The sequence below is a fragment of the Opisthocomus hoazin genome, chromosome 29, assembly GCF_030867145.1.
Source record: "Opisthocomus hoazin isolate bOpiHoa1 chromosome 29, bOpiHoa1.hap1, whole genome shotgun sequence".
Classification (NCBI taxonomy): Eukaryota; Metazoa; Chordata; class Aves; order Opisthocomiformes; family Opisthocomidae; genus Opisthocomus; species Opisthocomus hoazin.
This window is the reverse complement of record NC_134442.1, coordinates 7,620,385-7,691,159: the sequence shown is the minus strand read 5'-3', so window position 1 is coordinate 7,691,159 and position 70,775 is coordinate 7,620,385. Positions and strand designations below refer to the sequence as shown.

The 70,775-nt window shown below is 50.0% G+C and overlaps 2 protein-coding genes and 1 pseudogene across 2 annotated transcripts; 2 read left to right on the top strand and 1 right to left on the bottom strand.

Annotated features, from left to right (window-relative positions):
- Window positions 1-29,989: 29,989 nt before the first annotated feature.
- LOC142364830 (olfactory receptor 14A16-like) lies at window positions 29,990-30,994 on the top strand. Its single transcript, XM_075444951.1, has one exon. It carries the CDS (start codon window positions 30,035-30,037, stop codon window positions 30,992-30,994), a length of 960 nt encoding a protein of 319 aa, XP_075301066.1. The 5' UTR covers window positions 29,990-30,034.
- An 8,131-nt stretch (window positions 30,995-39,125) lies between these two features.
- LOC142364828 (olfactory receptor 14C36-like) lies at window positions 39,126-40,242 on the bottom strand (annotated as a pseudogene).
- A 13,205-nt stretch (window positions 40,243-53,447) lies between these two features.
- On the top strand, window positions 53,448-61,841 carry LOC142364827 (olfactory receptor 14J1-like). The gene is made up of 2 exons (XM_075444950.1): window positions 53,448-53,741; window positions 61,158-61,841. Exons 1-2 carry the CDS (start codon window positions 53,448-53,450, stop codon window positions 61,839-61,841), a joined length of 978 nt encoding a protein of 325 aa, XP_075301065.1.
- The last annotated feature ends 8,934 nt before the right edge of the window (window positions 61,842-70,775 follow it).

Genomic DNA, 70,775 nt, shown 5'->3' with positions numbered 1-70,775 from the left:
GGTGCTGTGTGCATCAGGGCTGCTCAGAGCTTCAGCTCACTCTCAGAGTATTTCCAACAGGGGGTTTCAAAGAGAAGATCAGGACGAGGTTTGCTATAAAGATAAGGATTTTCCTGGCTCTTTGCTTTTCAATTTCCTTCACTTGGTGCATGGGAAAGGATAAATGATGAAGGAGTTCTTAATTTTGACAACTGAGACCCCAGAACTGCAGCTTGGAGTGGTCAGTCGATCTTCCAGGAGTTTCCTAATGTGCTTTCAGCCACTCCTCTGCTTATGGACAGAAATAGCATCACCTTTGCTGGACCCATCAGGCTGAGTCTGACCTGTGCTTTTTCCATCCTGCAAACAGGAACACGCACCCAGGCAGCGCCCTGCAAACAGGCAGGTTTCTGTAGGGCCAGGGTGAGTGCACAGGGGTTGGGATGGGGTCTGAGTGCTGACAGGGAAAGACATGGGAATGGAAACATCTTGCAGGAGGAAAATGTACAGGAAGCGATCATGTGATCAGGGAAGGAGTAGAAAGGAAAACCAGAAATGTGATGGGAGGGAGAAATCAGAAAATTGTGACCAATTCCACATATTGCAGACCCCTTCCTCTGAGCAAGCCCCCTTGCCTCCTCTCCCACCCACCAAAGCCTCTGCCCTCAGGGCTGTGGGCTCCAAGCCATGAACCACCTCCTCTGCAGCAGAGCTCCAGCAGAGCCAGGGGGCAGCTCTCCAGCCACGTCTCCATTTCTCCGCTGCAGATCACAGGGGCTCAGAGCTCAACTGCCCGGCAATGTTGGTGTCTGGGAGGCGGCGTGCACAGCTGGGGAAGGGTGACGCTGTGCTGAGGTCCCGGCTGCCTCTGCCCTGGCTTCTCTCAGCCAGACCCTCCCTGGATCTTTTCTTGTTTCTTCACTTGTCTGTGTTCTTGCTATTGTTCCTTCATTCTTGCTGTCAGGCTCTCTGGGGAGGTGGAGTTTCAGCTGTAGGGTCACAGACTGAACTTGTGGGTCCTTTCCTGCAGGTGTGTCCATGCGAATAAGTGTCCCAGCTTTCATCTCCCCTGTGGGGCTGTGGGCATTGCAGTCTGTGGGGCTGGTTTTCCCTTAATCAGACTAGCCTTCGGACACTTGGCTCTCTTCTTGAAGTGTCCTTCCAAGCTGTGAGTTGCCCTCCAGGACACCAGCTTCTCCCCTCACACCCATTTATTTTTAATCTGAAAGCCCCATGGAGAAGCTTAGAGATGCTGCAAGGGAGGAAATGCTGTTGGGTTGATGAAATGAGCCATGCGTGTCCTTGGCTAGAAGTGAGGTGCTGAGACTTTGAGAAAGGACAAGACATTCAGCGGTCTGCACTGAATCCTTCTATTTTCAGTAACATCTGGTTGTTTTCCAGTGTGACGAAGGGCAGCCATCACCCTCTATCTCATTCAGATCAAGCTCAGGGCATCTCAGAAGAAGTCAGAGGGACAGAACAGCTGCCGTCTGTGCACTGAGAACCACAAAAATTTTCACATGCCTTGCAAGACTTTGTCACTTCTCGCTGTGCAAGCACAAATGCTGAGGGTTTGTGAAACCCAAGACAACTCTCCAGGTAAGATGGGAGAGCTTTAAAAACCCCAAACCTCTCCAACTGCCTTCTGATATCCCCATTCCTTAGCACTGGGAGTTGATTTGTTTCAAGCCCTGGTGCATGAAGAGTGGTTTCATCTGATGATCAGTAGGACTGACCACTGCACCCAAGGTGCCCATGAACCCGTTGTTGCAGAGCAGGGCACACTCCCCAGCAGCCAGTGGGCAGAGGTCCTGCTCCTCATAGCACGTGCAGCCAGCACAAACCAGAGCCCGAGCCAGGGGCCTGAAGGAAGGTCTCCTAGAAAATGAATGGAGAAAGCTGGGGAGTGTTTACACGGTGAGGGTAAAGGCTTTGCTTTTCCTCTGAAAAGTGTTCTCTAACTCTTCACAGTTCTTCCTCTAAGAACAGGATCCCATCCACAGAGACAGCAAGAGTCCAACAGCAGCTTCATCACCTACTTCCTCCTCCTGGCATTTGAAGACACACGAGAGCTGCAGCTCTTGCACTTCTGCCTCTTCCTGGGCATCTACCTGGCTGCCCTCCTCAGCAATGGTCTCATCATCACCGCCATTGGCTGCAACCACCACCTCCACACCCCCATGTACTTCTTCCTCCTCAACCTCTCCCTCATAGACTTGGGCTCCATCTCCACCACTCTCCCCAAATCCATGGTCAATTCCCTCTGGGATACCAGGGCCATCTCCTATGCAGTGTCTGCTGCCCAGGTCTTTCTGTTTGTCTTTTTCATTTCAGCAGAGTTTTATCTGCTCACGGCCATGGCCTATGACCGCTATGTTGCCATCTGCAAACCCCTGCACTACGGGATCCTCCCGGGCAGCAGAGCTTGTGTCCACATGGCAGCAGCTGCCTGGGGCAGTGCTTTGCTCAGTGCTCTCCTGCACACTGCCAATACATTTTCCATACCAATCTGCAAGGGCAATGCTGTGGAACAGTTCTTCTGTGAAATCCCCCAGATCCTCAAGCTCTCCTGCTCAGACTCCTACCGCAGGGAAGGTGGCCTTTTTGGGGTTAGTGTTTCTATAGGTTTTGGGTGTTTCGTTCTCATTGTGCTGTCCTATGTGCAGATCTTCAGGGCCGTGCTGCAGATCCCCTCTGAGCAGGGACGGCACAAAGCCTTTTCCACGTGCCTCCCTCACCTGGCTGTGGTCTCTCTGTTTATCAGCACTGCAGTGTTTGCCTACCTGAAGCCTCCCTCCATCTCTTGCCCATCCCTGGACCTAGTGGTTTCATTCTTCTACTCTGTGGTTCCTCCAGCAGTGAACCCCCTCATCTACAGCCTAAGTAACCAGGAGCTCAAAGACGCACTGAAGAAGCTCATTCAATCAGGATTCTTTCAGAAGCAGTAAGCTCCCCATGTCTCTTCACAAGTGATTTCCAGTGTATCTAGGAGACCTCCTGTTCTTTGGGTATTTTATCTGTGACAATTCTATTTCTCCAGGAATGTCTGCATCCTCCCCACTTCTCCAGAGGCATGAATGAAGTCTGTCTGACCCAAAGGTCTTTACACATTGGTGTGGCATGTAGGTACAGGTGGCCTCCCTGTTCAAACCTCTCTAATAAAAGGGGATTTTGTCAAAGGCATGAAGGGTGCAGAAGAGAGAGGCCTGATCTGTGCCATGTTCCCTGGACAACCCAGGGAAGCTGTCACAGCACAATTTTCCCTGATCATCCCCAACACTGGCACTTCCCATCTCTGGTCACACACCCCAGTCCTGAGATGGGACCTTTGCTGCATGGTCACACCAGTCCTTCTCCAGAGCTTTTTGATACCCAACTCCAGAGCAACTATTAATAAAAAAGAAACCACTTTCCTCCTGCACTCATTCCACAGCAAGTCTTGTAGCCCTTGCCACGGTTGGTCTCTGAGCCAAGTCTCTTCTCAGATAGCTCTGATCAGATGCTGCATCAGGTGCTTACGGCCCTGTCTTGAGAGATATTGAAAATGTCCATTGTTTGAGATCCCACTGAGAGGCCTGGGTCCTTGCTGCAGTGTTTGACTCTGAGGGATTTCTCAGAAAAACATAGCTTTCTCAGCCTTTCCTTATCCCTAATGTGCTGCAGGACCCAACCATCTTTCTGGCCTTTGCAGGACTTACTCCTGTCTGTCAGAGTCTTTCTTGTGCTGTGTATCCCCAGACTGGATGCAGCAGTCCTGACATGGTGCTCCTGTAGCGGGTTAGCCTTGGCCAGCAGCCAGACACCCACCCAGCTGCTCACTCACACTCCCAAATCAAAAGGATAAAAGGGAGAAAATAACATGGAATAGCTCACGGGTCAAGATAGAGACAGAGAGGCGAGTCATCACTTACTGTCACTGGCAATGAAGAGTTAACCTGGGGAAGGGCAATTTCATTTATTGCCAGTTAAAATAGATTTGGATGGTGAGAAATTATGTGTCATATTTTAACCCCAACAACACTACAAACAATGTCCCATCCCCAGTCTTTTTTCGCCAGCTCAATTTACTCCACCGTTCCCAATGCTTCAACCCACGGTGACTGAGAGAGGTGCAGGCAGGATGGTGAATGGGGGGTTACTGTCAGTACAGAGCATCTCTGCCACTTTTTCTTCCTCACATTTTTTCCATTCTGAAGCACGGGTCCTCTGCACAGGATCCCACTGGATTTCAGGTCAAGGCTATGTGTTGTGCATTTCTTCCAATCTTACTTTTCTCATTTAAACTCACAAAATTGCAGACACATTGCAGTTGGAAGGGACCTCTGGAGTTCAACTCCCCAGCTCAGGCAAGGTAAGCTAAAGCAGGTTTCTCAGCACCTTGTCTAGGTGGGTTTGGTGCACCTCCATGGCTGGAGGCTCCGCAACCTCTCTGAGAAACCTCTTCCAGTCTTTGGTCACCCTCACAGTGATAAAGTGTTTTCTGGAGTTCAGATGGAATGTCATGTGTTTTTTTCTGTGTCCATCACCCCTTGTCTTCTCAGAGGGAACTACCGAGAAGAGTTTGGCTCCCTTGTCTTCATTCCTTCCCATCAGGTGTTTATGCACACTAGTAAGATCCCCCAGAGCAATTTTTGCTCCAGAATCAGCGGTCCCAGTTCTCTCAGCCTTTCCCTCTATGAAAGATGCTGCTGTCCCTTAATGCACCTTTGTGGCTTTTTGCTGGACTTGCTTTTTTAGGTCAACAACTTTATTGAACTAAGAAGCCTAGCACTGGACACATCACTCCAGAGATGTCCTCACCAGTGCTGACTAGAGGGGAAGGGTCACCCCACTCCATCTGTTTGCAATGTTTTTTCTAATGCAGCACAGGAGGGTATTGGCCTCTGCCAGAAGGGTGCACTGGTGACTCCTGCTCAGGTTGGTGTTCTCCTGGATCCAAAGGTCCTTCTCTGAGCTGCTATCTCACCACTCAGCCCCCAGCATGATGTGGACAGTGTGGCTGGGTCACAGGCTGTCCTCCCCCAGGGACTGCCTCAGTGGCAGCTGATCCATGGAGATCAGCTCCATCTCTCTCACAGGTCCCACAGTGCTGCAGAGTCACCTGGGACAACAAAGCCAGCTCCTGCCAGGGCTGCCCAGCCCAGGCCTGTTTCTCTCTGGCCTTGGGGACCACAGCTTTTGCTCTTGTTGTGGGAACCTCGTTCTTCATTGTGTTGCCACCTGCCATCCAACCCAGTGTGCCTCTGCTGTGGAACAAAACCTTTCACACAAGGGGTCACATCTCTGGGTACCAGGTTTCCATGTGAAAATCTACCTTTGGCCCTGGTGCCACAGCTGCAAAGCTGCAGCCCAGATGCACACCAAAGCCCACAGCCTGGGGTGTAAGAAGAGCCATCACAGAGGTGTGACCTCAGTGGAAGAAGAGCTGAGGTGGGGAAGGACAGCTCCCATGGCTCTTGTGGTGGATGGAGATACAACATCCTTAGGAGAGACCGTCAGGGGAAATGAGGAGCCAGGGATGCGCTGGGTGATTTCAGGGCAGTTCAGATACATGCAGCTCCTCCATGGGACAGGCAACAGGTTAGGTGGGAGCTGCTGTGTGGGTCCAAGGAGAGGCTAGAAAGAAGACGACTGTGGTAGGAGTTCTGTATGCTTTGACCCAACCCAGAAACAGAGCACCCACAAATTCACTTGCCCACTCTCCCTCTGCATCCCCAGCAGGGCAGGGAAGAAAATAAGAAGCACAAAAGTAAAAAAAGTTGAAAAGGAGAAGCAAAATCTGAGCGTGCCAGCAAAGGAAAATGAGGAATTCATTCCCTCACTGCCATGGGTAGGCAGTGGTTTAGCCATTGCCAGGAAAGCAGGGCTTCATCACGTGTGTCAGGGACTCGGGATGACAAACACCATGATCATAAATGTTCCCCCTTCCTCCGTCTTTCCATGAGGTTTTTTGGCTAAGCATGACATCATGTGGAATGGAATATCCCTTTGGTCTTTTGGGGTCAGCTGTCCCAGCGGTACCCCTGCCAACTTCTCGTGTACCTCCAGCCTACTTGTTGGGCGGGCAGAGTGTGAGGAAGAGGAAGCTTTCATGCTCTGCAGCGACTGCTCAGCAGTGTCTGAAGCATGGGTGTGTTATCAGTGCTGCTTTAGTTACAAATCCAAAGCTGATCACCGTATGGTCTGCTGTGAAGAGAACTAACTGCATCCCAGTCGGATCCAGGGTGAGGAGTTAGCAATGTCATATTTAAATAACCTGAGGAAATCTGTGAATCCCAGCTACTGGCTCTGATGGGGGATTCCTCAGTCTCCTCAGTATTCACTGGCCAAGTGAGACAGCAGGATGCAAACAATCCAGGAGGTTTCTTGTGGTCTTTGTGGAAAAGTTCTTAGCACAGCTCCAAAATGGGCCACAAAGTCTGATGCTCACCTGGACGTGGTACTGCCAAAAGACGATGAGCTGGTCAGGGGTGTGAAGACCAGCATCAGCCTTGGCCATAGTGACCATGAAATTGTGGTCTCTCGGATCCCCAGCTAGGTGGAAGAGAGCAGAAGAGCACAGACCCTGCACATCAAGGAATGAGATGTAGGCCTACTGAGCGCACTGGCAAGTGGGATCCCATGCGTGCAGTGTCAGGGCCCTGAGAACATCCGTAGGCCTTCATGGCCTTGACCAGCCTCAACATGTGTACTGGCCTCCAAACACAGCCATAGACACAGCTTTGCCTGTCCATGGACTTCCTTGACTTGGGCTTGCAGACTCACTTCCCGGCTTCATTCTTGATCAGATATACAGGGAAATGACACTGTGGCCCTCCAAGTGCCAGATTCCAGATGATTCACAGAGGCCTCAGGCCTTTCTGCTTCCTTTCTTCCCACCACTTGGTCAGCTTTTGGGAGGAGAGGAACAGGTGAGCTTTCTGGTGCCAATGATTGAAAGTTGAGGGCACAACCATCACACGTGAAGTGACCTAAAGGCTGTGCTAGTTCCAAACTCTCATCTTCAGTTCCTTTCTTTGATGCCTTAAATCTTCCACAAAAGCCCCTTCCACCTTGTTCTCCTTTTGCAATTAAGTTGCAAGCACCCAAGGAAGAGCCTTGTTTTCATTTCTGGTATCAGCCTAACGCATCCCATGGTGGGGAGATCCCAGGAAGCTTGTAGAAGGTGAATGTTCCCAGGAATCCCAGGAGGCCTGCCATACCAATAGCTGTGTTCAGGGAGCTGCTCAAATGCATCATCTCCATTTCTGTAATGGGGTTTTAAATGCCTGGTTCATGTAGAAACTCCCTCTGTGGATGCTGAGAGTTGCTGTGCAAGCTGGTCTGAACTCAGAGCTGGCCCTGCTTTGAGCTGAGCACTGGATTTGAGATGTCCTTATGTCCTTAACTCCGTTCCACTCTGAGTAGTCCTGTGACATAGAGGCCCCCACCACCAGCTTAATCCCTTCTTTTAGAGCATGTAGAAAGGCGCATTCATGGAAGTGTTGGTGGGGAAGAGACTGTTGGGGGCCTCTAGTGCAGCCTCCAGTCGGGCTGTGACATTGCAGAGCTGAAACATGAAGAGCTCGAAAGGCAGAGAACATAGCAATGCTCCTCCTAGTCTATTCATTTTTTCCTAAGGCTCAAGCTAAATCTCCCACGAGGCACTTTGTGGCTGTTGCTTCTGTCATATCATTGGCCGCTGCAGAAGAGAGCTTGGCTCTATCATCTCTCCAGGGAGCCATGTGGCCATATCCTTAGGTGTCTCAGGGTCCCCATGGACAGAATTTACAACAGTCCAGCTTTGAAAGTACATGTACTGCCGGTCATGCTCAGTCACGGTGCTTCTAATATGACCGTAATTAAGCAGTAGCAGATAAGAAAAGAATGCCAGTGTTCACGGAGTTCTAATCAAGGTAGAAAGCACCATGGCAATCATTGGAGAAAGAAGGGTTCAAACTCAGCAAATGCAATCATCTCAGTTGGGAAATGGTAAAGAAGACTTGTGTGTTTTTCTTTTCTTTTAACATAGAAGGCTAAATGATGGTTAAAGAGTAGGACTGGAGAGGTGGGAAGAGTGAAAAGGGAATGAAAGGGGAAGCAAAGGAAATCATCAGGACTGTTTTGAGGTTACCTGTCAAGCAGCCTTTCATCTGAGCAGCAGGACAAGAAAGCTGCAGCTGGTGTGAATAGACTAACTTCTGACTTGGTCGCGGGGAGCCTGAGAACTTTCCCTACTGTTCTTAAGAGAAGACCAATAGGGGAAGGAACCCCAGCATCATTTAGGTTTCCCATCTCCTTCACGGGACTTGAGGAGCTCCATGCTCTGTCTTCATGCTCACATCAGAACCAGCTGTGGAGTCAGACCAGGTTGCTCAAGGCTTGATTCAGTGGTAGCTGGATAGCTTCCAAGGACAGAGATGGCACAACACCTCTGGAAGACCTGCTGCAATGCTTGGATGCCCTCATGGAGATAAATATTATCCTTATCTTTATCCTGAACCTGCCTTAGTTCCACAAGTTACTATTGTCTGTTATCCTCCTGCCAAGCACCACCATGACAAGACTGGCTCCATCTTCCTGAAATCTTCCCCATGGTGACAGACAGGTCGCTCTGAAGTTCTTGAGACCTTCCACTCTCCAGGCTAAAACAGGCCCTCACCCTCAGTTTCTCCTCCCAGAAAAGTGCTTCAGCCCCTGAGCACCTTGGCAGCCGTGCACTGAACTCACTCCCAGCTATCAAGAACTTCCCTGCTGTGGTGGGTTGACTCTGGCCAATAGCCTAGCAGCCACTCAGTTGCTCACTCTTTCCTTCCCTTCCCCAGTGCGACAGGCCAGAGAACAGGAAGAAATAAAGTGTGAAAAGTTTCAGGTCAAGATAATAATACTTTAATAGGGGAAGAAAAGAGCCTAAAAAGACCTCACCAAGTGAAACAAACCCCATCCTTCACCAACTCGCACAAGCAGACTGATGCTCTACCACTCTCCGAGCAGCAGATTCCTTGAACACTAAAAACCTCCACATCCTTCTTCCTCTGTCCCAAGTTTTTATTCCTCAGCGTGAGGCCATACAGTATGGAATATCCTTATGGTCAGTTTTGATCAGTGGTGCTTGTTGTGTCCCCTCTCAACTTCTTTCCAGCTGCCCACTTACTCACTGGGAGGGAGCAGAATGAGAAACCGAGCAGGCCTTGACACTGGGCAGACATGGAAGAGCAATAGCCAAGACACTGGTGTGGTATGAGCATTGAATTTTCTTGACTCCAACGGGTGTAGGAAATGGCCATCCTTCAGGACATCTGGTTGTCTGGTCCAGCAGAGAAGCCATGGTGGGCTGGCCTTTATATCTTAGGGACAGTAAGACCTGCAGCCCATGGAGGACCACAGTGGAGCAGGCTTCTGGCAGGAAATGCTGCCCATGGAGAGAAGCCCATGCAGGAGCAGGTTTTCTGGCAGCAAAAAGCCCATGAAGGACCAGGTTTTCTGGCAGGGGACCCACGCTGGAGCAGTCATTCCTGAAGGACCGTACCCTGTGGAAAGGATCCACTCTGGAGCAGTTTGTGGAGAACTTCAGCTGGTGGGAAGGACCCACAATGGAGAATTTCAGAAACAGAGTGTTATGACCTGACTGCACCTCCCATTCCACATCCTCCCTATGACACTTGGGTGTTAGGAGTTAGGAGTGAAGTTGAGCTTGGGAAGAAACGCATGAGGAGTCAAGGATAATTCCCTCTGCTGCCCCACAATGCCCCAGTATGTCCCAGTGACCTCCAGGTAGGGCATGACTCCTTCACCACTGCTCTCTCAGCCTGATGGATCAACTGTTTTTTAACCCTTTCTTTGTAAACCCTTCCAGACTGTAATGGCCTAACCTGGGAAAAAGGACGTTGAGGAAGACCATGTCAGAAGGGTCAAAAATGGCATCCACTGTTCTTTACTCTTGCACAAATGCTGATAATTCATCATGATGGCAATCAGGTTTGAGAGGCATGATTGACCCATCATCAATCCATGCTGACTGCTTTCGGACACATTCTTCTTTTTTAGGTGCACAGACATGCCAAAGTGTCCTTGTACAGCCTGGGATTCCCTGGGGTGACTTTCTGTCCTCTTTCAACAACAGGCGCAACATTGCCTTGTCCTCACTCACAACAGCCCTCGACCAATGCCAGGAAGCTTTGAAAGGGATATTCCAAAGAAATGTCGATCTCTCCCTGTATCTTCATTACAGCTATTTTACCTGCTAAATAGTGTATTGAATTTCTCTAAATTTCATACAATTTCATCTGTCTTGACTATTTCTAAAGTAATTTTTTGAAGATGCAGGCTGCCTAGACAAAGGCCCTTTCCATTTTTGTCCAGTTTTCTCCTCCCTTTACTCTTTGTGCATTCAGATTCCTATCACCTACTGAGCTGCTGTTTTGACATCAGGGAGTTAAAAGTTTGCCTGCCTTTCAACAGTCTAATTGTCTCCTTAGCCAACACTTTAATTATATTTATAACTATTTTTTTCCCTCTACCTAGCTACAATACTTCTCATAAGATTATGCCTTACAGGAAGGAAACCTCATTAGAAGTAGGTTGTAATTACCATTTGTTTGCACTGTGTGTTTTGTTTGTTGAACTTGATTTTACTTTAATTTTTTCTTTTCTTGCAAATAGCAAAGCTCCTGTTGTGCCTGTGTGCAGCCAGCTCTCTGTGGAGAGGAGGTGGGAGATGGTGCAATGGAGCTGTAACATCCAGCTGCAGAGATCAGTGGAGAAGGCTGATGCAAAGAGCAGTGACACAAGTCCCAGGTGGCCAATGAGAGAAACAATGGGATTGGGGAGGTGAGGAGCAAACTTGTCCACACAGTGTCAGACCTCAAGGGACTTCTTCTCCTACCTGTCCAGCCCTCCTGAGGAGGCACCATGTATCAGTATCAACTGGAAAATTTTTCTACCACTAATTCTGTAGACTGAAGAGCAGTTGAAAATATCCCTTAAAATAGAAACAAGATTATATTTAGGCACAGTATGACATCTTTCTCCTTACCTACACATGAAAAAAATCCAATTAACTGTACAAGTCTTGAAGAACTGAAAAAATTTACAGGAGCTTGTTAGCTTAGCACTTTCTGTATTTTAATGAGTCCCACGGGGTATTTCGTGTGCAGTCCATGAACCTCAGATGATGAGAGGAGATATAAAGACCTACTCAAGAAGTCAGCAGCAAAACTGAAAGTACCTGGAAGCATTGATTGGCCCCACTGAGGGCCATTACTGACAAAGCCTCCCCAGGGACTCCTTAGAGCAGAGAATTGGAGGCCATGATTGTAGGTAGGCAAAGGCACTGTGCAGGTGGCTGCAATGCTGAGAAAACCCTTGGTCTGCTTTATGAAGCAGAAAGGCCAAGGCCTCAGCCCCAGGCCCTGGGAAGGCAGATCCTGTCCCTCACGTGTGGCTCAGGGCTCTTCTTGGGGACAGCTGAATGTGTGGGTAAGCAATGACCATTGCAGGAAAATTCTGCGACACTTCTTAGCCTCCCTAAGAAGACGCGATGATGGAACACAGTTCAGAGCCTTTAAAGAAAATTTCTTCTGGTAGTGATCAGTGTTAGAGGCAACTGCCATATCGTAGCCAAGGGGACAAAGCCCTTGCTCCTGTTGAAACTGTTAACCCTGCCAGAGTCCTTAGCCACCTTTACTGCAGGCTGTCCTACACTGTCCCATGCCCACACTTTTTTCCATTCAGCCTGTAGTCACACATCTTTACTTCCTACCCAGTGCTCACCCCAGCATTTCCACGCCTTCACTGATATCTCTCTATGCTCACTGGCTTTTCTCTGAATTTCGAATACATGGTCTGATTCAGTCTCCCTCCACAACAAGGATACCCTTAGAGGGAGACTTCGTAGTCTTCACCTCTAGTCTGAACCTTCCAAGCAGCATTTGGTGAAGGTTTCCTTGCCTTCTTACTACCAGGAAAAGATCCATTATCTCTGAAACAACCCTTCAGGCAAATGCAAGCTACTACTTTAGTGCCCTCAGCCTCCACAAGACTAAAGAAGCCCAGATCTCTCAGCCTCTCCACAGAGGCTGTAAAACCCATCCTGGCAGATCTCCTCTAGAACCTTTGTTGTTCCTCCCCATTATTCCAGAATAGGGAGCCTCACATGCAGACATACTGGTCCAGATATGGCTACACCAGTATTGAGTCAAGAGCGGTGATAAGTCCCCGCTCTCGTTGGCGACGCTCCTCCTAATGCAGCCCTGTATGCTGTTGGCCTTATTCACTTCAATCACACACCACTCACTCATATGGCATCCCTTGGAATGCCCAGGCCCTTCTCCTCAGGGTCACTCCTGAGCTGTTCAGGTCCCCACCTGCCCACAATATTTTGAGTTATTCTCCCCTTTCAAATGGTTTGCAACTTCTTGTACAACTTCATCAGGCTTCTACTGCCAAATCTAAAAGATTCTCAAAATCGTCCTCAGAGTGAAACTCTAATTTAAAAACTTTTAATGTGTGTGTACCAGATTTGTGGTGCCTCTGAGAAGACAGCAGAATGAGGAATTGCGGGACACTACTGATAAAAGAAGGATACATCTCTTCAATGGAATTGTTGACCAACGGAGGAATTGTCATGTTGACAAGATTGGAAACACCAAATGAAGGTGCAAAGGAAGCCAAACTAGGGCCAGGGAGGAAGGGGTAAATAGAGATGGGCTGCTTGTGTGGAAGCGTACAAGGATGGTCAAGGAGAAGAAGCTGTGAGTGAGACACAGCTGAAGCCAGGACAGTATCCACCCCTTTTTGTATAAAATACAAATTGTATAAAATCTACATCACGCTCAGATCCCACACTTTCCAATTTATTACCAGCACTTTTCCTGTCTTCTGATTTACACACAGAGATAGTATTCCTTACCAGATGGGGCATGCCTCTAAAGTGGTCGTTGAGTTCACTTAGCCCAGGACTTTGGTCTCTGTCTGTCAGTAACAATCTTTCAGGGCAGGAGAGATGGTGTGTGCTGTTGGATGGTCACATGCTGCATGTGGGATGATAAGAGAAGATTGGCAAGGAGGATTGTAAACACTCTCAAATGACTTGCATCTGGCGTGTGAAAAAGACATATAGCATACTAATCATTGTTTAGTCTTGTGTGCTCAGCAAGTAGAAGGTCTGTGTTTGGATAACATAGGCCTGTGATAGACTCCAAGGCAATCTGTCGAACACGCCTGAGATTCCTGCCCTGATGCGGGAAGGATCAAAGCACAGTGGAAAGTTATGTCTGGGTGAATCCCTGAAATATTAGGGCAAAAGCAGCAGGTTCAGTAGCTCCCACTTTTTCTCTAGCAAGGACTGATCTCTACATATGGTCCCACAGACCCACTGAGCAGGCACCGCACAGGACAGTGTGCATTCAGAGTGGGGAACAATTCCCCTGAAACGAAGCCCACAGCAGTCCTCGGTGTTTGTTGTCCCATGGCCTTGCTGTCAGGCAGCTGCTCCAAGCTCCTGGAGAGGCTGTGTTCTATGTAGGGCTTCACAGACAGCCTTGCTCCAGGGTCTGCCAGGATGTAGGCCAAAAGAGAGGCCCAGCAGCAGGGTGGAGACGTCTTTACAGCAAAGCTTACCTAGAAACCTGTGCTGAGCGGCCAGTGATTGAAATGGCCAGTGAGAAATGGCCAGTGGTTGAGTGGTGACAAAGGCCCCTGGGCTACCTTCCTAGTCTGTCTGTGCCACCAAGGGCACAGAACAGTCTCCTCTCTCCTGTACCTGCATGGCTTCGAGCCCTGCCATAAGCCCTGGCTCTGCACCTCAACCCCCCTGGTGTCAGTCTTCCCCCTGCATGGTCACGCAGCACGAGTTATGCACTGATGGTGCATAACTCGTGACTCTGCTAAGCAGTGTGCTAGCTTTGTGACTCTGCTAAGCAGCGTGCTGGCTTTGTGGAATTATCACCTAGCACCCACATCTACACAAATCTGCAAGAAAGACAACACCTCTGCTCTGTGTGTGTATTGGCGTACTGTGCACTGGGTAAATGACCACACTTTTGGGAGAACAATCTGAGGTCTAACATTTACACTCTTTTATTGTTGATCCCCTTGGGAGGTCAGACCCCACTATTTCATGGTCACGACAGTCAAGACTGACACTGGTTTTAACATCCATGATTAGCTCTCCCTTCTTTGTGCGCAGCAGATGCATATCAACAGCACAATTGTTGAGCGATCTGTAAGTTGACCTATAAAGAGCTGTGTCCCAAGCTGGGTCTTGAGCAAGAGCCTCCAGAAACCTCCTGGACTGATTGCACGCTGTTGTGGTCCCCTTCCAGGGAATGCCAAGGTGATTAAAGTCAGCAAAGGGACAATAATTCATTCTCTGTCTCCCACCACAATGTCACCCTTACCAGTCCCTCCTCTGAACCGGACTCGTAAGGGCTCACACAGCTTGTTCATCCCATAGAGGAGCTCCACACATTTGAGCAGCTCCTTCACACTCAAGGCCGCTCCCTCCTGATCTTTCTGGCCTGTCTCTCCTTCTCATCTGTATTCACCCATCACAGCACCCCAATCATGTCAGCTGTCCCTACATGCCTCAGCTGTTCTTCCCTCCAAGTGGGATGAAGAGATGCCCTGGGGGACTCCAGCTCCTCCTCTCTGTGTCTGAGGCTGAGGCCCTTGCTGCATGTCTGGGCTGCAGCACCCCAGCTGTGGCCCATCTGGGCTGAGAGCAGACTGGCGAAAAGAAACCTGCTACCAAGTGCCCAAGGCCTTGTGTGTGCAAAGGCTTTGCTTCAGAGCAGAGACATGCTGGAGGGGGTGGCAGGTGGCAATGTAAAGGAGAGATGAGCTGCCACCAAGACAGCAAGACAGCTTTCGTCAAGGCCAGGAGAAGGTTTTGCTGTCTGCTGTGTCTCTGCAGCCCTGAAGGCCTGAGGTGGAGTGGAAGCTGATCTGAGGAAGGAGGAGGTGATGTTGAAAATGTCCTTGGGTGTGGACATCTTGTGATCCAGGCACACTGTGAAAATCATTGACCTGATCCACGACTGTATGATCAAGCAAATAGTTAAATGACGGGGGGAGAAGAACCAGCACAGTTTAAGAGGGAATGCCCTGTTTTGGTTTCGGCTGCCGCCGGCAACAGAAGCACCACGTGGCCGCCCCTCCCCCCGCCGGGGTGCGGAGGAGAATGAACAGAAAGAGGCAGAAACTGGTGGGTCGGGATAAGGGCAGTTTAACAGAACAGCAAACAAAGGGAACAGAAACAACAACGACACAGATAAGGAGAAAATATGACACAAACTCGCACAACAGACCCTCTCTCCCGCACAGGACCGGTGCCGCGCGCTCCCGAGCCACAAGAGAGTTCCTACCGTGCCGCCCCCCCCACTGGAACCCAGCGTGACGGCACATGGTACGGAATACGCGTCTCTGTTTGGCCAGGTTGGGGTTGGGTCAGCCCACCCGGCTGTGCCCCTTCCTGGATTCTGGTGTAAAGTAACCCTGTCCTGGCTGAACCCAGGACAGCCCTCAAGAGGAGACCCTGCTGTGATATGCTTGGTATTCACACTCTGCCCTGTGTCTACTGGGTAGAGAATGGACAGCTTGGCGTCCCTGCAGTGATGGGATTCCGTCACTGCCCAAAGGCACCAAATCTGTGTGAGATGCCCTGGGTGGTGCCTGTCACACAACGAGTCTGAGTGGGGATGGGGGTCCTGTACAGGACCTGTGCTGTCCATGCCAGGTGCACGTAGTTTTCCTGGAAAGCCCTGGCACCTTCCATAGTCATAGATGTCTGCAAATGTAAAACAAATGAAGATTCAGCTGCCCTGAATGAGGCTAGGCAGTGAAGGGATGCGCAGGAGACAAACGCTGTCATACTGTTAAGGCCATGTGGACAATAGAGCTGATGGAGAACAGAAAGCGAGAGACGTAGCTCTTCCTGTGCCACGGGACTCCGTTTGGTCAGGCTGATTACATCCACCAGCAGCCCTGAACATAAGGAATAGTTACAGGATCAGTTGTCTTCAATGTGGGCGTTTTCTGTCATTTCAGCCTGTCAAAAACATTTCCCACCAGCCTCCAGGAAGGTGCCCTCAGACACTGCCTTGTCTCTATGAACTGCTCCATTAGAGCTTGCAGTTACCAGCACGCATCTTGGTCACCTCTGGTACCAAACCTGTCACCAGGTGTCTGTGTCTGAACATTTTCCTGCCCTCCACCTCGTATAATTAGCAAGGGAGCTGAGACAAGCAGCTGCCACGCAGGAGAATTCTTTGGTGCCCATCTGAACCGAGGCAAGAGGAATCCCACCTCCAGTGTGTTTTATGGTGTGCATGAGAGAGGCCTGAGTCCTCAGGACTTCAAACTCAGGATGAGATGCCTCGAATGACTAGGCTGAATACTTTCCCTCAGCAGGGGCAAAGGAGAGTCCTCCCTGTAGCTTTCTGGTTGTCCTGTCTTGTGACGGGGCAAGGAAAGGTGATTTTTGTTTCTAACTCTTTCTCTGAGAGGAGAATTGACGCTGTTGAAACTAAGTGTCTCTTCCCAGCTGAGAGAGGCAACATCAGAGATTGCTTCAGCCTGTTTCACAGCAAGTTGTCCTGGAGAGCAAAGGACACCTCAAGGGAGCCCAGAGGCGACAGAGGAAGAGCTGCCTTGTGCTGGTCCTCTCCTGCTGAGCTGGGCTGGGCTCCTCGCAGGGAGGGAGCTGAGAGCAACCAGGCAGCGCTGCAGACACAGCTCTGTCCAGGAGCAGCTCCTCTGCAAAGCCCAGCAGGGCTGAGGGCACTGCCTGCAGGCAGCGAGGGGAGAGGAGCGAGGCAGAGAGAGGTTAAAGGCAGCGTGGGGTGGGAGGATACGGAGAGCTCACTACAGGAGAAATGCTCACAACCCATGAAATGGTCAGTCCCTGTAGGCAGGGCAGTAAATTGGCAGCTGCTGGAGGGATCTCCAAAAGAGGATTGTCACAGCTTCTCAAGCCTAGAGGAGGAAGTCTGGTTCCAGATCAGTTTTTTACCTGCTGTACCATCAGAGGAGCAGGGCATGCTGACTGCTTTCTCTGGGAATTCCTGGTAGGACTTTAAGCCAGGTGTGCAGCCAGGGGTGCCCAGGAGTGTCCTTCAGAGCAGGTCCCTTTACTGCAGGAGTCTGTGTGCCGGGGTCAGTGCTCAGCCTGCCTGGGGAGCTCCCGATGGTGCTGTGGGGAGAATCTGTGGGTGGAAGAAGCCATATGCCTCACCAGCGTCCCTCTCTTCTCCCTGAGTGCAGCAGAAATGCTGAAGGTGTCTGAACTCCAAGAAAACTCCCCAGGTAAGCTGGGGGAGCTTTATTAACCCTAAACCTCTCCAATTGTTCTCTGTTATTGCCGTTTCTCACCACTGAGAATGTAGAGGCTGACAAGGTGATTTTCTGTGTGGAGTGGTTTCATCTGACCAAGTCGGACACCAGGATGGACCCCTGACACCAGTACTCCCATGAACTCCTTACTGCACAGCAGGGCAGACTCCTTGAGAGGCGGAGGACAAAGGTCCTGCTCCTTACAGTACCTTCAGCCAGCACCAACCAGAACTCAAACAAGGGAGCTGAAGAATGTTCTCATTGACAATGAATGGAAAGTGCTCAGAAGTTTAGCAGGGTTAAAGTTCTAGGAGTAAGGCTTTGCATTTCCAATGAGAATTCTCCCCTAACACTTTATTGATTCTTCCTCTAAGGACAGGATCCCACGCCCAAAGGAAACATCTGTCCAACAGCAGCTCCATCATCCGCTTCCTCCTCCTGTTGTTAGCAGACACACGGGAGCTGCAGCTCTTGCACTTCTGGCTCTTCCTGGCCATCTACCTGGCTGCTGTCCTCGTCAACGGCCTCATCATCACCACCATAGCCTGTGACCACCACCTCCACATCCCCATGTACTTCTTCCTCCTCAACCTCTCCCTCACAGACTTGGGCTCCATCTCCACCACTGTCCCCAAATCCATGTCCAGTTCCCTCTCAGACTCCAGGGACATCTCCTATGCAGGATGTACTGCCCAGCTCTTTCTGTTTTCTTTCTTAATAGTAGCAGAGCATTGTCTTCTGACCATCATGGCCTAATACCACTATGTAGCCATCTGCAAACCCCTGCACTACGGGACCCTCCTGAGCAGCAGAGCTTGTGTCCACATGGCAGCAGCTGCCTGGGGCAGTGCTTTTATCAATGCTCTCCTGCACACTGTCAATACATTTTCCATACCCCTCTGCAAGGGCAATGCTCTGGACCACTTCTTCTGTGAAAATCCCCAGATCCTCAAGCTCTCCTGCTCACATTCCTACCTCAGGGAAGTTGGGCTTCTTGGGGTTAGCCTTTCTATAGCTTTTAGGTGTTTTGTTTTCATGGTGCTGTCCTATGTGCAGATCTTCAGGGCTGTGCTGAGGATACCCTCTGAGCAGGGGCAGCACAAATCCTTTTCCACGTGCCTCCCTCACCTGGCCGTGGTCTCCCGGTTTCTCAGCACTGTCATGATTTGCTATCTGAAGCCCTCATCCTTCTCTTCCCCATCCTTGGACATGTTGTTGGCTGTTCTGTACTTGGAGGTTCCATCAATATTGAACCCTCTCATCTATAGCATGAGGAAACAAGAGCTCAAAGATGCACTGAAGAAACTTCTTCAGTCAGTAGTCTTTCAGCAACAATAAGCTGCCCATGTCTATTTATAACTGGTTTTCTTTGTATCTGGGAGTCTCTGTGGTCCTGCCACCACCCAGATCTCTAGGACACAGGAGATTAAGAACCATTGTGTAGTTATATTACATACAAGTGCTGTGATGAGAGTATCAGGCACTCTTTGGTCACACCTAGATCATCTGCTGTTTGAATGACACACCAGGAGAAGTTCTGAGTGCTCTGGGAACAACTGCCACTGTGTTGTTATCTTGGTCACTAGAGCAGTAGCCTGGAGATGGGGTGGCCAGACACCCCCTGGTCACACTTTGGCCATCCGCTGCCTCATCTCTCTGCCAGAATGACTCAGCACGAATTCTGGCCAGAATGGCGAGTATTGACCAAAGAAAATCATCTCAAGATCCCGTAAACAGATATCCAAAGGTGAGACCCTTTGAGCTCTCTGGGTCCACAGCAGGCTGTGTGACCCAGTATCTCCCCATGAGCTGGGACATCTCTCAGGGTAGATTTAACGAGGATTGAAGGATTGTCCGTCGATGATTTCACAAGGACTCAAAGGCCTGATTTGGCACACTTCACTGCCTGTCCTGTGATGAATGCCAGCACATAAGTCCGAGTATATCCATGAAAGTCACAAGAAGGGCAGCTTTAACCACAGGTTAACCTCTCGCTCTGCGTGTCGAACTGTGTACGTGATTTGGTTCAGAACCATTTCCCTGTCTGTGTGCAATATGGTTCAGAATTATTTGTCTGCTCGTACGCGTGATTTAACTTTCATCTGTGTGTGCAACCCTAAATCACTATTACAGCTGTGCTTTCATTGAATCACTCTGTTAATTTGGCTGATGATTAAGTGTTGTTAATAATGCTACAATGTAATCTTGTGATCTACCTCAAAAATATGAATAAATCCTAAATTGCTGCTAAATCAAAGCGGTGTAACAAATTCCTATTCATAACAAACACCTGTGGACTGGTATTCAATATTTGGTAATTCTGTTTATTTCAGGAATGCCAGCATGCACTCAGCTTTTCCAGAGGCATGAACACAGTCTGTTTGACTCAAAGGTCTTTGCCCACGTGTCTGGCACCACGGTACAGCTGGCCTTCCCTGTCACATCTCTTTGATAAAAGGGCACATCCTCATTGCTGATATCCAGAAGCTGGGCTATTCTGAAGCTGAGGTCAGGATCAGGCTGAAGAAATTGACCCCATGAAGCCTTACTTGGGTTCTCCATGGGATGAGGAGGGCATGGGACAATATGGTAAAGAATGGGACCGGAGTGAGCTTTCACTGGTGGCCTCCCTATTTGGCCAATTCCAGCACTGGCCACTCACCACCACAGGTTTTTGGGTGAGTTTTGCTGCGTGGCCGTTTCCCTCCTCCTGCTACTGTGCTTCATGCCTGCAGGAAGGGAATGGCCAGCCCTGCTCAACTTCTCTCTTTGTCCAGTCGCTGGTAGACCCCAAACAGGGATGTGTTAGAAACACCACATGGGATGCCGATAGAGGTGGGTAGGTTGCAGGACTAAGTGGAGGCTGTTTCCTGTAGGAGGAACAGCAAGGGCACAAAGCACAGAGGGTTGTCTTGGGGATCGTGCAAGAGAAACTGTTCCGCTTACTGAATGCACCTTTTCCCATACTGTGCCTGAGCAGTGGGACTGGGGAACTGTGTGTTGTACAGAGGGCTGGGCTGGAACAGGCCAGGGCACTGACAGGGATCACAAAGAAGCTCCCATGGAGTGGCCACCTGGAGTTATTGGCTGCAAGACAGGTAAAGAGCAAAGAGAAGAGCTTAAATTGCCGTGTTAGAAACCAAGGCTGAAGAAGGGAAATGCAGGGCTCCTGCTGGATGGGGACGGGAAGTTAGTAACAGAAGACAACAATGGGGCTGATGGACTCAATGCCTTCTTTGCCTGAGTCTTTCCTGAAAAGGTCTCCCAGGCCTCTATGCTCACGGAAGGAGCTGAAGGACGAGAGAACCTATTGGCATGAAGCTCAGGAAATGCCAGCAGGATAAATGCCAGTTTCTGCCCCTGCAGGGGATTCACCTCAGCAATGCAATAGGCTGGGGGCTGCGTGGCTGGGAGCAGCCCTCTGGGAAATTTTGTGGTGGTCAGGGAGCTGGACAGGAGGCAGCCATGTGGCCTGGCAGCAAGAGAGGCCACCCAGATCCTGGGCTGCACAACCAGGAGCGTGGCCAGGAGATCCAGGGAAGGGATACTCTGCAATGCTCCATCCAGATTTCAGATCTCCAATTCAGGAGCAATTTTTGCAAGGTGGAGGGCCCTTAGGAGAGCTAGGGACTGGAGAACTTTACCTTTGAGGAGGGTAGGCTGAGGGAACTGGGCTTGTCCAAAAGACAATGGGTGGAAGGTGAAAGAGGAGAGGTACAGCCAGGACAGAAGGAGAACTTTTTTCCCCACGATCTCAGCCCAGTGCTGGAACAGGTCACCCAGAGAGGTCGGGCAGTCACCCTCCTTGGTGCTTTTCAAACCCAGGCTGAATCAAGCCTTGAATAAGTTGGTCTGACTGTGTTTCTGACAGGTTGCACTGCAGACTTCCTGAGGGCCCTTCAACCTCGGTTCCCTTGTGATCCTATGATGCTGAGCCCTGGGCATAGAGGATGTTTGTGGGGCATGAATCCTCGTGTGCTGGAAGTGACCATCTAAACCAATATCTAATCGAGTGAAGTGGCAAGAAAGGAAAAGTAGTCCCTTGGGGTCTATGTGGACAACCTTGCTCCTCACCTCCCCAAGCCCACCAGTTCCCTCATAAGTCTCCTGGGACTTGCATCACTTCTCCTCACATCAGACTTCTCCACTGATCTCTGCAGCTGCATGGTACAGCTCCTTTGCACCAGCTCCCACCTGCTTTCCTTCAAGAACTGGGCTGCACACAGGCACAGAAAAGTTTCTCTTCCTTTCCAACAAACAAAAGTGAAACAGAATACAATTTAATCAACTTTAAAACTCTCTCCTCAGCTCTATGCTAAGTCCAAGCAACATCTAATGTGGTCCATGTTTCACAAGGGATTTCCATGAAAGAACAGTTTTAGACAGAGACATAAGAAAGGAGAGATACAAAGGCAATGAAGGTCTTGACTGTTCATTAGCCTTAAGAAAGATGAGGTGACTGTCTCTCTGCCTGAACCTTGAAGCAGAAACCAGATAGTGGAGAGGCATCTGAGTGACCAAAGAACAAGCACAGGAGGAAACCTGAGTGTAATGGGTAGGGATATGTCCATTGGAGAGTGCTGGTACTGTTCCTCAATAGACTGAAAAAAACAGGAAAAATACCCTTAAGAAGCAAACCTAGTTTTTTATTAAGTACTCATCGTACTCTTTCTCTTTACCTACCTCGAAGGCTGCTCCAATTAGCTGTACAAGGCGTGAAGTCTTGAAAATAGTGTAGGAAGAGAAAGGCACAGGAGGGCTTTGTGCATTGTAAGGTCTCCCAAGGTGCATTCTGTGCTGAGTCCATGAATCTGAAATTCGAAGAGGATTTTTGCACTAACTTTTCCAGCAGTCAAAATGAGAAGAAAAACCCAAGGTATCTTGAAGCCTCAGTGTGTTCCACTGAGGACTATTACTGACACAGACTCTTCTTGGACATGTTAGAGCAAATAATTGGAGGCCATGATTCCACAGAGGCAAAGGCAAATTTCAGGCAACCCTTACACTGAGATAACCCTTTGGCTTTTCAATGAAGGAAGATGGCCAAGCCCTGACACCAAGCTCAAAGGAAGGGAGATCCTGTCCCTCACTCGTGGCTCCAGGCTTTTCTTGGAGTTGTGGGGAGTGTGATGACAAGTGAAGGACAATGCTGTGACACCTCCTGCTGTCCCCAGGGTGGGTGCAAGGAGGCAATGAGGTCCCATTGCCATGAGGACCTTTTCTCTCCTTCTAGGCCTCAGCTGCAGAGAAACCTGCTAGAGTCAAGGAGACAAAGACCCCGGCTCTGTCATGGCCTTTCAGCCCTGCCAGTGCCGTTGGCCATCTCCACCACAGGCCGTTCTACGCTGTCCCATGCCTGTACCTGTTTCCCTGCAGGCTGCAGACATCCAATGCGCTTCCCCAACTTGTTCTCACCCCACTGTGTCCCTACCTGTACTGGTGTCTCTCTATCATTGCCAGAAGGTCCTTGAAACTTGAAAATCACGGGCTGATCCAAACTGCCTCTAAGTGACCTTTTGCACAACAGCACTGCCCTCGGAATGACATCTCTTTATCCTCAGGTCTGCTCGGGACCTCCAAAGCTGCACTTTCTGATGGCTGTCCATTCTCACACTGTTTCCCACTACCCATCAAAAAGTGCCATCTTCTTGGGGAGAAATTTTCAATCTCTCTCGAACTCCTAGTATTTTTCCCTCAGCCTCCACTTTACCACAATAGAAAGTCCAGTTCTGTCAGCCTCTCCACACAAGCCCTAACCCTCTCTTGGCAGACTTTCTCTGGCCATGTGACATGCTTCCTCCATGCTCAGAATCGGTGCTTCCCTTCGAGAAAGAGTTCTAGCCTCCGGCAGCCCTGCTCCGAAAATGCGAACGTCTGCAGATAGCTGGCAGCCAGAAGGGGCTAGCCTGGAAAGCTGTTGCTCAGCCTCATCTGCCCATGGCACTGCTCGCACAGAGGCACAGAGACTGAGGCTGCTTGCTTGTCTTGCCCCCTCAAACTTCAAACGTAGCTTAGGTGGTCCGTGCCGGGGACCTCCGGCAGCCCTGCTCTGAAAATGCGAATGTCTGCAGATAGCTCGCGGGCAGAAAGAGCCCATAACACCCTCCTAGGGAAGCTCAGGAAGTGTGGGCTGGATGAGTGGCTGGTGAAGTGGATTGAGAACTGGCTGAATGGCAGAACTCAGAGGGCTGTCATCAGTGACGCTGAGTCTAGTTGAAGGCTGGTAACTAGTGGTGTCCCCCAGGGGTCAGTACTGACCCCAGTCTTGTTCAACTTCTTCATCAATGACCTGGATGAATGAACAAAGCATACGCTGAGCAAGTTTGCTGATGACATAAATCTTGGAGGAGTGGTGGGTACACCAGCAGTCTGTGCTGCCAGTCAGCAAGACCTGGACTGGCTGGAGAGTTGGGCTCAAAGAAAACTGATGAACATCAACAAGAGCAAATGCAGGGTCCTGCACCTGGGCCGGAATAACCCAATACACCAGTACAGGCTCAGGGCTGACCTGCTGGAGAGCAGCTCTCTGGAGAGGGACCTGGGAGTGCCGGTGGATGACAAGTTGACCATGAGCCAGCAGTGTGCCCTGGCTGCCAGGAAGGCTGATGGTGTCCTTGGGTTCCTTAAGAAAAGTGTGGCCAGCAGGTCAAGGGAGGTACTCCTCCCCCTCTACTCTGCCCAAGTGATGTCCCATTTGCAGTACTATGTCAAGTTCTAGGTTCTCCAGTTCAAGAAAGATGAAGAGCTACTGGAGAGAGTCCAGCACAGGACTATGATGATGATGAGGGGACCAGAGTACCTGTCCTATGAGGAGAGGCTGAAGGAGCTGGGCTTGTTTAGCCTGGAGAAGGCTGCGAGGGGACATTATAAATGTCTAATAATATCTTAAGGGTGTGTGTCAGCAGGATGGAGCCAAACTCTTTTCAGTGGTGCCCAGCAACAGGACAAGGGGCAATGGGCACAAACTGAAGCAGAGGAAGTTCCGTCTGAACAGGAAGAAGAACTTCTTCACTCTCCGAGTGACAGAGCCCTGGAACAGTTTGCCCAGAGGGGTTGTGAATTCTCCTTGTCTGGAGATATTCAAGACCCGCCTGGATGAGGTCCTGTGCAGCCTGCTGTAGATGACCCTGCTTCAGCAGAGGGGGTTGGACTAGATGATCCCCAGAGGTCCTTTGCAACCTTTACTGTTCTGTGATTATGATTCTGGGTATGGATCCAAATGGAGGATAAATGCAAGTTTGGGACTGGGACCTCTTAGGTGATTAAGGACCATTAGCAGAGCTATGAAAGAAGCTGGATGGGTTGTGGGGAACTCACAGGCAATGCCAAATCCTCAGAAGACCATAGCCTTGTGGTTAAAGCAACACCACTTCTTACCAAATCCCCACCCTGAAACACAAACACACTCACACGCGCCACAGGCAGAGCCCTGAGATATATTTGTGAGAAAGATTCTCCTTTACCAGGCCCAGGTAAAGGAGAGGAGGGTCAGGGCTTGGCCATTCTGGTGATAAACAAACATCAAGGGCTTCCATGGCTTCAGAGTCACCTCCACATTGCCTTTGCCACCTGCAGCCAGTGTCTCCAAGTTTTTGCTTAAGCAGCCTCCAGGGACAGGCACCTTGACGGCTTGTTTCCTTCACAGCTTTGTCAGTGATGGCCCTTCGTGGGGTCTCAAACACCCTCGGAAACTTGAGGTTTGCTTCTGCTTTTCACTTCATTGGAGGTTTGTTTCATCTTTCCGTGTTTGCAGTTCAGGAACTCAGCACCAGAGGGCTCCTTGCACACGCAAAATGCCCTTCCAAGCCAAGCCTCTCTGCATCATTTTCCTGAAGGTTTCAAGTCTGCTGTGGGTGATCAGAGAGATTTCAGGAGTGCAGCCAAACAGAGAACACTTCAGTAACAAACAGCAATGATGCAGTATTTCTTCTATAACTTCCACTTCCCCTTTGCCTCCGCGTAGAGCAGCGGTGGTATCAGCATTCTCTAATTCATATTGATCTGGAGCATCTCCTGATGAAGTCTGAGTATGTCAGAAACGTGGGTGCCCAAAGCATGACTTGGGTGAGGAGATAGGCCAGGCCACTTCAAGAGGAACCACACCTCTCTGGACCAAATGGTGGGGGCTGGTGGGAACCTCTGGTGCCATGGCAGACCAAGATACTTGTGTGGAAGTAGCTGCTCAGCTGACCCGTTTCCACTTCTCTAATGATATCTGAGTTTGCTCAAGTAACCCCTCATGAGCCCCCTCCACTCCTGGTTGTTCTCCAGACTCCTGCCTTCAGGAACAAAGGCCTGGGAGACCTTGCTGGTGAAGACAGAGGCAAAGCAGCCATTAAGTTCCTCAGTCCTGCCTGTTTCTACTCTTCCAAAGTTCAGCAGCAGGCCCACGTTTGCCCTGTCTATTCTTTTGTTGTGAAGGAAGCAGGATCAGCTCATCTTGCTGCCTTTACCCTCCCCTGCAAGTATCAAGTCCAGGGGAGCTTTGTCTTTGCCATCATCCCTGCATCCACGAACAAGGTTTCTAAATTCCTCCTTTGCAGCTGTCCCTGCTTCCACCTCCTGTGTTCTGGTCCTTTTCCCTGGAGCTCCGTCAGTTCAGACAAGCAGCCTCACCAGAAGAATGCTTCTTTTCATGGGCATTAAGAGAGATCATCATTGTGCTTGGAGGAGGCCGTCCTGTGAGGCCTATCAGATTTCTTGAGTTCCTTTACCCTTCAGAGCTGCTTCCTGTGGCACTACCTGTATCTTCCCCCCAAGCACGTCAATGTCTTCTCCTCTGGAGTCCACCAGCCTGTGCTCTGTTGCTCTCCTCCTCACTCTGCTCTGGTGCCTGGGACCCCACTATTTCCTGGTCACGACAGCCATGGCAGACACTGATGGTCTCATTCTGACCAGCTTTTCCTTGTTTGTCAGGACCAGGTCCAGGTGAGCACTACCTCTGCTGACCCACCTGGCAGCTGGGTTAAGAGCCTGTCCCAAGATCCCTCAGAATGCTGGCACCCCACCGCTTTGCCTGGCCAGTGAATGCCAGGTTGCCAGGTTCCCATAGGAACCTACTCATTGACCTGAGGCTTCCTTGGGTTGCTAACAGAAGACCTTTTCCATGTCTTCTCCTTGATCAAGTAGTTAGTAAGATCTAACATTAATTCACCCTGTATTAGGTTTACATGGCAAAAGAGACGGTAATGGAGTTGCACGTGCTACAGGGGTGGCTTCTGTGAGAAGACACCAGGAGTTGGACCCTTGTCAGACAGAGTTAGTTTCAGCCTGCTCCAAGATGGGCCCACCACTTGCCAAATCTGAGCCACTCAGTGACGTTGGCAGCACCTCTTTGGTAACATATTTGAGTAGGGGTAAAACACGCTGTGCAACAGCAAGTGGGAGAGAGGAGTGAGAAGAAGAGAGAAACAGCCCAAGGTGAGCAAGATGTCCCAACACATCTCATTTAATCCAAAAGCCACATTGCTCTGAGGGTCCAGTATGGTCCAGGAAAGGGGAGATTCAGAGAAAATCTCTGGGCAGAAGAGACTTTAGTCCATCCACTCGGTGAACATTATTGTCATCTTCCATCTTCAAAGCACCAGGCAGCTGAGCAGACATTCAGAGAGAGAACGGCCAAGGGCTGAGAACAGAGGTACAGGGGAGGGCGTCCTGATGTGATCTGCCTCCCAGCCCTGCAGTGGCCCTGGGTGTAGACGGGACAGACCTTGCATCTATGCCATGGTTCTGGTGTTCAGGTGGCACTCAGGTGCCAGACCTGTCTGGTGGGCCCTGGGCTGTCTGCCCCACACCAGCTCTGAGAGGGCACAGCTTTAAGGAGGTGCTGAGCTCTGTTTGCCAGCTCAGTGCAGTCATGTTTGGCACCCCAGGCACCTGGCATGGCACTAGAGGCTTTTTTTATGCCGTTCAAATGAGAGCCCTGACGTATTCAGTGCGGGGATGTGGATGTGACTTGTCCTTGCAGTGACTGCAGCCCTTGTGAGTACTGTGGATGGAGACCTGGCTCTCCGTCTGGAGCAGTCCTCCATTTGTTCTGCTCAACAGCTCTGCGTGCTCCAGGGAGACCTCTGACAAAAGCACATAGGTGGCTGCTCTCTTTGTGGGTGGCAAAGGATATCCCCCTCTGTCCCCTTTCCCCTCTGGCCCTCAGCTGATGCTCACAAAGAATGCGGATATTCTCAGAGTTTTTCCATCAGAGCTTGCAAACACTTACGCACCTTTTGGACCACCACTGCCACGTCCGACGTCACCATGTGTCTGTGTGCGAGCACCTGAGGCCCATCTGAATACAAACACAGGGCGCAGAGCAGGAGCTCGCACGCAGGCCACTCTTTTGTGTGCTCCTGAACTGAACCAAGAGGTTTGCTTGGGAGTGTGGGGTGCATGGGAGGAGCTGGATCGCGCTTCAGCCCAAGGGGTTCCAACATGGGGTGAGATGTCTGTGTCTCACCGGCTGAATCCGTGCCTTGCACAGGGGAAGCCAACCGCTCCCTTTCCCTGTCTGTGTGTCTTTTTCTTATGGTACAGGAATGGACATGTCCAGAGAGGAACATTTCCACATCTTGCAGTCAGCCAGGCTCTGGCAGGACAAACCATGCTGCTGGAACCAGTCTCTCTCCACGGTTTAGTGAGGGATTGTCCATGATTACTTGAATTGACTTCAAGACACAATCCCCTGGAAGGACCTTGCTAACTATTGGGAGCTGCCAGTCTTTGGAGCCCCAAGGATACCTCGAGGGAGCCTGGAGTGGGCAGAGGAAGTACCACCTTGGCTGGTTCTCTGCTGCTGAGCTGGGCTGGGCTCCTGGGATGGAGGGAGCTCATGGCAACCAGGTAACACAGAACAGACACAGCTCTGCCCAGGAGCAGCTCCTCTGCCAAGCACAGCAGGGCTGAGGGCACTGCCTGCAGGCGGCAAGTGGAGAAGAGCCAGACAGAGAGACCTTAAAGGCAGTCTGGGCTTGGAAGAGAGCTGAGAGCTCACTGGTGGAGAAATCTTCCCAGTCCTTAACACAGTCAGTCTCTGGCTGAAGGGCAGTGTAGGTGAGTAGCCTGCAATTACCTGACAGAGCTGGCTGGTGTGGGGTGAAGGATGTGCTCCTCAGCAGGGCTTCCCTTCTGCATGGTCAGAGGGACAGGGCACCGCAGCTGCCTCCTCCCGGCTGCAGGGCTGTGAATTCTGGTGTGCAGCCAGGGGTGCCCGGGGCTGTCCTTCAGAGCAGGGTCCCTGCAACCCATGGGGGCTGTGTGCTGGGGCAGGGACTGCCTCCTGCCAGGGCCAGCACTCATCCTGCCTAGGGAGCTCACCATGACGCTACAGGGAGAAGCTGTTGGTAGAAGGAATGACCCCAGGCAGGGAAGGGGAGCGTCTTCTGCTGTAGAGGAGGACCTGCATGGGTGAGGGCTGCTCTCCGCTCCAAACCACCCTGAGGACATTTGCAGAGGGTGCTTCTGAAGGATATTGAGGCACCATTCACCTGATAGGCAAGGATTCTGTGCTTTCGGTTTTTCCGCTCTTGGTTGGCTGGGTGGGCAGTGGGAGACTGGAGCACTGGGCACAAACTGAAGCGTAGGAAGTTCCAGCTGAACATGAGGAAGAGCTGCTTTACTCTGAGCGTGATGGAGCCCTGGAACAGGCTGCCCAGAGTGGTTGTGGAGTCTCCTTCTCTGCGGATATTCAAAACCTGCCTGGATGTGGTCCTGTGCAACCTTCTCTAGGTGACCCTGCTTTGGCAGGGGGGTTGGACAAGCTGATCTCCAGAGGTCCCTTCCAGCCCCCACCATTCTGTGACTCTGTGGTTCTGTGAGATGCAAATTTATTTCTCTGTTTTGGAGAAGGCACTGAAACCCCAGTTCTTGTTAGCATCTTTCTGAGCTGCTTCTTAGACCCCCCAAACACAGAGATATCCCTGGGCAGTGCGCCACTGCCAGGAGATGTCTGCAGGGCAGAGCTGAGCACACAGCCGGTGAGTTGGGTTCTGTGAGCATTGACAGGGAGCAGATCCAGGGACACAGAAACAGCTCCCACAAGGGACAGTGCCAGGCAGCAGAGACACGGGCAGGGAGAGAGAGGGAGCTGCTACCTGAGATGTCGTGGAAGTGGGGATTCGAGCACCTCCCTGCCATCCTTTGCAGTGCAGACACATTACCCAACACAAACCCCTGGTCTCCTCTGCTACCCAACAGAAACTTTGTCCCCAGAGCTGTGGGGTCCAGGTCATGAGACAGCGCCTCCCTTGCTAGACCTTCAGATTAAAGATTCCTGGGAAATGGGACACAAAAAGAGATGCTCAAAGCACTTGCCCTACAGTGTCATCATCCGAGTGGCAGTGAAGACAATTGCATAAGGAGAAGAATTCACAGCAAGTCCATATGCCTCTGTCCTTGCTTCATTCTTTCTGGAGCATTGCAGTGTTCTTCCCTGTTTCTGCACTTGTCTGTGGTGCTCCTGCTCTCTGGGGCAGGGCTGGGAATGTGGGTCAGTTTTTGTTCTGACACCGATGCTGGCAGCCCTGACCCAGAGAAATTCTCATGGACAGCAGGTGCCCAAGTTGCACATAAATCTCGGATGAACAATACCACTCAATTGGTAGCAACAGACAAGGAACTGACTCATTCCTCTTTCTGCTCGATGAGGGGGGTCATTGTTCATAATGGTATGTTTTTCTGCTGAGAGAAATTTCTCCCTAAACTGTCATTGTCTTTTTCTCCTTGGACAGGTCCCCATGCCCAGAGGTGGTAAATGTCCAATGAAACTTCTGTCACTGAGATACTCCTCCTGGCATTCGCAGACACACGGGAGCTGCAGCTCTTGCACTTCTGCCTCTTCCTGAGCATCTACCTCGCTGCCCTCTTGGGCAATGGCCTCATCATCACCGCCATAGCCTGCGACCACCGCCTCCACACCCCCATGTACTTCTTCCTCCTCAACCTCTCCCTCTTTGACCTGGGCTCCATCTCCACCACTGTCCCCAAATCCATGGCCAATTCCCTCTGGGACACCAGAGCCATTTCTTACTCAGGATGTTCTACCCAGTTTTTTTTCTTTTTATTTTTGATATCAGCAGAATTTTTTCTTCTCACCATCATGGGCTATGACCGCTATGCTGCCATCTGCAAACCGCTGCACTACGGGACCCTCCTGGGCAGCAGAGCTTGTGTCCACATGGCAGCAGCTGCCTGGGGCAGTGGTTTCCTCTATGCTGTGCTGCACACTGCCAATACATTTTCTACATCTTTCTGCCGAGGCAATGCTGTGGACCAGTTCTTCTGTGAAATCCCTCAGATCCTCAAGCTCTCCTGCTCAGATGCCTACCTAAGGGGAATTGGTCTTGTCATGTTTAATGCTTTTGTGTTTTGGTTGTGTTTTGTTTTAATTGTGCTGTCCTATGTGCAGATCTTCATGGCCGTGCTGAGGATCCCCTCTGAGCAGGGACGGCACAAAGCCTTTTCGACGTGCCTCCCTCACCTGGCCGTGGTCTCGCTGTTTATCAGCACTGGCACATTTGCCTACCTGAAGCCCCCCTCCATCTCCTCCCCATCCCTGGAAGTGGTGGTGGCTGTTCTGTACTCAGTGGTTCCTCCAGCAGTGAACCCCCTCATCTACAGCATGAGGAATCAGCAGCTGAAGGAGTCCATTAGAAAAGTTATTCCAGGGATGCTTCTCATTTGCCACAAATTTTCCAGCACTCTTTGGGAATGACTCTCATGGTGTCCCACTGTAGGCCTGAACTTTGTTTGCTGTTTTGTATTTTATTTTTATTATTATCTCTATTATTCATTATTTTTAATATTTTCCTGCATAAATGTCTGAATCCCTCTTAATTCTCTTGAGGAATGAATCTGCTCTAATCTGGATGTAATATAAAGTTATGTGTTTAACTGGGACAGAGCTGACTTTCTCATAACATTTCTGAAATAAAATGTGACCACACCAGTGCACTGACTGAAATTTGGGCTCTTCTTCCAAGGCTGATGCCAACAACAGGCCCAAGAAATGTCACCCCAAAGGGCCTATTTCTCCTTGGAATTGGAAGAGTAAAGCTTGTGGTCCCATTGGAAGCTGTTAGAGACCAAGGGTTGGAATCTGAACTCACCCATTGGTGCGTGGTGACCGTGGAGATGGGGAATGGTGAGTGAGGTGTACCCAGGGCTTTCTTTGATACGACTGTGCAGAACAAATTCTCCAGGAAGGTAATCTGGAGCTTCCTGGGAGCCTTGAGGTTTTACGGGGACAGCATGTGCCTGGACTAAGTGCTGACTGAAGCCCCGCTAAGTGAGCCATCACCCAAGGTGGAGTCACTGAAACAGAAAGTGCAAAATACCAGTATCTGCAAGGAAAAAAAGATGGACATACTTGAGCACACACAGACCAACTCTAACAGGGAGTAGCACCTTTGCAGCCACCACTCCAACAACAGAGCACATACAACCATGGAGTACACAACGGTCCTCATGCTTCTCCCTTCTCAGTCTGATCTGGTGTGAAGGTCATGAGTGGTCTCTTCATCCTCTACAGCCTTTACCCATGGGCACACACCCCCATGATCCCTCCAATGTGGGTCTGAGTTTTGGGTCTGCCCAGGTGTCCTGTCCAGTCTTGGAGCCACTACCGTTTTGGCAACTTCAGCCTTGGGTATCTCCACTTCCTGGTGTCCTCCTCTTCCAGCCAGCCCTGCATAAATTTGGCCAGCAACGCATGTACAGAATTTCATTTGCACACACACACAAGCAAGCTCACACAGCAAATAAGCAGGAGCAGAGTTAAATCAGAAGGCAGGACACACACAGGGTTTGGACAGCTCAGGATGAGCAGCCCCTTGCACACTGCAGCTGGACCCTTGGATCCCTCTCCTATTACCATCCACAGGATTCATTGTTGCACTCCACCTGGATCTATCCCTTTCTCTGCTGCAGTCCCCTCCCCGGTTAACAACTCTCACCAATTATGTTTTCCCCAACGGTCTATGGTTTGGTCTGCTGGTACCATCGTTTGATAGTTGGGATACCATTGCCTAGGTCATCTGGGCCTCAAATGGCTTCACTGCTGGGCTCCCCTGGCACCACTGGCCTTGCAAGACTTGAAGACACAGAAGCTCCCCAATACTCCCCTCCAGTTATCCCTGCAGTTTGGCTTTTTCTCAGGTCTCTGCTCTTCAACCAGTTGTGAGATCCAGCTGGGACACATGGTGCTGCTTGCACTTCTAGTCCCTTCTCACACGGGTCTCTGTCACATCCTGCAGTTTCCCACACCATGTTCCATATTTGCCCGTGACACATACAGGTGGCTTCACCCCAGAGCAGGGTCTCTCCAAGGACACAGTCATTGCTCTGCAGCCTTCCCATCTGGTGTCCTTGATGACCTCGTAACGTTTGTCTGTTCCTGTTAAACCACTTTACTGTCATGAGGTGACCCAACAAGCAACAGCCCAAACACTTTGGCTTTGCTTAACTCTGCGCTTCTGTCCTGGGTTTGGCCAGGACAGGGTTAATTTTCACTGGAATCCAGGAAGGGGCACAGCCAAGCGGGCTGACCCAACCCCAAAATGGCCAAACAGAGCCCGGTATTCCATACCATGTGCCGTCATGCGGGCTTCCGGTGGGGGTGTGCGGGGCGGCGGGAGCTCACTCGCGGCTCGGGAGCGCACAGCGGTGGCGGTGAGGGAGAGCGGCTCTGTGGGCTGTGCAGTTTGTGTTGTGTTTTCTCCTTATCTGTACCGTTGTTGTTGTTGTTCCCTTTGTTTGCTGTTCTGTTAAACTGCCCTTATCCCGACCCACCAGTTTCTGCCTGTTTCTTTCCATTCTCCTCCGCACGCCGGCAGGGGGAGGGGCGGCCGCGTGGCGCTTTTGTTCATGGTAGCAGCCAAACTATAACATTAAATATGGTGCCCAGGCGTGGGGCGGGGATAACGGCAGGGCTGAGCAGTGTGTGTTAAAACAGCTTTCTTAGATTTTTGGTAAAATTTATTATACGCATTTACTGTGTCAGTTAAAGTTGCCGATAAAAATGTTTCTGACTTTGATCAAATGACTTTGCAAAGTAAATCCTTACTTGCTGTATGTGTTCTTCGCCGTGCTGTTTGTTACCTCAGGGAAAAAGATCAGGATGATGATTTTGCTGTACTGTACGATATCGACTTATGACATGATAACAACACTGTGCATGAAATCAGGCTTGTATTTTCATGCGGCACTGCGGTCGTTTCTGCAGATCCGAGGATCCTATGTCTTAGAATTTGTGAATAATCAAACCTAGTCTGTGGGGAAAAGCAGAGGGGATACCTTCCCCCACTCTTTTGCCCCCCCCCCTCTCTCCTTCAGACTGGTCCTAACGGCTTTTGAGAATTTTGAGTACCCGTGGGATGCTCAGGCCAGCACTCTCCTATTGTTCTGCCTCCTGAATGAGTTTTGGGTCTTGTTTAGAGTTAAACAAGTAGTTCAGAACATCGTGCAGAGACCTGCCCTGGGGCTGGATAGCTGTGAGTGGCTGGGAGTGTGGGACAGCATGGGCAGGTGTCTAGGGCAGCGGGCACCCGCAGTGTGTTTTAAACTCACCCCTGAGCAAGACCAGAATCCAGAAAAACTAGTAAAATATCTGCAAAAAGTGTGCTGCCACCCTGGGAACTCCAGAGAGACACAAATCACTGCAATGTGCTGGGGTCTGGCCCATGTCTACCCAGCCCTGTTCAACCTGATTCAGTGCCCTAAAGGGGAAGGAGGGGAAACGAAGCAGCAGGCACTGTGGCTGGCGCTGCCCCCCCAGCCGGCCCTGCAGCCCCTCCAGCCCAGCAGGCAGTCACAGCCCCCCAGACTGGCACCACGGCTGCTGCAGCCACAGCTGCAGGGTCTGCCTCGGTTTCCCCAGCGGGCACAGCAGCTGCTCCAGCCCCAGCTCCAGCTGCAGGCATCGCGGCTGAGCCCAATGACCAACCTGTGCCGGGAGCAGTCACCCCGTAAAACTAAAGAAAGATGCAAAGAGAGCAGATCGCTCCGGGAGGGATGATGATGAGCCAGGGTCATCGCGGGAGATAGAGACAGAGATCATCACCCGGTCCCTGTCCCTGGGCGAGCTGCGAGGCATGCGGAAAGATTTCAGCCGCCATCCAGGAGAGCACATTGCCACCTGGCTGCTGCGGTGCTGGGATAACGGGGCCAGCAGCTTGGAATTAGAGGGCAAGGAAGCCAAGCAGCTGGGATCCCTGGCCAGGGACGGGGGCATTGACAAGGCCATTGGGAAAAAGGAACAAGTCCTCAGCCTCTGGAGGAGACTTCTGTCAGGCGTGAGGGAGAAGTACCCCTTCAGTGACGATTTTGTATGCTATCCTGGCAAGTGGACCAATATGGAGAGGGGTATTCAGTACTTGAGGGAATGGCTAGGTTTTAATCAAAAAGTCTATCCTTCTTTAATCTGGACAATTCTTACTACGATATTACTGGTACAAAACATAACAATTATAACAGTGATAACAGACAGTGACAGGGTTATTTAACAATTAACTTTAGACTGTTTATTTATTTATGGACTATTCTCACCCAAAATCAAATCCCCATGAGGTACCCATCGGAATTCCCCATTCTTCCGCATTACCCACCAGGTACAACCAGGTCCTTGAGCAAAAGCAATCCTGCCGACGGGCTTGCCGTTGCCCGAGGCAGGACTAACCAAAATCATCTTCTCTAACATGCCCTGCAAGTGCACTACAGGGACTTTATCCCCTTCTATGGGGCGCTGAGGTTTTGACTGGGCAGGACTAGCCCGGTTGGTGGACCTTCTGGTATTAAACAACCAGGTGGCCTTTGCTAAATGAGTGTCCCAGTTTTTGAAAGTCCCATCCCCACTGCTCTCAAAGTGGTTTTTAGCAGCCCATTGTACCGTTCCATCTTTCCAGAGGCTGGTGCATGGTAGGGGATGTGATACACCCACTCGATACCGTGTTCTTTGGCCTAGGTGACTATGAGGCTGTTACAAAAGTGAGTCCCATTGTCAAACTCAATTCTTTCGGGAGTGCCATGTCGCTACAGGACTTGTTTTTCAAGGTCCAGGATGGTATTCCGGGCAGTGGCATGGGGCACAGGGTAGGTTTCCAGCCATCCGGTGGTGGCCTCCACCATTGTGAGCACATAGCACTTGCCTTGGCGGGTTTGTGGCAGTGTGATGTAGTCAATCTGCCAAGCCTCCCCATATTTATATTTTAGCCATCATCCTCCAGACCACTGAGGCTTTACCCGCTTGGCTTGCTTGATTGAAGCGCATGTTCCACATTCATGGATAACCTGTGCGATAGTGTCCATGGTCAAGTCCACCCCTCGGTCACGAGCCCATCTGTATGTCGCGTCTCTTCCTTGGTGGCCCGAGGTGTCATGGGCCCACCGAGCTATAAACAGTTCACCCTTATGTTGCCAGTCCAGATCCACCTGAGCCACTTCAATCTTGGCAGCCTGATCCACCTGGTGGTTGTTTTGATGTTCCTCAGTGGCCCGACTCTCAGGGACGTGGGTGTCCACATGACGCACTTTTACAACTTACTGCTCCAGATGGGCAGCAATATCTTGCCACAATGGGGCAGCCCACACAGGTTTGCCTCTGCGCTGCCAGTTCTTCTTCCACTGCTGCAGCCACCCCCACAAGGCATTGGCCACCATCCAGGAGTCGGTGTAAAGATAGAGCACTGGCCACTTCTCTCTAGTGGCAATGTCGAAAGCCAGCTGGATGGCTTTCACCTCTGCAAACTGGCTGGACTCACCTTCTCCCTCGGCAGTTTCCGCGACTTGTCATGTAGGGCTCCATACAGCAGCCTTCCACCTCCGCTGCTTCCCCACAATGCGACAGGACCCATCCGTGAACAGGGCATACTGTTTCTTATCTTCTGGCAGCTGGTTATACAGTGGGCCTCTTCAGCATGTGTCATCTCCTCGTTTGGTGATACTCCAAAATCTTTACCTTCTGGACAGTGCATTATGACTTCAAGAATTCCTGGGTGACTGGGGTTTCCCACGTGGGCCCGCTGTGCGATCAGTGTGACCCACTTAATCCACTCCACTTTCGCCCTATGTTCAGTCTGTTCTGTCTGTGACAGTAATTGGTGAGTGATGTCTCCCTGTCCTTGTCTTGACCCTCGAGCCCTTCAGCATATTTCCTCTCCTTTGTCCAGTTGAGGAGGGGGAGTGATAGAGAGGTTTTCGGTGGGCTCCTGGCTTTTATCCAGGCCAAATCAAAACAGACAGCAATCAGTTTTCAGAGGCATGACTGACCCATCATCAATCCATGCTGACTGCTTTTGGACGTGTTCTTCTTTTTTAGATGCACAGAAATGCCAAAGTGACCTTGTACAGCCTGGGGTTCCCTGGGGTGACTTTCTGACCTCTTTCAACAACAGGCGCAACATTGCCTTGTCCTCATTCACAAGAGCCCTCGACCAGTGCCAGGAAGTTTCGAAAGGGATATTCCAAAGGAATGTCAATCTCCACCGATAACTTCATAACCAGTATTCTCTAATTTCTCTAATTTTTCATATATTTTCACCTGTCTGGACTATTTCCAAAGTAATTTTTTCAGAGGCAGGCTGCCTAGACAAAGGCCCTTTCCATTATTGTCCAGATTTCTCCTCCCTTTACTCTTTGTTCATTCAGATTCCTGGCACCTACCGAGCCACTGTTTTCACATCAGGGAGTTAAAAGTTTGCCTGCCTTTCAGTAGTCTAATTGTCTCCTTAGCCAACTCTTTAATTAGGTTTATAACTAATTTTTTTTTCCTCTACCTAGCTACAATATTTCTTAGAAGATTATGCCTTACAGGAAAGAAACCTCATTAGAAGTAAGTTGTAATTACCGCATGTTTGCACTGTGTGTTTTGTTTATGGAACTTGATTGTGCTTTAATTTTTCCTTTCTTGCAAATAGCCAAGCTCCTGCTGTGCCTGTGTGCAGCCAGCTCTCTGTGGAGAGGAGGTGGGAGATGGTGCAATGGAGCTGTAACATCCAGCTGCAGAGATCAGTGGAGAAGTCTGATGCAAGGACCAGTGACACAAGTCCCAGGTGTCCGATGAGAGAAATGTTGAGGTTTGGGAGGTGAGGAGCAAAGTTGTCCATAGAGTGTCAGACCTCAAGGGACTGCTTTTCCTACCTGTCCATATCTCCTGAGGAGTCACCCTGGGACAATACCACTTGGAAAATGTTTCTACCACTTCTTCTGTAAACTGAAAAGCAATTTAAAATATCCCTTAAAATAATTAAATATTTTTATTAGGCACAGTCTGACATCTTCCTCCTTATCTACACTATGAAAAAACTCCAGTTAGCAGTAAAAGTCTGAAAGAATTGAAGAAAGCTACATAAGCTTGTTAGCTTAGCACTTTTTGTATTTTAATGAGCCCCATGGTGTATTTGGTGTTGAGTCCATGAACCTCAGATATTGAGAGGAGATAGAAAAAACTGCTCAAGAAGTCAGAAGCAATACTCCATGTACCTTGAAACATTGATTGGCCCCACTGCGGGCCATTACTGACCAAGCCTCCCCAGGGACTCCTTAGAGCAGAGAATTGGAGGCCTCGATTGTAGGTAGGCAAAGGCACTGTGCAGGTGGCTGCAATGCTGAGAAAACCCTTGGTCTGCTTTATGAAGCAGAAAGGCCAAGGCCTCAGCCCACGACCTGGGTAGGCAGATCCTGTACTTCACATGATCATTTATTTCAGTGACCTCCTGCCCCAAACTTTCTGATCATGAGGGCATAGATGAGAGAACTTATTAGGGGCAAGAATGGTGTAGGAAAAGGGACTTCTCTGGTGAGGCTGACCAGGCCATAATTTTTCTAATACTCCTCCCTGCCTTTTTGAACTTCATGATGTTTGCAGAGGCCCACCTCTCTAGCCTTTCAAGGTCCCTCTTGAGGGCACAATGTGCATGCTTATATTTTCTATGTACAACGCAAACATGAACTTCTGACCTAGTCATTTGGTGTCCCTCCACGGAGGGAAAAACGTGTCCAAAATGTAGTGAATGGTCACTGCTGGAAGTGGTGGTTGCAATTGGCTGGTCTCTGACAACTGCCCTGGGACCTCTTCCGTATTGTGTCCAGTGAGTGCAGGCAGAGACCAGACCCTTCTCTACTGGTCCTTCACGTCTCCTGGGCAAGCAGCAGGAGATTTATTCTATGCAAGGACACTGCTTTATGCTCCCAGCCTTCCGATTCACACAGTTTAGCGGTTCCTTGAGTTTTCCTCTACAGGACAATTTCCTCGGCATGTTCTTGAGACTACTGTTAGAAAGAGTCCTAAGACTTCAGGCACTAACTTGAGGAGAACACTTTTCACAACTGGAACACTGCTATGGGTGTAAGCCCTGTCACAGGACTGCCCAGTGCTTGTCCCTTCAAGACTGTTCCTGCCGTCACCGGCCTGCCACACCGCAGCACTGTGACCAAGCTGCCTGAGCATTCAGGACTTACAGTCACACAAGGGCTCAGAAGGAGGCTATAGGGGTGTAAAGAGAGCAGCTCAGGAAAGACCAAGAGCTGGTGCTCCGTGACACTGCTGCTGTGCTGGGACTCTTTTCCCCTCCATCTCTGGAGGTATTCCTGAAGCTCTGGAGAGAGTCTTAGAGAAAGGATCTTGGACAAACTTGTGGCTACAGTGTTCCTTCTTTTCCTGAAAAACACCAGGAGCATGGCTCCTCTTTTGCACAGTCTCAAAAGTCACAAAGACAGGTAGATATTGAAATAGCAGTGGGAGGAATAATGGAAGTTCTTTATAAAGCACATTATGAAAACCAAGGAAATCTAAAAATCAAACCAAACAAAACAAATTCAACGACACAAGAACAGCCTGGGACAACAGTTCACTACAATGTGAGTGATGGGCAGAAGAAGATGGGCAGTTTATTGCTGCTTAAGAAGATCCAGCCACCAGTTTCCACACCGCATCCCTGAGCTCCTGGTTCCTCATGCTGTAGATAAGGGGGTTCACTGCTGGGGGTATCACCGAGTACAACACTGTTACCACCAGATAAAGAAATGGGCACGATATGGAGGGGGGGTTCAGGTATGCAAACACTGCAGTGCTGATAAACAGGGAGACTACTGCCAGGTGAGGAAGGCACGTATAAAATGTTTTGTGTCGTCCCTGCTCAGACGGGATCTTCAGCACAGCCCTGAAGATCTGCACATAGGACAGCACAATGAAAACAAAACACCCTGAAGCTAAAAAATACTAACCACAACAAGCCCAGCTTCCCTGAGGTAGAACTGTGAGCAGGAGAGCTTGAGGATCTGGGGGATTTCACAGAAGAACTGGTCCACAGCATTGCCCTTGCAGAGGGGTATGGAAAATGTATTGGCAGTGTGCAGGAGAGAATTGAGCAAACCACTGCCCCAGGCAGCTGCTGCCATGTGGACACAAGCTCTGCTGCCCAGGAGAGTCCCATAGTGTAGGGGTCTGCAGATGGCAACATAGCGGTCGTAGGCCATGATGGTGAGAAGACAATACTCTGCTGCAATCAAAAAGGAAAACAGAAAGAGCTGGGCAGCACATCCTGTGTAGGAGATGTCCCTGATATCCCAGAGGGCATTTGCCACGGCTTTGGGGATAGTGGTGGAGATGGAGGCCAGGTCGACGAGGGAGAGGTTGAGGAGGAAGAAGTACATGGGGGTGCGGAGGCGGTGGTCACAGGCTTTGGTGATGACGATGAGGCCGTTGCTGAGGAGGGCAGCCAGGTAGATGCTGAGGAAGAGCCAGAAGTGCAAGAGCTGCAGCTCCTGTGTGTCTGCGAATGCCAGGAGGAGGAACTGGGTGATGGAGCTGCTGTTGGAAATTTCCGGCCTCTGGGAATAGAAACACCGTCCAAGAAGGAAGAGACAGTGAGAAGTTAGGAGATTCAGTTCTGATCTGTTTGCTATAGATCCTTCCCCTGCTGCACATACCCTTCTTTCTTTTTCTAGGAGCCCTTCCTTCAGATCCATGGTTGGAGCTCTAGTAGGTGCTGGCTGAAATGTGCCATGAGGAGCAGGACCTCTGCCCACAAGCTGCTGAGGTGTCTGCCCTCCTCTTCGGTATTTGGATCATGTACATGGTGGGCTGGGGACCCATCCTGGTGTTTCACTTTGTCAGATGAAACTGCTGTTATTGGAAAAGGGCTTGTCAGCAACTGTACTCCCAGTGCTAAGAAACCTGGATAGCAGAAGGTAGTTTATACGGTCTCGGGTTTTCTGACAGCTCTCCTCATCTCACCTGGGGAGTGCTCTTGGTTGTCAGAAACCCTCAGCAATTCTGCTGAACTCAGGCAGAACAGTGAGTCCCGCAAGGCAAGAGGCTTGCCTGTGGCTCAGTGCAGAGTGAGGGGAGCTGATCTGTCCCCCCTTCTTATTCCCAGCTGCCCTAGGCTAGAATTTTTCTTAGATGGAGAGTCGTCACACTCCCATGTTTTCTTTAGAAGTCACCAAACACTGCTGAAAGCAGAGGGATCCAATGCAGACCACTAAATGACTCACCCTTACTCAAGGTCCCAGCACGCCACTTCTAATCCATGACACATGCGGATTGCATCTCCAACCCAAGAGTAGTTCATCCATTGTGCGTGGCATATCTGCGTTTCTCCACTGGGACTTGCAGGAAACACAGTTTTGTTATGAGACAGATCTGCATTCTGTGGGCAGCTCACAGCTTGGATGGACACCTTAGGAAGATAGCCATGTGTCCTAAAGATGGCATCTGATTAAGGGAAAACTAGCTTGTTCTCTGGGCTCACAGACCGCACTGCTCCCAGCCCAACAGCTTAGACACAACTGGCACACCTCATGCCCATGGACACACCTGCACAGAAGGACCCACACGATCAGTGTCTGACTGCAGCTGAAACTCCCATTCCCAGAGAGCCTGACTGACACAACAAGGGAACAACTTCAGTAACACAGGCAAGTGGAGTAAAAAGGAGAAACACAGTGAAGTTCTACATGAAAGAGTCGGAAGCAGCTGGGCACTCAGGACACCGCTACCCTCACCCAGCTGTGCACGTCCCAGACTCCAACATAGCCAGGCAGTTGCTCTCAGCCACTCAGATCCTCAGAGGGAACTGGCCAAGTGACTTGAGTGCTTGATAGTCACCCCTGCTTTGACCTTCCCCTTCACATATCCCTTGGAAAATATCCTGGGGAGATCTGGATCTGTGAGCAGCCCTGACCCATGCAGCTGTTTCTTGAAAGCAGTAGGACCCTGTCCTGCCCTACTGGGAGTTTCTCCTTCCACCCAGACCTTCTCCTTACAATAACCTGAGAAACTTCCCAGGCAGGCTGAGCACTGTCCCTGGCAGGCAGCAGAGTCCGTTCCCCAGCACACAGCCCCTGGGGTGCACAGACCCTGCTCTGAAGGACAGCTTGGGGCAGCCCGGGCTGCACATCCACCTTCCCAACCCTGCAGCCGTCCTTGGGAGAAGGCAGCTGTCATGGCCTGTCCCTCTGAGGGCGCAGCAGGCAGTCCCTGCTTTGCAGCACATCCTCATCTTCAATAAGACACAAACTGTGATATTCCTCATGGTACATCATGCTGAAGGCTGTGGGGTGTGCCAGCTTGAGGAGATCTTTCCACAAACTGCAGACACACTGCCCTTTAAGCAGAGACTTACCGTGTCAAAGGCTGAAAAGATTTTTCTTCCCTCAGTGAGCTCTCAGCACCCTCCCACCCCACGCTGCCTTTAACCTCTCTCTGCCTCGCTCCTCTCCCCTCGCTGCCTGCAGGCAGTGCCCTCAGCCCTGCTGGGCTTTGCAGAGGAGCTGCTCCTGGGCAAGAGCTGTCTCTCTGCAGCGCTCCTCACCAGCCGTGATCTCCCTCCATCCCAGGAGCCCAGCCCAGCTCAGCAGCACAGGACCAGCCCAAGGCACCATTTCTCCCTACTCTGGGCTCCCTTGAGATGTCTTTTGGTCTTCAGGACAATTTGCTTTGAAACAAGTTGAAGCAATTACTGATGTTTCCTCCCTCAACTAGGGAGAGAGAGGAAATCTTTTCATTTCCAAAGTGTCATTTCTCCTACCACCAGAAGAGCTAGCTCCAAGGATCACATTTTCTTGTCCCATCTTTAGGCAGGACAGCCAGTGCAGGACAGGCTGGGATCTCCTCTACCCCTGCTGAGGGAAGGGAATCAGATGAATCAGTTGAGTCATCTCACCCTGGGTCTGTAGTCCTGGGGCTCAAAGGGGATTCAGCTCCCCTCAATGCCTGCCATAACCCCACAGGAGGTGGGATTCCTCTTTCCTCCCTTCAGGGGTACTTTGAATGGGCACCTGCAGGTAAGTTCTTTTTTCTAAGCTCCAATTCTGATTAATGGAGATGGAGGCCACGACTGAGGGGTTCAGATGCAACTGTCTGCTGGCATGTGAGATGCCAGAGGTGGTCTAAGATACATGCAGGTGCGAATGGAGCAGTTTGCAGAGACAGGGCCACATCTGTTCACATGCTCTTAGAGGCTGCTGGCCATTCCCTTTCGCCAAAGGAATGACAGCTGATGCCCAAAATAAGGGCAATTGAACCTGTCCCTACTAATCATGTTCACGGTGGCCTACAGAGGCATTCATCTGAATAGTTCATGTCATGTCCCACAGGGAGAGCTCAGTCTCTCTCTTCTGCTTCTGCTATATTTACTAGATCACCACTGACTGCATTGGCAGTTGTTTCATGTTTATCTCCGTGTTGACTTGGAGAATTCAGGGTAGCTACACAGTTTCATGTTCATAACCAGGCCCACAAAGCTATATGTGATGCCAGGGCTGGCAGGGACAGCAGAGGACCTACAGGAAATCAGTTTCCCTTTGGGGTGTGTGTGACAGGTCCCTCCAGATGGCATCACAAAGAGTGTGACTTGGTACCTTTGTGCCACTGACTGATGACTTCAGTCAGATCTATCAGCCATCAGATGCCATCAGAGAGGCAAGGTCTGTCCCTCCTCTACCCAATAGCTGCAGGCATTGCGTGAACACGAAGCACAAAGAACTGGGCTCGTTACTCACACCTACGATGACACAGTCAAGGAACAGAACAATCATTATCACAGTGTGCCTGGGTACATCTTGTCCTCAACCACAGCCTCCTCCAGGCCCAGCTAGAATCCTTATTCTTTAAAGCATTAATCCTTAACTGAATTGCAACTGAAAAGGTAATGCAACAGGCACCAAAATGAGCTGTGACACATTAGGAAGAGGTAAAGAAGAAACAGAGAGTGTGGGGCCACTGCTGAATTTAGTAAGAGGAGGTCTAGATAGATCTCAAATAGTCTATGACCTCTTTGCCTCCGTTACCGCCACCAAGGTCTCCCAGGCCTTGGAGCTTTGAGGCAGGACTCAGGAGCACAACAGCCAGTGGCGGATGGGGATCCAGCCAGGGGTTACTTTTGCAGACTACGGCCTTACCAGTCCATGGGAGCAGAGGAACTGCACCTATGTATGCCTAGAGAGTTTTTTTACCAGGGGGTGCTGGTCTGTTATGATCCCAGTTAAGAAAGGTACTCTGATTCTGTGAGGTAAAATGCTGTTAGGACTAAGATTGTAAGGAGAGAAAAGTATCGATAGTTTCTTCCTTTTAGGTGGTGGGATGCCTGGGTGCTGTAGCATCAAATGGTAATTCTACACACATGCAGAATGCCGTGCAGACCCTCTCCACAGAAAAAAGTATCCTATTTCAGTCATTCAATCTCTTCTTGTATTTCCCTGCAAGGTAACAACTCTGTTCATCATCTCTAAACCCAACAGAAAGGATGTTCTCATGACAACTTCATGCTGCATGGCTAGATGGAGACAAGGCCGCGCAGGTGGTGGAATGGTCAGTACCAGGTGGGAGCTGCCTGCAGGCTCCACTGTGACAACGAGCTGCTGAGGTTGTCCTGCTGCTAAGCAATCTATGCAGTGCAGCATGAACTTCTCGATCTACAATGGTCTTCTGGTCAGGAGCAGAGCTCAGCTTTCCCTGTGAGCAGTCTGTGCTCTGCCTTGGTGCAAGAGCTGAGATGTTGCAACCCAGATGTGCACGGCCAGGAGAGACTGGAGCACGGGCAGGAGGAGCTGAAACCCCATGACTTGTCACAGCACTATGAAGTTTTTGGATTACTTGAGTTGTGGTGGGACAATTTTCTGAGCTTGGGTGATGCAAGAGAAAGATACAGTCTCTGCTGCAGGGAGTATGGGTAACAGGGGGATGCTCTCTGTGTGAAGGAGCAACTCGGATATATGGAGCTCCTCTAAGACCTGGGTAACATATTTCGTTAGCTTTTGTGAGTGAGGATGAGAGGAGAAGTCAGCAAGAGTAACTTTGTGTTGGCAGTTACAAACTACTTGATCAGGGTGAGGAAGCAGAAGAAGTCTTCTGTCTGCAACCCGAGGAAGTCTCAGGTCAATGAGCAGGTTCCCATGGGGGACAGTAACTGCCCTGGCATTCCCCAGCCGGGCAAGGAAACAGGGTGCCAGCAGTCTGGAGGATCTTGGGACAACTTGTTAACACAGCTGCCAAGTGGGCTGAGAAGGGCGATGCTCACCAGGACCTGGCCCTGGCCAACAAGGAAGAGCTGATCAGGGATGTGATCATCAGTGTCTGCCTTGGCTGTCGTGACCAGGGAATAGTGGGGTCCCAGGTGCCAGGAGTGAGGAAAGCCAGCAGTGGAGTACAGATGGGTGAAGTCCAGAGAAGAAGACTTTGACATACCTGGGATACTGATACCGGTGGTGTCGTGGGAAGCAGCTCTGCAGGGGGAAGGAGCTCAGGAAATCTGATAAAGCTTACAGCCTCCTCGGAGGACAAGAATGATCTGTCTGAACACCCATGAAGAGAAGCATTCTTCTCAGGAGGCTGATGACATGACCTGTCTGAGTTCCACGGCAAAAAGGCAGAACACAGGAGCTGGAAACAGGGGAAGCTGCAAAGGGGGAATTTAGAAAATGTGTCCATGGATGCGGGAATAATGACAAAGCCAAAGCTCCTGCAGTCTTGATACTTGCAGAGGATGGTAAGGGCTGCAAGATAAGCTAATACTGCTTCATTAGGAGTAAAAGAATGGAGAGGAGTAATGTGGGCCTGTAACCAAGGTGATGAAATTAGTTAATCATAAAGCACGAACAATGCTGCTATGTCTCTTGTACAGCCCTGCCCATTTGGACATTAGGTGTGGGAACAGAGGGTTTAGTCCCGAGGTAATCATTAATGTTAAACAATAATGGTGAAGGGGGATTTTAATAGAAATAGCGTTGCCAAATGATTGCAGGTGTATTTGTGGTACCTATCTATTGTGTGAATTAACTGAAGCAAAAAGTCATACATCTCTCCCCAAAGAAGTTAGTTTTAATTAAAACTAGCAGGTGCCTAGAACTGGTCAAGACAACCTGTTCTGCAGGGACAAGAGTCAGAAGAAAACTGAGTTTGCGCAGAAACTGTGATGAAGAGGATAAGCCTGCATCTTGGGACCCCCGACGACCACCACTAGGAGGCACTGCGCAAGCGTGGGTGGGAGGAGTGTATGAAAATGGACTGATTTGACTATGAAAGGAAGGGCTCATGTAGCAGATAAATATGTATATTTTGATCTATATAAACTGCACGGAAGGGGTACGGGGTATGCACGTTTGGTGGAATTATCCCCCGTGCATCCGGCGCCGCAATAAAGAATGCTGCCTTTTAACACTACATTGGTGTGACGAGGTTTTATTCTCGGACTTTTGGTGACAGTTTCTGGCGACCCAGATGGGACCCTGCTTGTGAATACTGACGGATCCGCGGGATCACGGGACCTCCAGCCGGCATCGAGGGATTCTCGAGGAGAACCTCTGATCCCCGGACCGAAGGATTCCAAGTAAGTCCCCTGGAATTTAATTAAGGCATTCTTTAGCTATAACACATGCCTGCTTGTAAGTAAAAGCCACGCAGAGTTGGGCTAAAAAGGTACCTTTGTGAAAAATATCTGCTCGGTGAAAGCTGGTGGAGCGGGGCCCAAGGGTGAGGTCTTCAACAGGGGGTTGAAGTCTCCAGGATCTCAGCAGGGGGCTGGGATCTGAGAGAGAGATCTCCCAGAGGGTGGGATCCCTCTGATTAGTGTCTGTGATATAGTGCACAATCACTACCACTGGTCATTTGAAGGACGGGCACCTTTCTGAGTAAAAGACCCATCCCATGGGCCACGCCTTTGGGATGTATTTTAAAACACTGGAAAGAGCTGGAGGAGGACCCTTTAACTCAGAAACAGTTAATTGAGTATTGTAATCATTGGTGGCCGTTGTATACTCTGGATGATGGGGAGAAGTGGCCGGAGGATGGGACACTGTGTTATAATACCATTTTGCAATTGATGTTGTTCCGTAAAAGGGAAGGCAAATGGGAAGAAGTGACATATGTAGATTGAGAAATCATCTGGAATGGCAGAGGCAGTGTGGGATACATCTGCGCAGTTCTATGGTAATGCCTTTGAAAAAGGGAAAATGTGAAAAAGGTTCAAAGAAATGCTGCGCCAATTGTAGCGTCGGGAAAGAGTGTTTGAAATTTGAGTCTGAGGAGGATGATGTTGAGCTAATGGTAGCACCGCGTCGGAGATGGGGGATAATCAGGAGGAACAGGAATCCGAGATTGGTAGCCCTTCCGCCTCTCCTCTGGGGGAGGGAGTGAGAGGATTTAGCCCGGTTTCAGGAAGAAGGCGGGGAAGAACAGGAGGGGTAGCGGAGCCAGCTCCCCTCCAGGCCCCTCTCTGAGAGGCAGTAGGAAATACTGGTCCGGTGACAGTAAAAGTTCCATTTTCAATAACTGATTTAAGGTCATGGATAGAGGTAGCAGGCACTTATGGAGAAGACCCTGAGAGAGTAGCAAAGGTTTTTGAGACAATAATTAGGACCCAGGACCATGATTGGAAAGATTTGCAGGTGATTTTAGACAGTTTGCTTGATGACACGGAAAAAAGAATGGTACTGAATACTGCTAGGAAACAGGTAGAAGGAGCCCATGCCCATGGAGATTTGCAGGGAATGGTAGATCAGAACTTCCCCTCCTCGGATACGGACCGGGACCCAAATTAGCCGGGACCCAGGGGGATGTTGACCAGATATCAGAGGTGGATTTTGTTTGGTGTTAAACATGCGATGCCGAAAGCGATAAATTGGTCAAAAATTTATGAAGTAAGACAGGAATTAAATGAATCCCCTTCAGCCTTCATGGAGAGACTGAAGGAAACTGCCCAAAAATATACTAATCTGGACCCAGAAAAACCAGAGGAAGCATCACAGTTGGCCTCCATATTTATGGGTCAATCAGCCCCTGACATTAGAAAAAAGCTCCAGAAATTAGAAGGACCTGAGTCTAGAGATTTGGGCAAGATGCTTGAAGTAGCTTGGACTGTATATAATAATAGAGAAAAAGAAAAAGAAATAAAACAGGCCCGGAGGGATGGGAAGTTATTGGCAGCTCTGACTGGGAATAACAGGAGAAGTAGAGGAAGAGGGAGAGGGATGAATGTTGGAGAAGGAGGAAGGATAAATCCTCAATTAGCGCCGGACCAATGTGTTATTTGTAAGGAGCATGGGCACTGGAAGAGGGAATGTCCTAAGACCGGGGAATTAGATCTGACTCTTCGTGCGATCAAATTGATGACTTAAATGAGAAATCATGAAGAGGACCGGGAGAGTCAACCCTAGCTGAACCCCTGGTTACATTAAAGCTAGGGAATGAAGAAACAGAATTTTTAGTAGATACAGGAGCCACTTATTAGGTATTAAACACATGTAAAGGAAAATGCAGTCATCAGTCGGTAGATGTCGTTGGTGCGACAGGACAAAGAGAAAATCGGCCATTTTTTGAACCATTGAAATTTAAGTTGGGAAAACAGTGGGTAACACACCAGTTTTTATATATGCCTGAATGCCCTCTGCCTTTATTAGGGCGAGACTTGCTAAGTAAATTGGAGGCACAAATAACTTTTAAGAATGGGGAAACTGAACTATTAATACCAGAATCAAAAGCCGTAGAGGCGAGAGTGTTTATGTTACAGGATTCCCCTAAGCAGAAGCAAATTCCAGAAGAGGTGGAAAACGCAGTGACCCCCTTGGTTTGGGCAAATGAAGTTCCGGGACAGTCCAAATTGGCAGAACTGGTAAAAGTGACCTTAAAACCTGGATCCAAGCCGGTAAGACAAAAACAATATCCTCTTAAATGGGAGACTCGAGAAGGATTGGAGAGGTTAATCACAAAAATTTTGCAATATGGACTTTTGGTAAAATGCGAGTCAGAATACAACACTCCTATATTACCAGTAAGAAAATCTGGAGGAAAAGAATATCAGCTAGTCCAGGATTTAAGAGCTATAAACCAGATAGTTCAAGATATACACATAGTAGTAGCCAATCCTTATACTTTGCTGACGTCTCTAAAAGAGGAACATAAATTGTTTACTGTACTAGATTTAAAGGATGCCTTCTTTTGCACACCTCTGGATATACAAAGTCAAAGCATATTTGCTTTTGAATGGGAGAGCCTTGCTACAGGATGGCCTAAATGCCAAAAATCATTTAGGGAACTTAAAAAGGCATTGATAATGGCCCTTGCTTTGGGTTTACCTGATCTAACCAAAACTTTGAAGCTGTTTGTACATGAGAGGCAACATCTGGCCCTTGGAGTGCTGGCACAACGTCTGGGATCCTGGAAGCAGCCAGTAGGATACCTCTCTAAACAACTTGACAACGTGAGTAAAGGATGGCCGGGATGTTTGCGCGCCGTGGCAGCGACGGTATTGCTGATTCAGGAAGCTCGAGAATTGACTATGGGCCAAAAGATGGTGGTGTATGTACCACACATGGTGGTAACTGTTTTAGAACAAAAGGAGGGTCATTGGCTATCCCCCAGCAGAATGCTGAAATAGCAGGTTGTCTTGCTGGAACAAGATGATGTGGAATTGAAAACCACAACCATTGTAAATCCAGCAATGTTTCTGTCGATGGAAAATCCGACAGGAAGTCTAGAAGATGAACATGACTGCTAACTGTTGAACAAGTCTATTCCAGCAGATCGGACCTGAAAGATGAACCTCTGGAAAATCCTGATTTGGAGTTATTTATGGATGGAAGCAGCTTTGTGAAAGAGGGAAGACGAACGGCTGGATACGCTGCTGTCACCACCACCAAGGTACTGGAGTCAGGAACGCTACCTGCAAATACCTCGGCACAGAAAGCAGAACTGGTGGCATTGAAACAAGCCTCGCCAATGGCAGAAGGAAAGAGGGTAAATATACGGGCTGATTCCAAATGTGCATTTGGCATGATTGACGCTCATGGGGCTATCTGGAAAGAAAGAGGACTGCTTTCAGCCCAAGGATCATCGATAAAACATAAAGAAGAAATCCTCCAGCTCCTAGAAGAGGTGCATGAGCCAAAGGAAGTGGCAGTGATGCACTGCAAGGCTCATCAATTTGGTCAGACAGCTGTAAACATAGGTAATAGATTGGCAGATAAGACAGCAAGAGAGGCTGCGGAATGAGGTTTCCTTGCACTAGTACCAGTAAAACAGATAGAAATCCCGAATCTGAAACCAAAATATAGTAAATTGGATGAGCAATTGATGGAAGAATTAAAAGCACCACAAAATACAGAAGGGTGGTGGGTAACGCCAGAAAAGCAGGGAATAGTAACCCTGCAAGTCATGTTAGAACTTGCGAAAGAAAAGCATGCGCAGACACATTGGGGTGTAGATGCTATGGTCTAGAGTTTAAAATCATCTGCAGTGTGTGTAGGAATGACAGGAATAGTTAAATCAATGGTGGCCGATTGTCCAATTTGTCTCAAAAATAATCCCTTAAATTGGATTTGCCAATCAAATCTGTCTGTGATACAGTCTGGGTGTCTGTCATGCAACCACTCTGAATGGGAATTGCTTTTCTGTAGTTTTCTCTGCCAGCCATGGCATCTTAGCCATGTGGGCCCAGACTTCAACATTAAATTGCAGAGCTGCCCTGAATTCCAGAAGGGAACACGCGGATGAACGTGAGAAACCTTCCACTAGACTCAGCAGAGAATTAGCACATACAGCTGATGGAAATAAGAGGGAAACTTAGCTCTCTGTATGGCACATGACTCAGAAGAATACCTCCACTGGCTGCCCTACACGTGCTCCGGAGGGTCAGGGTCAGTTTGCCATTGGACACCTGCTGTGGTTTCAGTTGGGCAAAGGAGTCTGTCAACAGCCTCAAAGACAGTGCTCCTGGATATCATCCTGTTCCTGTTAATTCCTCTGTTAGAGTTTTCAGTTACCTGTGGGGATCTTGGACCACCTCTGGTACACCAGGTGTCACCAGGGGTTTGAGTCTGAACAGGTCACTCCTGGCATCTGTCTCCAGTAATTACCATGGGAGATGACACAAGCAGCTCCCAGGCAGCATGGTCCTATTTTCTGCCCACCTGAAGTGAGGGAAGAAGAATCTTGCCTCCCACTGGTTTGTGGTAGGCATAGAGGGAGCCAAGTCCTCTTTCAGCCCCAGAACAGAAAACCAAGGATCAGATGCCTCAGCTGACTGAGCAGAATCCCTTCCCTCAGCAGGGGTGAAGGAGATCCTTCCCTGTAACCGTCTGGGTGTCCTGTCTCATAGTGGGACAAGGAAAAGTGACTCTTACGCCCAGCTGTACTCTGATTAGGAGAAATGGCTCTTCTGGAAAGAAGTGCTTCTCCCCAGCTGAGGCAGGCAACATCAGTGATGACTTCAGCCTGTTTCACAACCAATTCACCTGGAGCCCCAGGGACACCTGGAGGGAGCCCAGAGGGACAGAGTAAGTGCTGCCTCTGGCTGGTCCTCAGCTGCTGAGCTGGGCTGGGCTCCTGGGATGGAGGGAGCTCATGGCAACTGCACAGCACTGCAAAGAGAGAGCTCTGCCCAGGAGCAGCTCCTCTGCCAAGCGCAGCAGGGCTGAGGGCACTGCCTGCAGGCAGCGAGGGTAGACAAGAGGAGTGAGAGGGACATTGAAGGCAGTCTGGGGTGGGAGGATGCTGAGAGCTCACGGAGGAAGACATCTTCACAGCCCCTGATGCGGTAAGACTCTGGCTGCAGAGCAATGCAGTTTTGTTCCTGGAAGTGTCTCCTAGACCTGACACATATGACAGCTTATAGGACCTGTCAGGACGGCTTACCTAGTTCTGATGGTATAGAGGAGGAGGACGTGCTCCAGGGCAGCGATTGCCTGCTGCACCATCAGAGGGACAGGGCAGGATGGCTGCCTCCTCCCAGGGATGGCTGCAGCTGTGCCAACCTAGGGGTGCATGCAGGGGTGCCCCAGGATCTGAACAGAGTCCCTGCACCCCAGGGGACTCTGAGACAGGACAGGAACTCTGTCACCTGACAGGATCAGCACTCAGTGTGCCCAGGAGCTCCCCATGGTGCTGTGGGGAGCAGCTCTGGGTGGCAGGAGTGGTAGGGCAGGGCAGGGTCCTTCTGCTCTCAGAGGCTGCTGCATGAGTCAGCGCTGCTCAGAGCTCCAGATCATCCTCAGGGCACTTCTGAGGGCTCCTTCCTCCTTCTGAGGAGCTTCCTTTGAAGAGGAGGGTCCAGGCAGGGATTACCTGGAAAGGAAGGTTCTTCCCTTGATTCATGCTGTGGAGTTGTAAAGGGGAAAGGAGCTTCTAATTTTACAAGTGACTGAAACTCTCTAACCATTGTGTGGCATGATCAGTAGGTCTGCTAGGAACCTCATAAACTGCCTTCAGCTCCCCCTAAGCCTGCAGGCAGCACCAGCATCACCTGTGCTGACAGCATCATGGTTTGTCTGACCTGCTCTTTACCACCTGCAAGCAGGGAAGTGTCCCTAGACTGTTCCCTCCCATGGGGAATTTTCTGTAGGGTAGAACTGAGCACACAGATGGTGAGAGGGGTTCTCTCAGCATTTGCTGTGAGGAAAATGATGTGGGAACAGAGAAGCAGGTGGGAAAGGTCCAGGAAGCAGAGGGGTGGGCAGAGAAGAACACAAAACTAAAAGCCATAATGTCATGGGAAAGAGAATTGGGAAAATTCCCTGTCATCCCCTCCAGGGCAGACCCCTCCTCTGAGCAAGCCCCCATGTCCCCTCTCTGACCCAGCTAAGCCTCTGTGCTGTGGGGCACAAGGCATCAGCCGCCCGCTCTGCAGCCAGAGCTCTGGCAGAGGAGAGGTGCCTCTCTCCAGCCATGGGCCCATTTCACTCTGCAGTGCGCAAGGGCTGAATGTGACTGTCTCACAGCGTTGGTGTCCCGAAGGCTGCAGGCACAGCTGCTTGAGGTGATGACTTTCGCTCTTTGTGTCTCCCTTGGTGGAAGGACCCTGGTGCCGCTCTTTCTTTTCCTACCTGTCAGTGCTGCTCCTGTTGCTGTTCTGGGTCTCTGAGGGTTTGGGGGAGTTTCAGACACTGAAGCTTCAGAACATGTGCAGTTTTTCAGACAAAGACTCTTCAAGCCATGCCAGGCAAGGTTCTGGGTGGCCGTGAGGTGCCCCAGCACCCTTCTAACCTGTGGGGCTCCAGGAAATGTGGGCTGTAGTCTTGGGAAATGAATGGCTGTCCCCAAAGAAGATCCTGTCTGTAGCACACTTGACCATTTCCCTGCAGTGTCCTGCCAGGCTGTGAGCTTGACACCAGACACAGCTGTGTCACAGCATCTTCGTGGTACCCGAGACACCCATAAAGAAGCCCCAGAGGTGCTAAGACTGTAGAAATGATGCTGAGCAGCTGTATGTGGCCAGCTGAAACGTGCCCTGCGTGTCCTTGCCTAGAAATGGAGTGTGGAGCCTGCCTTCAGGCACCCTGTGAAAGAGGGAGAAGTTTGGAGATGAGAGCTTTGAATATGGACTCCACTACTCTCAGCAGGGTCCGGCTTCTTTTGAGGGGAACACATAACTATGATCAGCCTTCAACTCAAGCACACGTGAGTGCTGGGTATCTGGGAAGAAGACTGATGGACAGACCATCTTCCCCCCGCCTGCAGTAAGTGACAGAAAATCCTATTGCCACTCAGGTCTCGTGAAAGAAAAGCTGAGCATTTCTACCTTGGGAAAAGACTCCCCAGGATGAACAGGAGTATCTGAAAGAAAAAAAAAATGGAAAAAACCCACAATGAGAAAATGAAAGATTTTAGCTTTCTTCCATGAAAAGTCTCTCATAACATGTCACTGTCTTTCCTTCTTCAACAGTCACCCATGCCCAAATGCATGTCTAACAGCAGCTCCGCCACACAGTTCCTCCTCCTGGTGTTCTCAGACAGGCGAGAGATGCAGCTCTTGCACTTCTGGCTCTTCCTGGCCATCTACCTGGCTGCCCTCCTCAGCAACGGCCTCATCATCACAGCCATAGCCTGCGACCACCGCCTCCACACTCCCATGTACTTCTTCCTCCTCAACCTCTCCCTCATCGACCTGGGCTTCATCTCCACCACTATCCCCAAAGCCATGGCCAATTCCCTCTGGGACAGCAGGGACATCTCCTATGCAGTATGTGCTACCCAGGTGTTTTTTTTTTCTTCTTCCTTGGAGCAGAGTGTACCCTTCTGACCATCATGGCCTATGACCGCTATGTTGCCATCTGCAGACCCCTGAGCTACGGGACCCTCCTGGGCAGCAGAGCTTGTGTCTGCATGGCGGCAGCTGCCTGGGGCAATGGCTTTCTCCATGCTGTGCTGCACACTGCCAATGCATTTCCCATACCCCTCTGCCAGGGCTATGCTGTGGATCAGTTCTTCTGTGAACTTCCACAGATCCTCAAACTCTCCTGCTCACACTCCTACCTCAGGGAAGTCTGGCTTCTCATGGTTAGTTCCTTTTTAGTTTGTGCTTATTTTATTTTCATTGTGCTGTCCTATGTGCAGATCTTCAGGGCCGTGCTGAGGATCCCCTCTGAGCAGGGACAGCACAAAGCCTTTTCCACGTGCCTCCCTCACCTGGTCGTGCTCTCTCTTTTTATCGGTACTTGCATATTTGCCTGCTTGAAGCCTCCCTCCATCTCCTCCCCATCGTTGGATCTGGTGGTGGCAGTTTTGTACTCAGTGGTTCCTCCAGCAGTGAACCCCCTCATCTATAGCATGAGGAACCAGGAGCTCAAAGGGTCCATTAGAAAATTCATTTAATGGATATTTGTCAATGCTGATAAATCTGTCATCACTCTCTAGAAATGACATCTAGTGTATTCAAATGCAGGTCTGTGCGCTATTTGTTGTGTTATAATTCTTTTTTGATAGCAATACCTGTGTTGTTATTTAAGGTTATTATGTTCCTTCATAGTTGCTTGTATTCAGTTCACTCTCCTGAGAAGAGGACACTGTATAAATTTTTATTTAAACACCTTAAACTTGTATAAATTTTTTTCAAACACTATTTCACAGCTGACTCTCTCTTAGTATCTCTCTAACAAAATGGCATCTGTCCTGTGAAGTTGTTGAATGTTTGGCTGTTCTTCCAATGCTGATGTCAGGCTCAGGAATTTCATCCCCAAAAGGACCTCAGCAGAAAGTTCATTTTCACATTGGCAGCTGTTCGAGAACAAGGGTTGCATTTAGGACACTTCTGTTGTTTCTATTGACAGTGTAGATGGTGAACGGTCCGTGAGATACTACCATAGTACAGTGTCCCAGATGTGATAGGGCAGAGGATATCCTCCAGGAGGGGAATCTGGAGCTGCCTGGAGAGCCCATGAGATATGCATGGGCCATATGTGCCTGGGCTGGTCACTGACTGGTGCCTCACCAAGTGAGAGAGCAACCCAAGTTGGAGTCAACCAAAGGTAAAGCACTCATTCCAGGTATCTGCAAGGAGACAAAGATGGACACAGCCAACCTGACACAGAGCAACTCCAACAGGCGACAGTGCCTTTATAGCCACCCCACCAACAGCAGCATTTACACAACCATGAGCAACACAACCGGCCTCATGCTGTTCTCCCTCGCAGGCTGATCTGATGGGAAGGTTACACCAGTGCTCTGTACCTTCCCAGCAGAACTTACTCGCAGGCTCACACCCCTCTGTGGTCCCTGCAGTGTGGGCCTGGGCTATGGGTCTGACCAGTCTCAGAGATGTTACCCAACTGGCAGTTCCAAACCTCTGCCTCTCCAGATCCTGCTGTCATCCACCTTCTTGGTAGCCCCACTTAGAATTGACCAGCAAAGCAGGTACGTGCATTGATGCCCAAACACACACACATCAGTGAGCCTACTCACACAGCAGATAGCCAGGAGCAGAGTTTAATAAATGTTGTGGTTTAACCCCTGCTAGGCAGCTGAGCACCACACAGCTGCTCGCTCACTCCCCCTGTTGGGATGGGAGAGACGATGAGAAAAGTAAAAGTGAGACAACTCATGGGTGGAGATAAAGACAGTTTGACAGGGAAAGCAAATGCTGTGTGGAAAAGGAAAAAAAGCAAAGGAAAATAAGCAATTTATCCACTACTTCCCATCGGCAGGCTGATATCTAGCCATTTCCAGGAAAGCAGGGCTACACCGCGAGTGATGGTTCCTTGGGAAAAAATCCCATCACACTGAACATTGTCCCTTGGACCTAAATCTGTCTCTGATGAGGTAAATGCCACTGCTGGACCTAAATCTTTCTCTCCCCAGCTGAGCGAGGGAACATCAGAGGTTCCTTCAGGTTGTTTCACAGCAGCTTCCCCTGGAACTCCAGGGATACCTGTCAGGGCCCGGAAGGGGTTAAGAAAGTGCTGAAGGGAAAGTTGAGAAAGTTCAGAAATGATCTACATCCTCTGCTGGTTTTTCTTCTGCAGAGTCCTGCTTCAAGGCACCAAGGCCTGGCAGACTTTGTGTGTGAAAACAGAGGGGAAGAGGACAGAGTACCTCACAGTGATCTGTACCTTCTCTCACCAAGTTCAGCAGTGGCCACACATTATTTTTGTTACTTATTCTTGAGCTGTACCTTCAGTACTAACAGCTTATCCTGATGCCCTTGGACCCCCTTGCAAGTATTACCTCCTGGGGAGATTTGGCCTTCCTAAAACCCTCCCTATTTCTAAATTCCTCCTTGGAAGTGAGATCCTCTGTCCACACCCTCTCTGTTAGCCTTTTTCCATGGAGCTTCCCAAGAAGTTGCTTGTTTAGCCAAGCTGGTGTCCTGTGAGGTCCTCTTGGTTGCTGGAGTATCAGCACAGACACTTTATGGGCACAGAGGATGCTGTCCTTGAGAAGCAGTTGCACTGAATTCTGCTGCCCTTGAGTGACACTGCCCATTGGAAGTTCCCGGCCTCGGCCAACGTCTGACACCCTGAGACCTGGTGTCTGCACTCTGCTGCTCTCCTTCCACACTCCCTTTGGGAGCTGAGACTCCACTATGGCTTTGCTACTGGAGCCAAGGCTGACCAGGATGACACAGGTTTTCAGATCCTGGTGAGCATCAAGTTTGTTGGTCCATCTGTGCTAAAGAGCTGATGCAAAGAACCGCCAGACACCTAAAGGATAATTTGCACTCTGCTGTCCAGTGAATGTCATGGGAGTCAGATGAATCTTTGCCACCAGCTGCCCACCAAATCTCTCTCTCTCATTCCATCTCCTTCTTCGCTCACCTTGGTGTCTGCAGGGTTGCTTCTCTCATTCATTTCTTTTACAGCTGCTGCCCACTCTCTTTTGTCTTTTCTCCAATAGGTCAGCAGAGAAGGGCCACCACAATTGTGTATTGGCTCAGTTTTGGGCAGTGGCTGGTCCATTTCAGAGACAGCTGAAACCTGGTCTCTTCAAAACGGAGTCAACTCTTGATCTCTTCTCACCTAAACCACTGCTGCAGCCCCCCTCACTGCCACCAAAGCCTTACCATGGAAACCCAATACCCAGGGTCATTAAAGTCCCCGCTAAGATGTGAGGCCTTTGACCACAAGACTTCCTCAGGCTGGCTAAATAAGATTTAGGCCCCTTCCTCTCCCTGACTACAGATTCTTTATGTCAGAACACAGATTTTCTGGACTTCAGCCATGGCACCAGGGCCAGGCTCAGACGTGAAACAAAGAAAGATGTTCCCGAGTGCCCAAGGTCCCATGCAAGCAAAATCTTTGCTTCAGAGCATGCTAGTTTGGAGGGAAAATGGCAACGTAAAGAGGAAATGAGGACTCCCTAATGAATGAATAACCTGATGAACCCTCAGAACCAGAGGTACGCAGAGCTGGACTCCCTGGCAGGACAGGGCTTTGCTGTCCCTGGTACCCCTGCAGCTCAGGAGGGCTTAAGGTGAAGTTAAAGCTGATCCCCAGGAAGGACAGGGTTCTTTCAATAATGTCCTTGGTTATGGACATACCGTGATCCAAGAACACTGTGAAAATCATTGATCTCTTCCTTGATTGCATCATCAAATGTGGGAGATTGTCGATGTGGGAGATGTCCCACATCGTCGATGTGGGAGAAGCATCGCCTACATCTACTGGATAGAGGTGGGACAGGACTTGCCTCATGGCAAGAAAGAACAAAAGCACTGAACATGCCTGAGATTCTCTTGGGGCCTGTTACATGGCTGCTCTGAATGGGGATGGTGTTCCTGCAAGCCTTGTGCTGTCCTTGCTGGCTGCATGCGGTTGTGCTGGAGAGCCCTGGTACCTCAGGTAGCATCACAGGGTGTAGTTCACCTTCAAAATGAGCAGCTCCCTGAGTTAGGTCAGGCCTTGTAGGGGTGTCTGTGGGAAACCTGCCAGAGCTGCCAATGGAGATCTGGTAAATACAGCTGGTGGAGAAGAGAGAGAGACCCAGCTCTGCAGATGGCAATGACTGCATTTGCTCAGAGGAATTCCTCTCCAGGCTGCCCTGAACATAACGAGCAGGAACAGGCTTCGTTGCCCTAGATGTGGGCATCTGCTGTCACTGCAGGTGGCTCAAGGCAGGCTCTACCAGTCTCCAGAATGATGACCATAGACATTTCCCTGTCCCTCTTTATGGCTCGATCAGAGCTTATAGTTACCTGCACATCTCCTGGACCATCTCTGGTCTCTCAAATGTCACCTGTTGTTTGCATAGGTCCAGGATATTCCTGCCTTTCACAGTCTGGGTATCCTGTCTCATAGTGGGACAGGAAGAGGTGACTCTTGGATTAACTTTGTCACCAGTTGGACAAAAGATTTGCTGCAAAGAAGTTTGCCTCCTGATGTGATGGAGGAAACTTCAGTGATTACTTCAGCCTGTTTCACAGCAAGTTGTCCTGGAGCCCCAGGGACAACTGGAGGAGGCCCAGAGAGGGTAGAGAAAGTGCTGCCTTGGGCTGGTCCTGTGCTGCTGAGCTGGGCTGGGCTCCTGGGAAGGAGGGAGATCATGGCAACCAAGAAGCACTGCAAAGACAGCTGTGCCCAGGAGCAGCTCCTCTGCCAAGCACAGCAGGGCTGAGGACACTGCCTGCAGGCAGCGAGGGGAGAGGAGCGAGGCAGAGAGAGGTTAAAGGCAGTGTGGGGTGGGAGGATGCTGAGAGCTCAGTGGCAGGGAATTCATCAGAACCCATGATATGGTAAGTCTGTGGCTACAGGGCAATGCAGATGAGTGTCTTGGAAGGGTTTCCTAGGCATGGCACATGCCATGGCTGATAGGAGCTGTCAGGATGGCTCTCCTGGTTATGCTGGTTTGATGCAGAAGGATGTGCTTCAGAGAAGGGACTGCTTCTGGTGCATCAGAGGGACAGGGCAAGGCAACTCTCTTCTCCCAGGCTTGTCTGCAGGATTAGGAAGGCAGGTGTGCAGCCAGAGGTCCCCAGGATTGTCCTTCAGAGCAGGGTCCCTGCAATCCAGGAGGCTGTGTTCTACGGAAGGATCTCTGCTGCCTGCCAGGATCAGTGTTCAGACTGTCTAAGAAGCTCCCCATGGTGTTGAGGGGAGAAGTTCTGGGTTGAAGGAGTGTCCCATAGCAGGGCAGGGTCTTTTTGCTTTGAAGAGTGCTGCATGGGTCAGGGCTTCTCACAGCTTCAGCTCTACCTCATGTCTTTCTAAGGGGACTTCTCAAGAAGCACATCATTTTAGTGGCTCCTGGAAAAACAAGGACCTTTCCTGACTCTTTGTCTGGTTGTCTGGGTTTGATACTGGAGACAAAAGTTCTCATTTCTGCTGAAGAATGTGCTTTGAGATGCCTAGTGTCTTACACTGAGAGACCGGTAACTCAGGGAGAAGCACCTCAAAGCACTGTACCCAACTGCCTCCATCCACCTCAGTGACATCTTCCTCTTTCCAGCCACATCAGGTTTCTGTGATCTGGTTTTCAGCCCCTGCTCGCACAGAGATGTCCCTGGGCAGTGCCCTGCCCCTGGGAGGTGTTGGCAGGGCAGAGGTGAGCACACAGCGAGTGGGACGGGGTTTGTGAGCACTGACAGGGAGTTGAGCTGGGGCCAGGGAGATGGCTCCTGCCAGGAGCAGCTCCAAGGAGCAGAGACACAGGCAGGGAGTGAGAGGGAGCTGCTGCCAGAAACACTGGGGAGGGGGATGGGGGAACGTCCCTGCTGTCCCTGCGGCACAGACACCTTCCACTCAGCCACTCCTCTCAGAAACCAGAGGTCAGAAAAGGAAAAGCTCCTGATTTCCATCTGTCTTTGTATGTCCCTTCTCCCTTGGCAAGCCCATTGTGACATCTCACTGCCATCCCCTCTTGCCTGGGCTGCCCTTGGTCTCACAGCTTGATTTGCTGAGTCAGTGTGGGGAGTGAGGTTTGGGGGTGACAGGTTCAGCTCCTGTTCAGATGCTGACCCTTTGGGTCCTGCAATGTAGATGTTTCTGTGGGAGCCAAGTGCCCCAGTCCCCTCCAGACAACTTCAGGACATCCCGCTGTTTCCCTGGAGGGTCCTGCTGGGCTGCAGGGTGCCCTGCCAAAGGGCACAGCTCTCCCACAGTATCTCTGTTCTACCCAGGATCTCCATGGAGAAGACACCTCGGTGCTAAGGCCATGGCACTGCTGCTGGGCAGCTGTACGTGGGCAGATGCAATGGTGCCTCGGTGTCCCAGTCTGGGAGGGGGGAGATGAGAAAAGGCAGTGAGTCTGCCCAATTGCTCTCTGAACCTGGATTCCTCTGCTCTCAGCAGTATCCACTTTCTTTTGAGGGGAACACCTGAGTGTGCTCCTCCTCCAGCTCCCAGCTGCCAGCACAGCTGAGCACAGGGCTGAGGGGCAGAGCAGCTCTCCTCACTCTGCACTGAGGGACAGTCCCTCTGCCTCTCAGGACCCACAGGATTTCACTTGGAGTGCGTTAGAAATGTCAGGGATTTCAGCCATCCAGACCCACTCCTAAATGTGGCAGGTGCGACTGGAACCAAATAAACGGAACAGATTCCCCTCAGCTCAGTTCTGCAGCTGGGCAAATTAGGAACAACAGTGACAAAAAGGTGTTTCGTAAATCACGAGTAACTTTTATTCAAGATCTCCTTGCGTTCCTAGTTCTCTCTTCCTGCACAGCAAGAAGGACTGCTCGGGAATCCATTACAGAATTTCTGCTCACAACGGCCCCCCCAAGCCAGCAAAACCCAGAGCCCAGGTGAAGGAGCTGAAGAGAGGTCTTCCTGAAAATACTGACTCTGACTATGGGGTTGCTATGAGACAAGCAACACATTCTGCTCAGAGAAGTCTGTCATGAATCAGTACTACATTTTCCTTTTCAACAGATCACCATAGCCAGTGGAAGCAAATGTCCAACAGCAGCTTCGTCACTAGGTTCCTCCTTCTGGCATTTGCAGACACACGGGAGCTGCAGCTCTTGCACTTCTGGCTCTTCCTGGCCATCTACCTGGCTGCCCTCCTCAGCAATGTCCTCATCATCACCACCATAGCCTGCGACCACTGCCTCCACACCCCCATGTACTTCTTCCTCCTCAAACTCTCCCTCATTGACCTGGGCTCCATCTCCACCATTCTCCCCAAATCCATGTCCAATTCCTTCTGGGACACCAGGGACATTTCCTACTGGGGTTGCTGTGCCCAGGTCTTCTTTGTATTTTTCTTCTTTGGTGCAGAGTACTCTCTTCTGACCATCATGGCCTATGACCGCTACGTTGCCATCTGCAGACCCCTGCACTACGGGACCCTTCTGGGCAGCAGAGCTTGTGTCCACATGGCAGCAGCTGCCTGGGGCAGTGCTTTGCTCAATGCTCTCCTGCACACTGCCAATACATTTTCCATACCCCTCTGCAAGGGCAATGCTGTGGATCAGTTCTTCTGTGAAATCCCCCAGATCCTCAAGCTCTCCTGCTCAGAATCCTACCTCAGGAAAGCTGGGCTTTTTGTGGTTAGTTTATCTTTAGGTTTGGGGTGTTTTGTTTTCATTGTGCTGTCCTATGTGCAGATCTTCAGGGTCGTGCTGAGGATCCCCTCTGAGCAGGGACGGCACAAAGCCTTTTCCACGTGCTTCCCTCACTTGGCAGTGGTCTCCCTGTTTATCAGCACTGCCATGTTTGCCTACCTTAAGCCCCCCTCCTTCTCTTCCTCATCCCTGGATCTGGTGGTGGCTATTTTGTATTCGGTGGTTCCTCCAGCAGTGAATCCCCTCATTTACAGCGTAAGGAACCAGGAGATCAAGGCTGCTCTAAGGAAACTGACGACTAGACATTTTTCAGAAGCCATACACTTCCTACTTCCCTCTGCAAATGTCTGCCAGTGCAGGTCATAACAGGCCAGGTCTGTCTTTCCAGCATTACATTTTTTCATCCCATTTGTGATTTTCTTGTCTTTGAATTATGTAATTTTTCTTCCCCTCCTTCTTGAAAATTCACCCATCTTGTGTGACCCTGAGACTTTGTGCAAATGGGGAGTATCTTCTTGTATGTAAGTGAAATAAATGAAACTGCAGAAACTTTTGTGTCAGACATCCATCCTCAGGGTACAAGGAATGAATGGGAAATGAAAACACCTTTCTAGCTGCACCAGCTCTTGGAAGGCTGGTCTGTGCCTGGAGCAGTCAGAGCTCTTGAGAACTGGAATGGCCAGGGCTTTTGTGCTGGCCTGGGGAGACAGAATGGCATGGAGGGGCTGCAAAGCTCTCAGGATCTCCTGGAGAGGAGAGCAGGGGACACAGGATGCCTCCTTTTCTTTCTGCTATGCATGGTCCTTCATCTCTGGGGCTGAGTCCTCTCTGAGCCCCAGCAGCTGCTGTGCTCTTCAGAGGGGCTGAGGTTGTGGAGTGACTGCCCAGAGCACCCTGCGGTGGGCACTGCTGTGGGGCCAGCCCAGACTGGGCTGTGCTGGGGAGAGGACATTGTCAGTGGAAAGAGGGCAGGGGAGGTGGGAGAGCTTGGAGGGAGCTGCTCTGGACTGAGAAGTACCTGGGAGGGAAAACCATCAATGTATAACTCGTGCTGCCTGACTGTGCAGGGGGAAGACTCACACCCAAGGGTTTGAGGTGCAGAGCCAGGGCTGATGGAAGCGTTGGAACGTATACAGGTACAGGAGAGAGGAGACTGGTCTGTGCCCTTGGTGGCACAGACAGACTAGGAAGGTGGCCCAGGTGCCTTTGTAACCGCTCAGCCATTGGCCATTTCTCACTGGCCATTTCAGTCACGGGCCTCTCAACACAGGTTTCTAGGTAAGTTTTGCTGTAAAGACGTCTCCACCCTCCTGCTGGGCCTCTCTTTTGGCCTACATCCTGGCAGACCCTCGAGCAAGGCTGTGAAGCCCTACATAGAACACAGCCTCTCCAGGAGCTTGGAGCAGCTGCCTGACAGGAAGGCCATGGGAAAACAAACACTGAGAACTACTGTAGGCATCATTTCAGGGGAACTATTCCCCACTCTGAATGCACACTGTCCTGTGCGGTGCCTGCTCAGTGGGTCTGTGGGACCATATGCAGAGATCACTTCTTGCTAGAGAAAGAGTGCCAGCTGCTGAACCTGCTGCTTTCGCCCTAGTATTTCAGGGATTCACCCAGACATAACTTTCCACTGTGCTTTGATCCTTCCCGCAGCAAGGCAGGAATCTCAAGCATATTTGACAGATTACCTTGGAGTCTATCACAGGCCCATGTTATCCAAACACAGACCTTCTACTTGTCAAGCACACAAGACTAAACAATGATTAGTATGCTATATGTGTTTTTCACACCCCAGATGCAAGTCACTTGAGCACGTTGACAATCCTCCTTGCCAATCTTCCATTATCATCCCACATGCAGCATGTGACAATCCAACAGCACACACCATTTCCCCTGCCCTGAAAGGCTGTTATGACAGATGGAACCCAACCTAAGTGAACTCAACGAACATTTTAGAGGGATGACCCATATGGTAAGGAATGTTATCTCTGTGTGTAAATCAAAGGACAGGAAAACTGGTGATCATTTACTGGAAACTGTGGGATCTGAGTGTGATGTAGATTTTATACAATTTGTATTTTATACAAAAAGGGGCAGATGCTGTCCTGGCTTCAGCTGTGTCTCACTCACAGCTTCTTCTCCTTGACCGTCGTTGTACCCTCCCACGCAAAGAGGTCATCTGTGTTTACCTGTCCCTCCCATCCCTAGTTTGGCTTCCTTTGCAGCTTCATTTGGCATTTCCAAGCTTGTCACCATGACAATTCTTCCCTTGGTCAGCAGTTCCATTCAACAGGTACCTCCTTCTACTATCTGTACTGTCCTGCAACTCCTCATGCTGCTGTCTTGTCAGAGGCACCACAAATCTGGTACGCACACATTAGAAGTGGACAAAAGAGAGCTTCACTCCAGGGGGAACTTTGAGAAGCTTTTAGATTTGGCAGTAGAAGCCTGATGAAGTTTTACAAGAAGTTACAAGTCATTTTGGGATGTGAGAATAACTCAAATAAATGCGGGCAGGTAGGCACCTGAACAGCTCAAGAGTGACCCTGAGGAGAAGGGCCTGGGCATACCAAGGGATGCCATATGAGCGAGTGGCGCATGCTCAAAGTGAATAAGGCCAACAGCATACAGGGCTGCATTAGCAGGAGCCTGTCAACCCAGACCAGAGACTTACACCACCTTGACTCAGCACTGGTGCAGTCACATCTGATCTAGTGTGTCTGCACGTGGGGCTCCCCATTCTGGAGGAATGTGTAGGAACCAGAAAGGTTCTAGAGGAGATCTGCCAGGATGGGTTTTACGGCTTCTGTAGAGAGGCTGAGGGACCTGGGCTTCTTTAGTCTTGTGGAGGCTGAGGGCACTGAAGTAGTAGCCTGCATCTGCCTGAAGGGTTGTTTCAGAGGTGGTGGATCTTTTCTTGGTAGTGAGAAGGGAAGGAAACCTTCAGAAAATGCTGCTTGGAAAGGTCAGGGTAGAGGTGAAGAAAAAGAGGTCTCCCTCATAGGGTATTTTTGCTGTGTAAGAGGTCACCCAGATAGAGTCTGGATCAGCCCATGGATATGAATGTCAAGGAGAAGCCAGTGAACGTGGAGAGACATCAATTAATGTACGGAAATGCTGGTGTGAGCACTGGGTAGGAAGTAAAGATGTGTGACTAGAGGCTGAAGGGAAAGAATTGTGCACATGGGACAGTGTAGGACAGCATGTAGTAAAGATGGCTAAGGACTCTGGCTGGGCTAAAGGTTTCAACAGGACCAAGGGCTTTGTCCCCTTGGCTACGGTATGGCAGTTGCCTCTAACACCGATTCCTACCAGGAGAAACTTTCTTTTGAGGCTCTGAACTGTGTTTCATCCTTGCGTCTTCTTTGGGAGGCTGAGAGGTTTTGCAGAATTTTCCCACACTTGTCATTGCTCACCCACACATTCAGCTGTCCCCATAAAGAGCCCTGAGCCACAGGTGAGGGACAGTATCTGCCTTCCCAGGGCCTGGGGCTCAGGCCTTGGCCTTGCTGCTGCATAAAGAAGACCAAGGGTTTTCTCAGCATTGCAGCCACCTGCACAACGCCTTTGCCTACCTGCAATAATGGCCTCCCATTCTCTGCTCTAAGGAGTCCTTGGGGAGGCTTTGTCAGTAATGGCCCGCAGTGGGGCCAATCAGTGCTTCCAGGTACTTGGAGTATTGCTTCTGACTTCCTGAACAGTTTTTTCTGTCTCCTCTCAGCATCTGAGGTTCATGGACTCAACACCAAATACCCCAAGGGGCTCATTAAAATACAAAAAGTGCTAAGCTAAAAGGCTCATGTAATTTTCTTCACTTCTTCAAGAATTCTACCACTAGCTGGAGTTTATTCATAGAGTAGATAAGGAGGAAGGTGTCATACTGTGCGTAATAAAAATATTTGTTGATTTTAAGGGATACTTTTAATTGCTTTTCAGTTTACAGAATTAGTGGTAGAAAAATTTTCCAAGTGATATTGTTCTAGGGTGTCTCCTCAGGAGGGCTGGACAGGTAGGAAAAGCAGTCCCTTGAGGTCTGAAACTCTGTATGGACAACTTTTGCTCCTCACCTCCCCAACCCTAATGTTTCTCTCATCAGCCACCTGGGACTTGCGTCACCAATCTTTGCATCAGACTTCTCCAGTGATCTCTGCAGCTGGATGTTACAGCTCCATTGCACCATCTCCCACCTCCTCTCCATAGAGAGCTGGCTGCACACAGGCACAGCAGGAGTTCTCCTATTTGCAGGAAAAGAAAAATTAAAGCATAATTAAATTCCACAAACAAAACACACAGTACAAACTTACTGTAATTACAATCTACGTCTTATGAGGTTGCCTTCTTATAAGGCATCCACTTTCGAGAAATATTGTAGCTAGGTAGAGGAAAAAAACTAGTTATAAACATAATTAGAGAGTTGGCTAAGGAGACAATTAGTCTACTGAAAGGCACGCAAACTTTTAACTCCCTGATGTCAAAATAGCAGCTCGGTAGGTCGCAGGAATCTGAGAACAAAGAGTAAAAGGAGGAGAAAAGTGGTCAATAATGGAAAGGGCCTTTGTCTAGGCAGACTGCAAGTTTAAAAAATTACTTTAGAAGTAGCCAAGACAGGTGAAAATATATGAAAATTTGAAGGAATTCAATACATCTTTTAACAGGCAGAATAGCGGTTATGAAGTTCTAGGGGAAGATCGACATTTCTTTGGAATATCCCTTTCAAAACTTCATGGTCTTGGTAGAGGGCCTCCTCTTGTGAGTGAGGACAAGGCAATGTCACGCCTGTTGTTGAAAAAGGTCAGAAAGTCAACCCAGGGAACCCCAGGCTGTACAAGGTCACTTTGGCATTTCTGTGCACCGAAAAAAGAAGAATGTGTCCGAAAGCAGTCAGCATGGATTGATGATGGGTCATCATGTCTCTGAAGCCTGATTGCCAACATGATGAAGTATCGGCATTTGTGCATGAGTAAAGAACAGTGGATGTCATTTTTGACCCTTCTGACATGGTCTCCCTCAATGTCCTTTTTCCCAGGTTAGGCCATTAATGTCTGAATAGGTTGACAAAGAAATGAGTAAAAAACCAGTTGCATCATCAGGCTTAGAGAGCAGTGGTGAAAGAGTCATGCCCTACCTGGAGGTCACTGGGATGTACCAGGGCATTGTGGGACAGTAGAGGGAATTTTCCTTGACTCCTCACGTGTGTCTTCCCAAGCTCAACTTTACTCCTAACCCCGAACACCCAAGTGCCATTGGGAGGATGTGGAATGGGAGTGGCAGTCAGTTCATTACACTCTGTTTCTGAAATTCTCCATTGTGGGTCCTTCCCACTGTCTACCGTTCTCCACAAACTGCTCCATAGTGAATCCTTTCGACAGGGTACAGTCCTTCAGGAATGGACTGCTCCTGTGTGGGTCCCCCAGAGGCCATAGGTCCTGCCCAAAAACTTGTTCCTTCATAAGCTTCTGTCCATGGGCAGCAGCTCCTGTGGGGAGCCTGCTCCACTGTGGTGCCACATGGGCTGCAGCTCTCACTATCCCAAAGCATAAAGGCCAGCGCACCATGGCTTCTCTTCTGAACCAGACCACCAGATGTCCTGAAGGATGGCTGTTTCCTAGCCCCATAAGAGTTTAGAAAACTCAGTGCTTGTACCACGCCAGTGTCTTGGCTATTGCTCATCCATGTTTGCCCAGTGCCAAGGTGTTCTCTGTTTCTTGCTCTGCTCCCTCCCAGTGAGAAAGTGGCTGATGGGAAGGATGTTGTGAGGGTACACAGCCACGACAGCTGATCCAGTCTGCCCAGAGGCATATTCCATATCATATGACAGACATTACAAAGATGTGGAATTAAGAAAGTTTCAGGACAGAGATAAGAAAAGTCTGTTTCTACATCCAAACATTGCAGCAGGTCTTAAAGTGATGTTGTGCCATCTCTGTGCTTGGAAGCTTTCCGGCCACTACAGGATCAAGCCTTCAGCAATGTGGTCTGACTCCATGGCTGGTCCTGATGTGAGTGCGAGGCCAATAAAGAGACCTCCTGAAGTCCCATATAGGAGACTGGAAATTTAAATTATGCTGGGGTTCCTTTCTCCTCTTGGTCTTCCCTTGAGGACAGTTGGGAAAGTTCTCAGGTTCCCCATGACCATGGAACTAAGTCAGATGTTAGTATAGTCAGGCCAGCTGCAGCTTTCTTGTCCTGCTCCAGGTAGCATTGCTCAGATGCCAGGCTGCCTGACAAGGATGTCAAAAACACTCTCCATCATTTCCTTTGCTTCCCCTTTCATTCCCTTTTCACTCTTCCCACCTCTCCAGTCCTACTCTTTAACCATCCTTTTCAACTCCTATTTAAAAGAAAGTCTTCTTTACATTTCCCCATTTGGTCTGCGTTTCCTCACTTTGGATCCTCCTCTCTTACATGATTACCACAGTTTTTTTTACTTTGATTAGCAAGTCCATGAACACTGGCACACTTTCCTTATCTGAAACTACTTTATTTATGGTCATATTAGAAGCACAATGACTCAGGATGACCTTGAGTATACACATTTTCAAAGCTGGACAGTTGAAGGTTTTGTCCATGCGGACCTGGAGGCACCCGAGGATTTGAGCAACAGGAACCTGAAGCTTGAGCAGGAAAAGCTGCAGAATAAGTCCATGCAGCAGCATGGGAAGGGATCCGAATGGCAAAGGAGTTCCCTGAGGAGAAGGGACTGGGCATGATGATAGCAGAAGTCATAGGAGCCAGTGGGCTTCACATTTCAGAAAGAAAGTGGAGAAACCAGAGGAGGTCTGCCAAGATGGAGTGAGGGGCTGAAAGCATGAGGAGTGAGAACAGTCTGTGAGAACTGGGCCTCTCTGGCCTTTTGAAGGAGAGGCGTGCGTTGCCCTAGAAAGAGCCTATGCCTACCTGGACAGATGACAGAGCCAAGCTCTCCTCTGCGGTGAACAATGACATAAGAGAAACAATAGTCACAGAGGGCTTTTTTGGAGCTTTAGGCTGAGCCTTAGGAAAAATAAAATGGACTGGGAGGAGCATCGCTGTGATCTCTACCTTTGGAGGTCTTCAGGTTTCATCTCCACATTGTCACAGCCAGACTGGAGGGTGGACAGAAGACACCCAACAGTCTCTTCCCGACCAACCCTTCCATGAGCATGTGACTTGCTACGTGCTTTCTAAGAAGTGGTTAAGCTGGAGCTGCGTTCCTCTACTTCACAGGAAAACTCCACAAACACCGCAAGAAACCTCATGGACTGTTTGCATCCTGCTGTCTTGCTTGGCCCGTGAATACTGGGGAGACTGAGTAGTGCCCCATCAGAGTCAGGGTCTGGGATTCACACATTTCTTCAGGTCATTTAAATAAGACATTGTTCATTCCTCACCCTGGACCTGGCTGGGATGGAGTTAATTCTCCTCACAGCAGACCATATGTTGATCTGCTTTGGATTTGTAACTAAACCAGAATTGATAATCCAACAGTGTTGTGGCTACTGCTGAACAGTCCTTGCAGAGCATGAAGGTTTCCTCGTTTTCACACTCTGCCTGGACAGTGAGTTGGCTGAGTGTACAGAAGAACCTGAGACAGCTGACCCAAAATGACTGAAAGGATATTGCATACCATAAGAAGTCATGGTCAGTGATAATAACTCGGGGAGAAGAGGATGAAATGAAGGCATTTATGGTCATGATATTTGTCTTCCCATGTCACTGATACCTGTATTGAAGCCCTCATTTCCTGGCAATGGCTAAACCCGTGTCTGCCCATGGGAAGCAGTGACTGAATTCCTCATTATTGATTCTTCACACATGCAGATTTTGCTTCACCTATTAAACTGTCTTTGTGTTGACCCATGAGTTTTCTCACTTTTGTCACTGCTGACTGTCTCCTCCTTCATGCTGGGTGTATAAGGGTTGAGTGCGCAGTTCATTCTGGGTGTTTAGTTGTTGGCCAGGGTGAAACTATAAGTATTTCCTAGCACAGTGTTCTCCTTTTTAGTGTCTCCTTTGACCAACACACAAGCTCTCACCTAACTTGTTGCCTGTCCATAGAGGAGCTGAGAAATCCCTCAGAGTCAAACACTGGAGCAGAGACCGAGGGCACTTGGAGGAATCTCAGACAATGGGGATTTTCAAGATCTCTCGAGACACGGCCGTAAGCACCTGATCCAGCACCTGATCGGAGCTGTCTGATAAGAGGCTTGACTGAGAGACCACCTGTGGCAAGAGCTATGAGACCTGGTGTGTATGGAGTGTAAGGAGGAAAGTGATTTCCTTTATATTAATATGGCAGTAGAGCTGGGTATCACAAAGCCCTGGAGGATGATGGGGGTGACCATGCAGCAAACATCCCTTCTCAGGACTGAGGTGTAGAGCCAGAGATGGGAAGGGCTGGAGTGTGGGGTGGTCAGGCAAGATCGTGCTGGCACAGCTTTCCTGGGGTGTCCAGGGAACATGGCACAGATAGGGCCCCTCTCTTCTACACCTGTCATGCCTTGCTTCCTTCACTGTGTCACCTGGCTCGGCACCATGAGCGCCCTCCTAGGTGCCCTCACCCTGCATACTCAAATAGCCAAGATCTACACAGGTGTTTTCCTCTTCTGGAAACTTTCCCTCCTAGGCCAGCCCTTCCCCAGCTCTCTCCACCTCCCCTGCGTTCTCCCCAGCCCAGTCCAGGAGAGCAGTCCAGTCTGGGCTGGCCCCACAAAACTGCCCATCACAGAGTGCTGCAGAATTCTGGGCACTCACCCCACAGCCCCAGCCCCTCTGAAGGGCACAGAGGCTCCTGGGGAGCAGAGAGAGGTGTCAGCCTTCCCCATCAGCCCCAGGGCTGAGGGCCAGCCACAGCATGAGGAGACAGAGACCAGTGTCTCCCACTGTTGCCTGCTCTTGTCTCCAAGAGACGCTCATTGAAAACTACAGGATGTCCCTCTGAACCAGCCCCTCTCCCCAGCACCAGACTCCTGGCCGAGGGGCTCCTAGGCTGCTCCTGCTGCCCCAGCAACAGTGTAGCCTGCCTGGAGGTGGTGCATGTAGAAACAGGTCTCCCTTTTTCATTTATCCCTCCCTGGAAGCATGAAGTTGGTCCTTTGCTGTTTTCCAGGGACATACCTGCCGAAAGAAAGCCTTTCCTCAGAGGACCATAACTGTGCTCACCTGGCTGGTCATACCTGCACCCTTGCCATGCTCCCCACAAGACCCTGAGCTGTCGGTGCTGCTCTGCAGGGCACATGGGCTCTAGTGCCTGAAACCATGAGGGGACAGTCCCACGGAGGTCCCTGTTGATCATTCATCATTTCCATTGCAACTGGG

Bases quoted from the DNA above. Each gene is read 5' to 3' on its own strand.
- LOC142364830 (XM_075444951.1), top strand. From the start codon at position 30,035: ATGTCCAATGAAACTTCTGTCACTGAGATACTCCTCCTGGCATTCGCA.
- LOC142364827 (XM_075444950.1), top strand. From the start codon at position 53,448: ATGTCTAACAGCAGCTCCGCCACACAGTTCCTCCTCCTGGTGTTCTCA. The intron at 53,742-61,157 runs GTGTTTTTTTTT...TGCTGTGCCCAG, and splicing joins ATGCAGTATGTGCTACCCAG to GTCTTCTTTGTATTTTTCTT.